Here is a 72,089-nt window from a genome sequence, read left to right as displayed (position 1 = left end):
TATTTCGTTTTGTGGCTTGAATTACGCCTTAATTTATAAAATTTCAAATCACATTCTATAGTCCTATAAAGGATCTTTTTAATATTCATCAGTGACTCTATCCAATTCACCCCAATTTACCCTATCTTTTTTTGTAATTCTTTTTCCAAGAATTTTTAACAAAAGAAAGTTAATTCATACCAATTCATTTAATGCTTTTAACATTGCTTCAAATGATAACAATCTTGCAGAGAGCCTTTTCTTTTAGCACACTTTAACTCATATTCAAGATAGAAAAAGCACCTGTGTAGTATATTTTGTTGTTGAGCAACAACTTTTCTGCTTTGAAAAGGAGAGAGAACAATAATATCCTATAGCTTCCGATATTTATGGTATAGTTTTTGTTTATAGCTACGCACATAAGAAGAAGGACAAAGGCCAGACACACTGGACACCGCATTTATATACCAACAATGCACACTCGTATTATAGTAGGCATACTGGCACAAAATAATTGTTAAGAAATCATCTGTGGCGAGCCAGAGAGAGAGACCGGAGAGTTGTGGTTGCCGCATTCTTATCGAATCGCACACAATTAGACATAACATAGCCTGGTCAATGCAGAGGGTGTCCTTTCAATCCTGTGATGTTATTCAGTCTGTGTGCTATCCGCACTTTGTTTTCCTCGTCTTTTTCATTCCTTAGTCTTTTTAGTCATGACCAGGTTTGGAGTTATTTAAATTGATATTCAAGGCCCAATACTGTGACAGCGTGTTTTATGTTTTATGTTTTATGTTTTATGTTTTATGTTTTATGTTTTATGTTTTATGTTTTATGTTTTATGTTTTATGTTTTATGTTTTATGTTTTATGTTTTATGTTTTATGTTTTATGTTTTATGTTTTATGTTTTATGTTTTATGTTTTATGTTTTATGTTTTATGTTTTATGTTTTATGTTTTATGTTTTATGTTTTATGTTTTATGTTTTATGTTTTATGTTTTATGTTTTATGTTTTATGTTTTATGTTTTATGTTTTATGTTTTATGTTTTATGTTTTATGTTTTATGTTTTATGTTTTATGTTTTATGTTTTATGTTTTATGTTTTATGTTTTATGTTTTATGTTTTATGTTTTATGTTTTATGTTTTATGTTTTATGTTTTATGTTTTATGTTTTATGTTTTATGTTTTATGTTTTATGTTTTATGTTTTATGTTTTATGTTTTATGTTTTATGTTTTATGTTTTATGTTTTATGTTTTATGTTTTATGTTTTATGTTTTATGTTTTATGTTTTATGTTTTATGTTTTATGTTTTATGTTTTATGTTTTATGTTTTATGTTTTATGTTTTATGTTTTATGTTTTATGTTTTATGTTTTATGTTTTATGTTTTATGTTTTATGTTTTATGTTTTATGTTTTATGTTTTATGTTTTATGTTTTATGTTTTATGTTTTATGTTTTATGTTTTATGTTTTATGTTTTATGTTTTATGTTTTATGTTTTATGTTTTATGTTTTATGTTTTATGTTTTATGTTTTATGTTTTATGTTTTATGTTTTATGTTTTATGTTTTATGTTTTATGTTTTATGTTTTATGTTTTATGTTTTATGTTTTATGTTTTATGTTTTATGTTTTATGTTTTATGTTTTATGTTTTATGTTTTATGTTTTATGTTTTATGTTTTATGTTTTATGTTTTATGTTTTATGTTTTATGTTTTATGTTTTATGTTTTATGTTTTATGTTTTATGTTTTATGTTTTATGTTTTATGTTTTATGTTTTATGTTTTATGTTTTATGTTTTATGTTTTATGTTTTATGTTTTATGTTTTATGTTTTATGTTTTATGTTTTATGTTTTATGTTTTATGTTTTATGTTTTATGTTTTATGTTTTATGTTTTATGTTTTATGTTTTATGTTTTATGTTTTATGTTTTAAATCTCACCTGAAAATTCAGATCAAGCGCCCTGGGAATTCAAGGGCCCTGTGCAATGATTTACTTTGTTCTATCACACCAACCACCCCTAGACCGTCACGTAGAACGGAGGCAATAAAAGAAAAATAATTAAAAGTTTTCCTCTTATCGGGCTGATTTCGAGTCATTTGATAATTCCTCTGCAGAGCTATAGAGCATCACCATTCACCACCGCACACACACAGAGGGCGCTCATAGCAGCGGCGGCGGTGGCAGAGGACCAATCTCAAGAAATTGCCTCAGATACCAATCGGATTATACGGCTATAGCCCTATAAGGATATTTCATTGCAATAGGCTGTGGATTTATTCAAAATTAAGGCATTCTAGCTGCTATAGTTTTGGTCCTTAATTCGATATACGACTATAGCTAGGTTCATCTCTACCTGCGTAAAGGTGCTTTAACTTTGGTTATAGCATTGTGGTATCCTTGTTAGCTATTATCGTCGTTGGAGGGTTTGTGCTTTCATTGTGACAGTTTTCATAAGGATAATGGAAATGATAACTTGGAAAACTTTTCTCAACGACCGACATCGAGGAAGTTGATAGCTTGATACCTATGTTTCTACGTTCCTCCCCTTGCCCCCTTTTTTCGTAATGATGTAACACTAAAAATCTATAGCGTTGAAAACAATTCGTATCCTTTTGAGAAATGAATCGCCAGAGCATCTGTATCTCTAAAGACAAAATAAAAATAAAAAAACTTAATTAAAAGCTGGCTCCAAATTATACACAGTTAAATGAGGAAAATGGCGGTGAGTGACGAAAAATGAGGACGATGACGTGAGGAAGCCACATAGACGGCATTTTCCAATTTTATTTGGGGGGGGAGATTTGAATGAAGACCCCTTTTGAAATCATCAGCCTATACTCTACCTATGGTGGATGCGTTGTGGCCCCTGATGGAATTTGATGTATTGAAAGCAGGAGGAAATTTTGAGTATGTGTGGAATGACGGTGGCGGTAGCAGCGGTAGATGTGAGGTTGCGAGATTTTTGTGGAAAGAAATTCTCTTTCTCGAGGCATCTGGTTCTCCTGCTGATGCTGCTGCTATAGTGTTACGATTCAGGTACGTGTTGTTTCGAAGTTTTTCCATTCAAATACTTTATTTTTGGGGGGAAGACAGTGATGGTGGAGCGATATCAAAAGAGGATTATGGTTTTAACCGAAAATGAAAATGAATTTTTAAAATTGCCAACATCTGGAAATTAATTTGAATGCAGAAAGATTGATGCGGTGTTTCATGTGATTTTTTTTTTGTTTTTTTTTTTTTTTTGTTTAATTTTCTTTTTTTTTAGAAGGATTTATTAAACTCACGGTATTTATCATATATAGCGTAGCACCATCCATATACAAGTTAAATGAGAGTTAAGCGTTGTGGAAGGATTTTCGAGGTAGATTATTAAGTATTTTTTAAATACATCATGAATGTGCCGATGCACGCACTAAATTGATTTTTGTTTTTTTGCCGAGGCACGAGCGTTTTAAATCGAACAGAGTTTATTTATTAAAAGTTTATGAACAAAAGAGAAAGTGAACCTCTGTTCTGTATTTAGGGTTGAATAATTCTCAAAACTGGGAATGTCGATTTTTTGAAGAAAAAAAGTTGGATTGCAGTGAAAACAGCTATTAAAATGTTGAGTTGGAATTTTGGTACGTTTGTGTATTTAAGGACTATGCTTTTTTTGGAATTGGGAATTGACTTCATCATTTCTCCAGAAAACGACTTTTCGCTGTCATTGAACTTTTCAGGAATTGATATGACTTTGAGTTGCATGGAATTAATGAAACTTTGAATACAAATTTATTTTGTGTTTTAAGCTTTTATTAAAGGCTGTGAGTTTTATCCCAATTGTTTTTTTTTTTTTTTATACAAATTTTGGATCACAAGTCTCGGCCAGAGACTCCTTTCCAATGCTTTTTTGGGCTTAAAAAAGTGGTTGTCTATAAAGTCGGTTTACGGACGGTAATTTTCATGATAATTACGGTGACCATATTTCTGAAAGCCAAACCCGGGACGAATAAAAAATTCGTTGGATCGTTTTGAAAGTATTGATTTTTCAAAAAAAATTTACAATATTTTTAAATGAGTTTTCATAGTTTTTCCTTTTTTTGATATTAAGATTTCCTAAACGATTTTATGGGAGCGTTTTTGTTGAAATCATTTAAGTCGTTTAAGAAATCAGAAATCAAGAAAATAATTTTTTAATAATGTCTGTTAATAACTTCTAAAAAAATAATTTTTTAATCAAAATCGGGAGATCTGTTTTTTAACATTTTTATTTAAAAAATGGTTTTGAAATTGTACCTTAAGAAAACTTTTAACATGTCCTTAAAAGTTTTGAAACTTATATGGGTTCTTTACTCTTCCATTATGTTGTTCTTTATTCGAAAACATTTTTCCTGGTGTACTAACCTGACAAACAGAAGCTGGAACTAAATAATTGACGAACATTAAAAAAAAAAAACTAAAGCCTAAAACTAGAGGCAAAACGAAAATTTTCATACAAAACCACAGTACGCAGCTTAGGCAATATATGGAGAGTTTTTAATCGTTTTTTTTTTTTACCTACTTTGGAGACTTAGAAAATTTTTCGTTTTGCTTCAGCAGCGTACTAGAAAAAAATTAATTTCCAACCACTGTTTTCTTGTTTTCCGTACAAAGTTTTTAAAATATTGAATACAAAAATCAGAGAATGTGGAAATACGGGACAATCACGGGACAAATTATAAAATACGGGACACTTATACGTCTCGGGTTTCTTAAATAAAAACCCGGGACAAGCTGTAGAAATACGGGACAGTCCCGGGTAAACCGGGACGGATGGTCACCGTAATGATAATGTCATAAGAAAACAGGTTGAGATCTTTTGTTAAAAAAAAATTATCTAAAAATTACACTGGTTAACAAAATTAAACTTTTGTTTTGTTTCCGAAACAAAAATATACTTTTCTGAAGGTTTTCGGTGTGCTGAAGTCGAATCCGAAGTAAAAAAAAATTAATCAGCTCCCGTTTTTTAAATATTACCGTTAGAACATGCAGTACTTCAGACCCTTTTCTTTTATATAAGGAAAATTGTTTGAGCATATTTAGTAACGGTTTTTAAAAGAACTATTTTCCACCTTTTTAAGTCTGTTTAAATATTTCCGATATCTTTTTTACTGCCCGAGATATCCTCAGTTGTTTGGTATTTTTATAAACTTTATAACGTCATTATCTCCTTTATGATGTATGAAGCCAAACCCACTTACTTCATTTTATGATATCTCGGGCAATAAAAAAGATATTGAAAAGATTTAAACAGGTATCGAAAGATGGAAGACAGTTCTTATAGAAACCGTTACTAAATATGCTTAAACGATTTTCCTTATACAAAAGAATAAGGTCCGAAGAACTGAAAAAAAAAACATTTTTTTTGCATTTTCTAAAGGTAATATCTCAAAAACGGGAGCTGATTAGTTGTTTCTGACTTCGGAATCAAGTTCAGCACACCGAAAACCTTTGGAAAAGTATATTTTTGTTTTGGCAACAAAACCCTTGTAAACCAGTGTTATTTATTTATTTTTCTTGTACAAAAATTATAAGATAGGTAATAGATCTTATAGTAAATTACTTAAGCTAAAGATGATCTGTATGTTTTGTATTATAACTTTTTGAATCCAATCACAATTTACAAGAAATAGCTAAAAAAATAGCTCTTTTTTTTCTTTTCTCATTATATCAATTTTCTTATATGAAAAGCTTAGAAAAAAATTATACCATTAAAAAGTATAACATTTCTTCAAAAGAATAAAGCCATACTTAAATTTTTACAATGCAAAAAAGGTATACAAATTATTTATTGAAAACAATCATTTTTCATGAAAAAAAGTGAAAAAATCAAACTTTTTTTCTTCTAAGACCATTAAATCCATTTTTTTATATCACAATTTATACCATCTGAAATCCTATTGGTTCAGCTCAAAATATTCATATCAACCATGTCTGTACGCAATCTATAAAAAGAGCTTGAGTGATTTGAACCCAATCAATTTTCATCCAAAAAAGCAAAAAAAAAAAAATCACTCTTCTTATCGCACCATTAAATCTATTTTTTTCTATAACAACCTATATAAAATTTTATATCATTTGAAAGCTTACTATTTTACTTTTTATATGACTCTTCAATCATATTTCTACAATGTCTACAAAAAAAGTTAGAATTTTTTAAAGCCAACCATGTCGAAATTTCACACTAAGATTACTGTATTTCCCACACTGGTGGCTCTGGCTGGTAAAGGGAAACAGATCTCTACAGGTATTTTGAGGTATTTCTGAAGTTTTTTAAATTTAAGATTGTGTAACTTGTAGTCAATGTACCGTTATGTTTAATATATCAAATTAAAAGTAATTAAAGATCAAAAGATATAACCTGCTGAAAAGTAGAAATTTATTTTACCGATATCTCAAAACTGTGAATACGAATTTGATTAAATTTTTATCTATTTACAGTATAAATTTCTTTAATTTATCTGTTGAAAAAACAGATAAAAACAAAAACTGTTAAAAACGTTAAAAAAAACTTGGGACACAGAACTTGTCCTTCCAGTTATTCGGTCAAAAATAATTTTTTGCACATGCATGCGCATAGCCATAGCCTAAACATATGTCCTATAAGTTTGAGATTTTTTGAATGGTCCAAAAAACTGCTAAAAATAAAAAACCACCGAAAAATACCTCTAAAAAGTAGATGTTTTTCAAATTTCTTTTGAATGGCATTTTTCATATTGTCAAAAAAAAAAAAAACTGTCTCTACCTATAATCACTACATTGTCAAAGGTCTACCACATGTTTGAGTTTTAAAAAACCATTTACAATATGGATTTGAAATTTTATACAATTTGCTTAGTTTTACAATAAATTTATCTTCTGTTGGAATGCTATCTTCAATATTCTAGATCTCGGTTTCTGTTGGCACCTCTCTTTCGAGGCATTGAGAAATCGAGTAGCACTAACCCTGGGCGCACTTATTCCATCACAACCTGAAGAAGAAAAAATCCTCACAATGATGTTTTTAATTGAACTTCAGCGAAATAATGAGCAGTGCATTGTAACATGACCTTCCAAGTTGTTTTCATAAAAAAAATATAAAATCCATCTTTATTTAAAAAAAAACACATCTTAAATCGATTTATTATTTATTCCAGATAACTTTTTCTTCCTTCATGGATCCATCATCTCAAAACTTCAAGGATGGATATTCAATCTCATTTTCTTTTGAACATGCGAAATGCATATTTCACGTAAAAACTTATATGATGGGACACAATTTTTACCTTCATCATACATAACTTTTGTTTCCTTTTTTCTTTCAAGTTTCATAAAAAAAAATGAGAAATAAAAAATATAAATCCTTCCAAATAATATTCAAAAAAAAAAGAAGTTTCATGCGCTGCGCTCTGTCTAAACGAAATAATCCTTTAATCCAGTTTCAATATTTTTTTCTTTTTTATTATTTTCTTTCATTTCAAATACGCATGCCACCTAAACATTGTAAACTATTTTTTCTATAAAACGTCAGAACTTAACTCTTCGTGCTGCTGCTGCTGCTGCCGTGTTGTCTGTGATGGTGGCTCGTTTTTGAATGTGGGAACGGTATATTCAGGAATTTATGCTTATTCCATATACACACAAGGACACTGGTAGAAATACCCCCTTTTTGCTGCTCTCTGCAATGCCTTCGTCATAATATTCACTCGTCAGAGATATCAAAATACGAATCCAGTATACGGGACAGGGACAGAGGGGACATGGGTCCTTTCCCTGAACGCATCAAAACGGATATTCTACACACGAGCAGTTTTCATGTGACACATAAAACGTTATCCTGTACCCCAAACCATGCCCCCCTTCTCAGCAGCAGTGTGATATAGGATAACAGAAACAAGAGAAGAGTGGCCCACGAAAAAACATCCTTTTTCGGTGGCGTAGGTACCCGCCGTTACCCGTTATTCGTTATTCCTTACCAGTTGTACTGTACAACAAGGAAAACCCGCCACTACATGTTGCTTATAAAATATTCTATCCGCGCGGAACAACGGTGGCAACAACGTTCAACATCATAGTGTGGGTTTAATACGACATCACGTGATGTGTAATAATGTATTACTTGACACACGGAGTGTGGGTAACGGGTACCGGGGAAGAATCTGAAGCTGGGACAGTGCTTTTGCTCTGGGATGGATGGTGCGATGAAATGAGAAATATGGCTTCCTTTTGCAGGCAGAGCAGAGGCAAGCAGGCAGCCAGCAGGACGAGCTATCGGTTCGTCCTTATAGATTTTGCATGAATGCATGAATTTCCGGTTGGATGGGACACATAACCGTACTCTAGCTCTCGTTCTCTCTGGTTCGTGCTTTGTAGTTAAAAGATCTTTCTTTCTTTTTTTTCAGTTTTTTTTTGTGTTCACTACTATACTCAACCATTACCACCATTTTCCCCCCATATAACCAGGATAGCACCCTATCCGGACGACCGACCGACGAACGAGCTAGCGAGAGGGTGTCATCATAAATTATGAAATTTCAAATGTAAATGTGAGTGATGTGGGATGAAAGTGCTATGGAGAAAACATTAGGGTGGTAAATGGTTGGCAATATGGGGTTGGGTGAAGTTTTAAGTTTTCAAAGTCGTCAATGTGACCACGCGTAGTTGACTAACTTCCTCCTTCCTTAGTTTGCTTGCTCTTTGACAGACAATTTTAGTGTGAAAAAAAAAGTGTTTTCCTTTTTTTTTTGTTTATGAGACGATGTGCACAGAGATAACACAGATCATAATTTTGTTTGGGCGCAAAGTTGTTAAATTTGTATTCAAATGTTTTTTTTTTTTTTCAATGGGAAACAATCCATCAGGAAAAAAATTCAAGGGATGATATGGAATTATTAAATGATTTTGCTTTCGGTATCGGCTTGATGTTCAATTTAGCAAAAAATCATTCTTGTCTAATGGAGAAGAAGTTATATTCATTGGAGCAATAAATGTCTTTATGTCAAAAAAATGTTAACAAAAAAAACAAAATACATTAAAATTCATAATCTGATGCAAGATAAAACGATTACAGTGGAAATTTCAATATTGGAGCGTGGGCCACGTATTTTGGGGTTAAAAGTGGTTTAAAATTGTTGGCTTAGAAAAAAAATATCTGAGTTTTTCTGTTTTAAAGGCATCAAACTGAAGATGAATTTTTACTTTTGACGTTGAAATTTTATTTACAAAATGGCGGCCGGTCATAGGCCAATTAGAACAACTCTCGAACACTCGACGCTGACGTTTGCACCGTTGCAATAACGCAAGATCATAGTATTTGCTGTCTTTTATTATTCGCCTAAAAGATAGAGTTTTAGAGAAAGGCTTCACTTTAATCAATCTCATTACTTAAAAGATCCTTCACTTCAGAAAACGTTTTTTGACGAATTTTCAGGTATGCACTCATCGAAAGCCTACTATGTCAGCATGGAAAATGTTAGCTTACTTCTTTGCCGTAATTCTGCCGCACCACCGCTGCACCACGTCCACACCATTATCTGACATTTTTTTACTCCACGAAACCGCTGCACCACGTCCGCACCTTTTTAAAAATTTCTAAACCACCGCACCACTGCTGCACCACGTCCGCACCATTTCATTTTGAAAAAATGAAAAAAATATGAAAAAATTAACTTCACCACCGCCTCACCACGTCTGCACCATGATCAAAAATTCTATTCTCGTAGTTATAAAAAAGTTTAAGTCGTCTTCAAATTTATTTTGACTTAAGCAACAAATTGCCAGTTCGTACAAAAATGACTTGATGGTCGAGTGGTTAAGGCGTTGGACTTCTAATTCTACTTCGAATCTGCTTCTCTTCAGTAGTTTTTTTTTATGGTGCGGACGTCGTGCAGTCGTCGTGCAGCGCGCGGTCAAGATTTTTAATTTTGTTCTTTAAAAATTCAATTTCTATTTTTACGCGGGTTACATTGCTTTTATCAGAAAAACCCATATTCGTGAGCAAGCCTTGTCTTTCAAAAATTAAGCATCGCAATATTTTTCGCTGTATTGATTTTTCATTATATCTAAATTTTAATTTCTAAATTGTGGTTATAGGATGAATTTTTATAAAAACCGAAATATTGTTTAACATTTTTAATAATTTATTAAAATTAAGGATTTTTTTTCTTGAACAAATAGACTTAAGCTTTCATTTGCATACAAAAAAACGGCCTTAAAAACTATTCAATGTTATTTTCATCTCCTGCCACCACAATGTACGAATATCTTTTTACCAATTTTTTTTTTTTTTATTCACTCTCTCATTTTTTTGATGATTGAAATTAATCCCACTTCAACATCCAAGCCAGCCAAGCTAGCGCCACCATTTGCAATGCATCGTTTTGCCCTAATCAATCATCGAGAGTGTGCTCTTGATAGAACTCACACACACACACACATATAATTTCAGCGATGCTTGATCCCACGTTGCAGCTCACATTTTCCATGTTCTTCAAAAATGAAACTTTGATCCATCATCATGAATCATAATATGGTTCTCGAAAACCCATTGTACATAGCTCAAAATTGCCGCCCTCCGCACATACATGTTCATTTTCCAAAAAAAAAAAATAATAATAAAAATACACTCCGCGAAATAATTATAAGGACAAATTTATTTGATTCGTCTTAAGATATGTAAAGGATATTATTTTTTATTTCTTTTATGAATAAGGAGATATGTATATGGGGGATTGTTTCCCACCATTTGTTTTAATTCAATTCATTAGAATACAATAATACAGTTATTTTTTCCGGGTCTGGAGCGAAATAATTATAGGGACACATCTGATTTTTGCACTAAAAGTGAGGTTTAGCGAGATCAAATGTAAACAAAAGTATGCAAAACAGTTAGAAAATGAATTTAAACCCATTATGACCATTTCATAAGTAAAATTTTTCGGTTATTTTAAAATAAGGCGTGAAGAATCCTTGATCCAGGCAGAAATGGGCAAAATCGAGGCCTACCATGAATAGGGCTTGTGTAAATAGGAAAAACTGGAGGATTAGAAACGTCCGATTGTGTAATTGATAATTTAATTTACAAAGGTGACATGTATGTTTAACTAAAACGATCAGGGAGGAAGCCTTTGGTCGAAGAGAGAGCCAAAAGTGACAAAAAATTAAGTATTTTTCGTAAGAATTTGACAGTAAGAGAAATTTTCGAGAAAATGAAATTGGAAGTGAGAATATGTTGAGTGCACTAAATAATGGAGGTGGACTAAGCCCATTCCTGTGAAGGTAAATGGTGAAAAACGGCGCTCTTGCCGAGACATAAACTTGCCTGCCTTCGCCTCGGCAAAAAGCATAGGTTCTGGGATGAAAAATGGAAAAACCGTTAGGTACACCATCTAGGCTATCCAAATTAAACTTTCTCTCATTGATGAACTTAAAAGTTTTTCCATTTTTCATCCCAGAACCTATGCTTTTTGCCGAGGCGAAGGCGGGCAAGTTTATGTCTCGGCAAGAGCGCCGTTTTTCACCATTTACCTTCACAGGAATGGGCTTAGTCCACCTCCATTATTTAGTGCACTCAACATATTCTCACTTCCAATTTCATTTTCTCGAATATTTCTCTTACTGTCAAATTCTTACGAAAAATACTTAATTTTTTGTCACTTTTGGCTCTCTCTTCGACCAAAGGCTTCCTCCCTGATTGTTTTAGTTAAACATACATGTCACCTTTGTAAATTAAATTATCAATTACACAATCGGACGTTTCTAATCCTCCAGTTTTTCCTATTTACACAAGCCCTATTCATGGTAGGCCTCGATTTTGCCCATTTCTGCCTGGATCAAGGATTTTTCACGCCTTATTTTAAAATAACCGAAAAATTTTACTTTTGAAATGGTCATAATGGGTTTAAATTCATTTTCTAACTGTTTTGCATACTTTTGTTTACATTTGATCTCGCTAAACCTCACTTTTAGTGCAAAAATCAGATGTGTCCCTATAATTATTTCGCTCCAAACCCGGAAAAAATAACTGTATTATTGTATTCTAATGAATTGAATTAAAACAAATGGTGGGAAACAATCCCCCATATACATATCTCCTTATTCATAAAAGAAATAAAAAATAATATCCTTTACATATCTTAAGACGAATCAAATAAATTTGTCCTTATAATTATTTAAGGGAGTGTATAAAAAAAATATAATTCTTCTTAGCGCTGCGCTCACAAAGTTGTTCACTTTTTGGCCCACATTTTGCCATCATAAAGGAAGAAATATGTTTTCCCAGGCTTTTCAAATTACGTTACAAATTTTTGGAATGGTTGTTGCTATAGCTTTGTCCCTCTCCTCCCCCTCCCCAACTTTTCAGCTTCAAAGTTAACAGAAACAAAAAAAAAAAAAAAGTGGAAAAACTTTATACTAAGGGAATATCCTTGTGTCTATCATAATTCACTAACACCGGTGATTTGATTGCATGTACTGTGGCTTTGTTTCCGAGACATAAGTTTTGCCGCGTTATCCCTCTGAATGTGAATTGAATTTTTCCTGACGGCTGCTCGACACGGGTGGTGGCGCGCGCGAATTTTCGTCCTCCTCTGTTTGTTGTATATAGCTTTGCCTTCTTTTATGCTAATCCTCGGCACAAATTCCAAGAACTTTGTTTATATTGAATCCAACATATAAACAGAAACAGGCCAACTCAACCATCTGTAATGGCATCAGGACTAAGGCAAGGATCCGCAGCTGCATGAACATATATGGAAGCTCTGCTATAAAAGACAAGGCCAGGTGTGTGAAGAGTGTAGAGAACAGAAGAACACACCAGGAGCACAGGAAATTTGTTTCCAGATAGTAACGGTAACGGTAACGGACATAAGGACGCGAAAGCAATCAATAAGGACAGCGCTTACGTTTACAAATATCAGCTGGAAAGTACACGAGTAATTATTTTCTGCACTCGTGGCACTCGTTGTTGCTTCGTGTCGCGTTGGCTTGTGTTGTTGTTGATCCGTTTTTGCACGGAACATGGATGAACCATATCCAACTCTCCGTTATTTTACCTACTATCGACAGGAAACCCACATTAGAGGTTCATGTGTGTGCCTCATCACCTTCTGTGAAGGACATTTCCACCACTCTATAACCCCACCATCATCACCCGCCGCTGCCATGAGCTCTCGATTCATGGCCTGGAGTTGTTGTATTCGATGGCAAAAATTTTCAATGGAAAACATTTTGAATGGCGGGAAGGCCTACTCATGGCAGTTACCAGCCCTCGGGGCTGGCTATAATTGATAATAATATGAGTACGTCGTTTCGACCCGACAACAACCATGAATGACATTCACATTGGTTGCAGTACCTAAAAGCATGACAAGTGTTATAGGGTTGCCATATTGAGGTTTTGATGATGATGATTGTATTTTTATCAATAAATAATATTTTAACTTCTAAAACTTCATCGGCTAAAATTCCGAGTTCCACAGTCCTTATAAAGGTTTCAGATAAAACTAAGTGTGAATTATAAAAATTGAAGGATAATTTTATCAATAAACTTATTTTAATGATATCAAGTATGTGACTGACTGTCGCTGGTGGTACACTCTGAACCAGCGAATGAGATACACTATAAATTATTTTAAGAACACTCCGGATCGATAGGTTATGTACACATTAGGGTGTTCGTTGTATTAAATCTTATTGAAGTGGTCACCAATTTATTCATATTATTTTATTTTTTAAAGTCTTCATTTTCATAAATTTTATGAGATTTTGATGGTGCTCTGGAAAAAAAATTCACAGGTTCCAAAAACACAGCTGTGTCACCGCACTTGTGCATGATTCCTATAGAATCAAATGACTGCGTCATGCGTCAAAAACGCATGGGGCTCCTGGCCTTAAAGATATTTAATGACAGCAATGAAAGTATTGATCAGGGAGGAAAAAATGCTAAAAAAATGAATTAAAGTATATTATGCTAAATACTGCACGCATAAATAAATGCATTACTCACTGACGATAGTAATGGATCTTGAGTAAAAATGGAATCCCGCCGCACCACCGCTGCACCACCTCTGCACCACATCCGCACCACTTTTTGACCACCACACCACCGCTGCACCACGTCCGCACCATTATCAGAAATTTCTATTGGGTCGCACCCACGTCTGCACATTTTCATTTTGAAAAAATGAAAAAATATAAAACAAATTCGCTGCACCACGTCCGCACCATTTCATTTTGAATGAAAAATTCGGTGCACCACCGCTGCACCATGATGAAAAATTCTATTCTTGTACTTATTCAAATGTATAAGTTGTCTTTAAGGTTATTTTGACTTAAGCAACAAATTGCCAGGTCTAGTGGTTAAAGTGTTGGACTTCTAATTGAAAGTGCTCTGGACACTTAGATTCGAATCTCCTTCTCGTTGGTATTTTTTTTTTGTATTTTTCAATAATCCAAAATTATGTATCATGGTGCAGCGAATTTTACATACAAAATAAAATGGTGCGGACGTGGTGCAGCTGTGGTGCGGCGGCGGCCAGGATTTTTTTCTTTAAAGATTCAATTTATATTTTTACTCGGGATCGCCCACTTCAAAGAGAAAGTATACAAGAAAAATAGTCATTTTTACAGTTTTACATGCAGCGCTACATGCATAATTTCAATCCAATCATCGACAATAAAAAAAAATCAGTTACCATACAAAAATTACAAATGCACTTAATAAATTGATCTGGAAACCCTTTCTTTGAAAATATCCCACAAACACACATCGCTGCACTTTTATGGTTTTGTTCTGCTTTTGGTAGATGATGGTTTAGTTTTGGAAAACTCTGAAGTGGTTGTTTGGGCAACACCACACTACACTGCGATTCAATGACGACGAAGAGGACGAGAAGGACTAACGAATCCAACCACACACACTATATATGCTGCCATTGTCATAGAAATGCAAAAAAGGGTTGCATGTCGGCCCCATGTTACCATAATTGTTGCATGTCGCTTTAAATTCCTAATGCCACGCTAATAAATTTTAATATCGACATGACATTTATGATCTTCGCCATATACAAGCCTGGTGCAGATCCTTGAAGTCCTTCCGGCGGTGGTTCCTGGTAAGAGGAATAGCCAATTGCCAGATCAGCAATAAGCTCCTTTTACCCCCCTCCCCCCCTTCACCACCACTTTTTGCCTTTTAGTTATTTTCTGATATGAATTGGCAATGTTTGGAGGAGGTCTTTTACTTTTGTTGGGAATATATTGGCAATTGGAGAGTAGGTATACAGATTTTTGCATTTCGATTTAATTATTATCCTCGTTGCTCTTGCTCATGACTCTGACTCTGGGCTGCGAGGTGCCGGTGAGCTCTGATTAAGTCATCGATATACAAGAGGTATCTGATGTTTATATAAAAGTCGCGCAGCGTTTCTCTTAATTGGCATTAAAATTCGAAGCAGAGTTAATGAGCCAGAAGGCAGCAACCGACAACTACCTACCAACTGTCCTGACTGCAGCAGCGCATCCCAATTGCAATGCAGCTCCCGTTTCGTAGCTTGCCTTTCTTTTTTTCCATCCATATGCCAGCCGAATAGCCTGAAAGGATATGAAGTGCGCGGCGCCGAGTCTTTCTAGCAATTTTGTTGCATTAATTGCCATGGCGAGTAATGTCCTTGTTTACAGAAAGAATGAAGTGATGAATTAACTGTGGGCCTGTGAAAAAGGGACGAACACGGGCTTTTGTATAAAAGTTGAACAGGAATAAAGTTTGAATTTTTTTTTTCAATTGAATTTAAATTTTTTATTCGTTGGTGGTGGTAGTTGTGATGGTGTATTCAGCAATCGATTGGATTTGGAAGTCAATATTTTTTTTTTATTTTGTAATACTTTCGTTAAGGACAAAATAAACATTTTCAGATGCATTATGATTTGTATAGCCTTTTTTTTTTGTAAGTCACTTGAAAGCTTTTGATTGTTTACCTGCAACAAGGAGTTAATTATTCATTCATTCGAAGAACTTTTCTACAGGACAAAAAAATGAACTGTTCTTTTTCGAGGAAATTAATAAATGGTGTTTTGAAGTATTCAAGGTGGTTGAAACTGATATTGCTGGTTATTTCAATATTTTTTTCAACACTCTTTAATAATGAAAGGGACCTTGATTTTTTTTCGATCCAGAAATGCTACATATCTGATATCTTAACTAGCGTCTTTTCTTATAGCTCTGAATTTCATTGCATTGAACGTTTTAGTTGAACTTGAACACAATTCACGGTTTTGACTTTTAAACTACCATATCTCGAGTTCCAGATTTTTTACATTTTTTTTTTTTGTATGTGTGACTTTTGATATTAACAATACCTTTCGATTCCAGTATCAATATTTTTTCTATAGCTTTTTGACCTTTTTCTAAATTCACCTCAGTTTACCAAACTCAAATGTCAAATTTCTAAAAATCCTGAATATTCAACTTTTTAATTTTTCGATTATCATTTAATAAGGGATTATTCCATAGAAAAATCCTTGATTAAAAGATAATCGAGTGTGAACAAATCGGCGCTAAGACTTACCATACAAGTAGGGTATCGTTTTCGAAAAAAAAACTCAAACAATGAAGTTTAAAGCGTGGCAACCCTATGCCTTGACAGGATGTCGCCAGGCCAACCATATGCAAACTGTTTCTTTAGACAATACCTTTAAGAAAATATAACTCTCAACTGGAGGGTAAGTCCTCCTAGGCGGGATCTTCTACTATACTTTTAACTCTGTCAAATCCTAGTAAGAAAAATAACTCAAAGTCATTCAAAAAGATTTTCCTACAAAAGTATTAAATCCAAACAGCTTAAAATTCCAAGCATTTGCTATAGGTACAGTCAAACCCGCTTCAGAGGAACGGCAAAATGTCACAGCTACTCTTTCACTTAAGCAAGTTTTTCACTTAAACAAGCCCCTTTTAATTGAGAAAAGATTTTTGGGAATGACAAAAGTGTTTTAAATAAGCGGTTTTGTTTTCGCTAATGAATCAGAAGAAGTTCCGATTAATTACACTCCTCAATTTTTCAAGGCCTCGTCATTGGTCAAGACCTGGGACCCTATTCCGCAAGAGTGAGTTTTTCTGTGTGAGTTTTTCTCTGCCTTGTTTCTAGGGCAATTTACACGTTTTTTAGTGTACACAGAAGAATTTACTCTTGTGGAATTTAGCCCCTGTTCCAAGAGGTTTCCTGCAGTGAAATGAAATGATTTGTAAGTAAGTAACATTGAATATTTACTAGAAACGAGAACTTCTGTCACATGAAAATATGTGACAGAAATACATAAGAACAGTGAAAACAGGTCCTAAAAAGTAGTGGAGTAACTAAAGCTCAAAAATTGGCAATATTAGGGAACCCGGCCGAACAGCTTAGATTTTGATGATCTTTTTTTCCAAACGTCGGTAATTAAAAATACTTTAAAGTCTATAGATTAAAAATTGCCGGTGTTGCCGTTTTGATTTTTTAAATTTAATTGAAGATTTTTGTGAACAAAAACAAATTTTTTTCAAAAATTTTTCTTAAATCTCATAAATTAATTGATGCCAAAAGATTGTCTAGGAAATTCAAGGAAAAAAAATATATGGGAGTGAGGGACAATCTTCCATAGTTCAAGCGATAGATGCAATTTTCTTATTAATTGACTTCAAACACAAAAAAAAATATTTGAACACAACGGCAACACCTACAATATTCAAATAAACATTTTTTAAAAGCTAGAAGCTTAGTCATATATGTAAAATTAAAATTAAGTTAATTGAATGAACGGCTTTTGAAAAAATGGTAATTGAACTCAGATTTTTGAAAAAAAAAATTATTGAAAAAATTTTAACATGTCGTTTTTTAAACTTGGTCGTAATATAAAATGCATTTATTTTCAAATTTTTTTGGCCGCATTTATTATGATTTCAAATTATAAAAGGAAATGTCAATATGTATTACGGTTTATGAAAAAAATTAAAAAGTATTTCATTTTCGAAGAACTTTTTTTAATAAAAGTTTTGAAAAAAAATGTAACTTATTTTTTTTTTTAAGTTCAACATCTAAACATAAAATTATTTTTTATTCATTTAATAACCCTTACTGTTAAAAGTTAAATAGCAAAAATTTAAACTTCCTATTTACCACAGTCTTTGAGAAAATTAATTATTTCAATGCAAACATTCAGTTTTAATAAAAAAAAACCATTGAAATTGAAGTAATTTTTCATTTTTTTTTCAAAAGTGTGATATATTTTACATTTTTTGCTTCGAAATTCAACTGATAATATTTATGGCCAAAAATTTTTTTTAAATAAATTCATATTTTATTAGAAAAAGTTTGGAAAAAAGTCATTTTAAATTTTTCTAAAAACATTTTTTTTTTTTAATTCTGAGTTTGAGGACCATTTTTTCAAAAAGTCTTGATTAAATTTAGTGGATTTAAATTTAAGAGATATGAATGAGCTTCTGGCTTTTTAAAAATGTATTTTAAAATATTGTAGGTGTTGCCGTTGTTTTCAAAATATTTTTTTTGTGTTTGAGGTCAGAATGTTAGAAAATTGCATTTATCGCTTAAACGATGGAAGATTGTCCCTTACTGCCTTTTATATATTTTCCTTAAATTACCTAGAGAATCTTTTGCTATCATTTGTTTTATTAAATTTAAGCAAAAAAAATGGTTTAGTTAAAAAAAAATTAATTTTAATTTTAAAAAACAATACGGCAACACCGGCAATTTTTAATCTATAGACTTTAAAGTATTTTTAATTACCTACGTTTGAAAAAAAAAATCGTCAAAATCAGAGGTGTTCGGCCGGGTTCCCTAATAATTTGCTTTAGTTACTCTACTAAAGGCCTTCTTTAACTGAAATTTATTAGGTTTCCTGTAAACACTTGTAGAAAGTCTTAAGGAAACCTTCTTTTGAAGTGAAAAATTCTTTAGTATTGTAATGATTTGAAACAAGATGAAACGAAAAAGTGACAGTAAACATTTATTGATATATTATATTATACTGTAGGTGTAGATAGAAATTAAAGTGTGCAAAATTTCAATTAACTTCATATCCACAATCCTGAGATGATAGTGAAAAGATGTTATTTTTCTAAATACTTTATATCTTTTGATCTAGAGCACATTGATTTAACTTTAATATGCATGCTGATAATATTACCTTTCATTTGATATGTCATATATCTTAAATTGAAAAAGTTGAAAACTACCTCAAAATACCAGTAAAGGAATTACCGTAATCTCAGTTTGAAATTTCGATTTGGTTGGTTTTTAAAGATTTTAACTTTTCTAGATGTTGTACAAATATGATTGAAACATCATATTAAAGCTTAAATAATAAGCTTTCAAATGATATACAATTTCTCATAGGTTGTCATATAAAAAAATGGATTTAAAGGGTGATTAAAGAAAAAAAAATTAGACTTTTTCGATTTTCTTTTTCAAGAAAAGAGGTTGTCTGTAAAGCCGGTTTACGGACGATGATTTTACGTGATAACGTCGTAAGAAAACAAGTTGTGTGCTTTTAAAATGAGCCATTTGAAGCGTTTATTTATTTCAAACAATCATAATTTACAAGAAAAAGCTAAAAAAAAAAACACCTTTTTTCTTTTCTCATTATATTAATTTTTTTTATTTTAAAAGCTCACAAAAAAAAAATATACCATTAAAAAGCCAAATATTTCTTCTAAATAACAAAACCATTTTTAAATTTTTACAATGAGCAAAAAGTATTAAAATAATTTATTGAAACCAATCATTTCTTATGAAAAAAAGTGAAAAAATCACTTCACCCAAAAACTCATTTTTTTGATACAACAACCTATAATAAATTTTATACCACCTGAAAGCTTATTGCTTCAGCTCAAAATATATATAATATAGATCATGTCTATTAGACATCTACAAAGAGAGCTAGAATTTTTTAAACTCGATGAAATTTCATCAAAAAAAGCAAAAAAACATTTATTTTTATGTTCTCATGCTATTAAATGAATTTTTTCCCTAACAACCTATAAAAAATTGTAAACTATGTGAAAGCTTATTGTTTCACCTTTCAAATGACGTATCAATCTCATTTCAAAGATGCCTACAAGAGAAGTTAGAATTTTTTAAAGTCAACCATGTCGAATTTCCAGACTGAAATTACGGTCTCCACTGGTGGTTTGAGGTTTTTCGCAAGTTTCTTGATTTAACATTGTGTGGCTTGTAGTTAGTCTAGCCTTATGTGTGATATTCCAAATGAAAGGTAATTGTATCTGGATGCTCATTAATGTTTAATCAAATTTCTATCTGCTCTTGGTAAAAAGTTATAACATGTTGAATTCAAAAATTTTATTTTACCGTTATCTCAAAATAGTGTTTACGAAAATGATTGAAATTTGGCACACATATAGTCGTGGTCATGGTCTATCATTACTCTATATATAATATTCCTCTACCTATTAAAGAAAAAAAGAAAAAAATAAAAAACTGTGAAAATCGGTTAAAAACGGCCAAAAAACCTGTTTTTTAAAAACTTATTTTTCTCCGTATTCAGTCAAAACTCTTTTAACGATTCCAATTTTGCACATATATGCGCATTGATCAGCCCTACATGTCCTATATAACTTGAAAAATTTTTTGAACGCTCCAAAAAAAGATAAAAATCTAAAACTACCCAAAAATACCCCTAAAAAAGTAAGTATTTTTCAAAAATTCATATTTCGAAACGCAGAGTGTTGGAAAAAAATCCGTATTAGACGCCTAATTTTTTTTTTCATCTTTCACCTGGCACCTTTAGAATTGTCAAAAAAAATTTCCCCTACCCATAATCAACATTTTGTCATACCGACAACACCTGATCAACGTTCAAACAAAACATTATAGCAGAGTTTCAGAATTTTTAAAATTTTTTTCTTAAATGCAGTTATCCTTAAATCAGTTCTACCACGTGTGAATTTCACACATGATACTTTTTTTTCCAAAACCGAAATATGTATACAAACTGTAGCTTGCCGAATCGAAAACAAAAATGGACCTTATGCAAGCCAAATAGTTAGGTACTTGGATACAGTGCCGGATTAACCATGTAATGGGCCCCTAGGCAAAGTAGTTCTTGGGCCCTTTTTCGATGGTTTTTCAATATCATTAGCTCTTTTTAAGTTAGGTTTAGGTAACTTACCAGAGACTAATCGGCATCTTGGAAAAGAGATTGATATCGTTGTTAATTTTAATACAAAATTACAAAGGTGAGATTTATTAACAATAAAAAAAGAGAATGCATGGTTTGATTCGAGCTGTAAAGAGGTTATCAGGGTTAAAGAGGCAAGCTTTCGATGTTATAAAGCCAATCCCACTGAGGAAAACCGAAAAAAGTTCAAACAAGCTAGAAAGGCCAGCAACGCCCATATTCGACGAACCAAATTTTTGCATGATCAAGAATTAAGGCAAAAAATACTACAATGTCCCAAAGGTAGTAAAAATTTTTGGTCATTTGTAAAAAATATCCGCAACACTACCTCGTCGTCGGTTCCAACGCTCGTCTTCAATGACACTCCATTTGTTAGCTCTGTTGACAAAGCTAACCTACTTGCGAGGCAGTTCGCTGCCAACTCAACACTGCCTGATAGTGTCATGACTCCGCCAGTACTTGAGCGCGTAAACGGATTCATGGGACAAATCTTCTTTCGCACTCGTACAGTAGCAAGAGTTCTTAAAGATCTTGACATACACAAATCCGCTGGCCCGGATAGTATCCCCCCCATCGTTCTGAAGAGGTGTTCTTCCACGCTGGCAAAGGCATTTGATAGAGTTTGGCATCAAGCTCTTCTTTCGAAAATGCGTGCTTTTGGCGTCGATGAATCTCTTCTTCGTTGGATTAGAAATTACCTTTCGAACCGTTCAATACAAGTCGTATTGGATGGATTCAAGTCTGAAACCCACAAAATAAATGCTGGTGTGCCACAGGGCTCCGTTCTGTCTCCGACTCTCTTTCTCATTTTTATAAATGATCTCCTGTCTAAAACTTCTAATCCACTCAACTGTTTTGCAGATGATAGTACCCTCAGTTTTTCATATTCGTTTCCTGATTCTCGCCCAAGTTCTTCGGAAGTGGATCTTGAACGGCTAAATATGATAAACTCATTAAATTCTGATCTTAATAGCATTGTCCAATGGGGAATAAGAAATCACGTAGAATTTAATGCTTCCAAAACTCAATGCTGCTTACTATCATTAAAGCGGAACATGTCTCCCATGCCACTATCCATGAGTGGTACTTGCATCGAAGAAACCGAAAAGCTTTCCATCCTCGGTATGTGCATTACAAACCACCTCCTGTGGAATGAACACATATTTGACACCGCTAAATCCGCTGCTAAATGTTTAGGTTTCCTCCGAAGATGCAAGAAATTTTTCTCCCCGTCTGATCTAGCAATTATTTATAAGGCGTACATTCGTCCAAAGCTTGAATATAACTCCCACATCTGGGCAGGTGCTCCAACAACCTCGTTGAGTTTCTTGGATAGAATACAAAATAGAGCTATAAAAATGATAGTTGATAGATCAATAACTGATACAATTACGTCTCTCGAGCACCGTCGTAACGTCTCATGTCTCACGTTGTTCTATCGTTATTTTTATAAGCAGTGCTCCGATGAAATAGCTAGTTGCATTCCTCCCCTGAAACAATTCAACCGTAATACTCGCGCTTCAAGGAATGCTCATCAGTTTACCCTAGAGTCCAACTTCGGACGTACCGTCAAATACAGAGATTCTTTCTTCAGCCGCACTACACGAATGTGGAACGCGTTACCCGCCTCTGTTTTCCCATCCCATTTCAGAACTCAGAACTTCAAAACTAATGTTCATCGGTATCTCCTTTCAAACCCCTCCCTATTTTCCTAATGCTCGTACTGTGTTCGTGTTCACCATATTAAGGGTATATTAATCCCTTTAGTGCGCGCTTATTATAAAAAAAAAAAAAAATTAATCTCACATTTGTCATTTTTTGTTAAAATTAACAACAAAGGAGCTATTCAATAAAAACGATTCCAATTTCTTTTCCAAAATCTTCGTGTAGACGTTAGAAATCATCAAACTTCTGTACATTCTTAAAGCTACCTACATACAAGTTGGGAACGTTGATTGGGCAATTTTATCTAATTTTATTAATTTTCTTTTTTTGTTGTTCTTTTTTCCTATACAAATGTAATGCTGTTTTTTATTGAAGGTACAGCTCCAAGAAATTTTGTTTGTTCGTAGTCAGGCCGTGGGGCCCCTAGCTGAAGTGGGGCCCCTAGGCAGCTGCCTAGTTTGCCTTGAGGCTAATCCGGCACTGCTTGGATAGGGGAGTGTTCAAGCTGTAATTTTATTGTTTTAGTCGAAAACTAATAAGATGATTATGCATGTAAAAATTTGAGCTGATTTAAATCTATTTCTGCTGATATTTGCTGATAATTACCAAATTTACGACCTATGTATTTAAGCTGATAATTTTATCAATTTTTAATCATATTTACCAATTTCAGCATTAAAAACCTAGCCCTTTCAACTGATTTTTCAATATCAACAGGGTCTTATTCATTTAAGCTTCAAGTTTCGTATTATGTTAACGACTTTCAACTCGTACTTTTAACTGAGAAATACGAGCCGATATCGGTTTAGATTTTCGCTTTTCAGTAGCGATTTGTCAGTTTGGTGTTTTGTTCACTAGTTTCATCTGAAAATTCACTCTGCTAATCGAAATTAATTTCTAAAAAATTGTATTACCAATCTTTTTCCACCTCTTTGAAAGAAATTAAAGAATTAGAAACTAAAAGTTTCATTAAAGTTTTTAAACTTCTCGAACTCAATATCTATAAAAGCATTAAATAACAGTCTCATTGAATCCTTTTACAATCATTTTCCATCCTCCACTCTTTCTCTCTCTCCGATTCCATTTCAACTAATTAATATTAATTGCACATCCAACAAACTACCCGTATATTTGCCTTTTTTTTTTTTCTTTAAATTTAAACAAAAAAAAAAAAAAATAAATAAATAAAAAATAAATTCCTGTCAATACTGCCATTGCAGTCCTTTTTTTTTTCTTAATTTTTTTTTTTTTCAATGTGGTATATACATTTTGGCTGTATTATATTCGAGTTCAACCGTCAACCGATGAAGTATAATAACACAAACTCGACAGGTAAAGTAATAAAATACGTGCGAAGGATGCCACACTGCCTCCTCAAATAGAGATAACATTGTATCCTGGATTCCGGAGGAAGAAAAAACTTTTTTACCCCCCCCGCAAAATAAAAACTTTGTTAATATTTCTTGTCTATCCTCTTCTCTACTGGCTGCTTCTGCTGGTGGTCTTCTTTTCTAGTCCTTTTGCACCAGCTTACTGCTGATAAAGAAAAACTTGTTACTTTCTATATTTTTCCAGACGACGGACCAGCAGAAATCCTGTTCAACCAGCAGCAATGGATGGCGGAAGAGAATAACAGTGAAAGAATAAAATACCAACACAATGACACAATGAGTGAGATGCATAGGCCCTGAAAGCTATGGGAGCTTGCAACTGCGAAACACAAGCCAGGAAGAGAAGGAAACAACAAAAAAATAAAAAAAACAAGGAATATAATGTAACGAGACCGGAAATAATAATGCGGCGTTAATCGTAGTATAAATTTTGTGTCCTTATCATGAGCGCAGAAAAGGGGGGTTGACCAGGCTGCATTTTGGGTGGGGGTATGAAGCTAATGGTAATTGGGATGTTTTTTTTTTTTTTGTTGCACGTTAATTTTTTTTTCTCGGAAACGCACAGTGTGTCGTCCCCTTATGATAAATCACTTTTTTTTTTGTTAAAAATTAATATTTTTGCTATTAAAATATAATTTAGAAGTGTCAACTCATATGAAAACATATTTATCTTACAAAATAACCCAGGTTATGTATTCAAAATAAGCTCCGAAACATGAGTACCTCGGAAATCGAAAATATTTTGAGGAATTTATGGGAATCTTTGAGAGTATATATTTCACGTTTGGTAATTGTTTGAAAAATTTTGTTAATGTTATTTTGTTTATTTGAGTGTTGTTGTAAAACGTATAACAGAAAAAAATTAAATTTATAAAATTATATATGAGTTATTAAAATTTCTTTGATAAATGGCCAAAAAAAAAAAAAATTAATTTTTAAACTTAATTTAAAAAAATACTTATTAAATCATATCGATAATTTTTTTATATTATTTTGCCATAGGCCTATACTTAATATTGGCAAAGTTTGGTCTGCTTCTGTTTGCGATTACCAGAGATATTCACATTTATGTGCTACGAGTCAAGTACTCAAAATAATTCATTTTTTGAGAAACATCTTCAAGGGGATCACAAAAATGAAAAAATCGATGTTTTTAATAATTTTTAGCCATACACAAGTAACAAAAAGCTGTTTATGTAATTAAAAATATTTTAAATATTGTTTTCAACAAGAAAAAAATTATATTTTTCTGCATACTAGATTTTTAATATAATTACTTGACCCGGCCACGCTCTACTGTGTATTATAGCGTATTTACCAACCTCGCCGATATAAGAATTTACGAAAATGCAAATAAAACGTTATTTCAAAATTTGAAAGCGATTGACAAAAAACTACTCGAGATTTGCTATGAAACGCAAATAAACATACGATTTTTTTGTATAGAGAAGATAAACAAAACAAGTTGACTTCAACTTAAGATTTCTCAAGGTAGAAAAAAGATATTGAAAAGATTTAAACGGGCTTTAAAAGAAAACATTTAGTTCTTTTAGAAACTGTCACAAATTTATTTAAAATAAATCACCACGTTCAAGAACATAACCTCAAAAACTGTTAAAAAACGACATTTCAGATTTTCTAACGGGAATATTTCAAAAACGTGATATGATAGAATTTTTCTGAGTTAGGATTCGAGTTCAGCATACCAAAAACCTTACGAAAAGTATATTTTTGTTTATATATAAAAAAAAAAAATTAATTTTGCTCACAAGTGGCTTCTTCAATAATGTTAATATCATAAATTATACTAAAAAAAAAGTAATAGGTTGTTTAATTTGTTAATTTGTAATTTTTTTTTCTATTCCTGCCATAAAAACACAAAAAAAGATATTAAAACTCCAAAAACTTAGCTGCAAGTATTTATGATAAACTTTTGTATGGGCTCGACACACTGTGAAACGGATGAAAGCATCTTGTTGCATGTCAGCCATAGGAGGACCCAGGATATTGCTGGCCAATACCACGACCACCACCGCAGGGATATGCGCCAATTTGCGGTGAACATGTTGGGCAACAAGGACTCACTGGACGTTGTGGGTAATACCATGGGTAGTATACCGACGACGTGATCTGCACTGTCGGGTACATCATTGGAGGTGGTGGTGGTGGTGGCGGTGGTGGTGGTGGTGGAGGCGGTGGAGGAGGTGGAGGAGGAGGAGGAGGCAGTGGTTGCGGTGGATAATTGCAGCATGTGGGACAGCATTGGGAGCAGCAGCGGTTGCAGCAATTCCTTGGATACTGTGGATACACAGGCCTGGGCGGCCGATAACCGCACTGATTGCAATCGCTGAAGAGCTCCTGGAAGATTTCGAAAAACCCGCCAAACGTCCGCCCTTGCACGTTCTGCTGCTGCTGTTGCGGAAGTCCTCTCCTCATCCGGATGCCTGTGAATAAATGAAACTTTTGATGTTGGAAAAAATTCATATGCATCACAATGGTGCTATGTGCCATATTGAGCGACTGATATGTATGTGTGCAACAAATAAAAAAAACAAACAAACTCATCAAAGGTGCAAGGAAACACATTTTTTTATTTTTGTGCAAAAAGAAAAAAGAGGAGATACAATTTAACCGAAAGCATTGGCCTGACCTCTACCGAAGGGTGAAAACTGACCTCTGCGATTTCCCTGTCCTTGCTGGAATTGCTGGAAACCAGGGAAACTTTGGAAGCCAGTTTGTCCAAAACCGTTACTATTAGCGCCATTGGCATTTGACAAACCTTGGGCATTTGAAAATGATCCATTTGGTCCAGTGCCAGTTCCGGAAGAAGCTGATACCGATACGGGACCGCCGTTGTTTGAAAAACCTGAAGATGAACTGTCAGCTATGTTGGAGGTAGATCCATCGGCATTGACGATGCTCGAAGTCTTGGTATTGGTATTGGCAGTGTTTAGTTGACCATTTGGACCGGTTAAGGATGACTGACTGTTTGAGTTGCTATCGGAGCCTTGGCGACCATCTTCGTCACTGAAAGTTTTGGTATTAGTGTTGGCTGTGTTAGCTGCTGTGCCAAATAGCCCCTGTTCCATAGCTGAGGCTCCACTGTTGGCTTCAGATTTCTCAGAATCTCCATCTTGAATGAAACTTGTGTCGGCATTGGAAGATGTAGCTTGAGTAAGATCTTTTTGGAAGTTGAGCGACTGACTTTGAGCGGCGTTTCTGTCTCCAGAACCACCGTCGGCGTCTTGATAACTTTGTTGAGCGGTATTGGCTGCGCTGACTTGACCTGAGGAACCATCGTTGGCAAGGTTCGATGTAATACTGGAAGCGGTATTATCCTGAAACTGTCCGTTTTCGTTGACAATGTTCTGGGAATTGGTATTGGCAGCGGCTTGTTGCATGAAGTTTGGATCATTTCCATTGGTAAAACCTTGAGCATTGTTATTGAAACCCTGTTGTTGATTTCCGAAACCTTGAGCACCAGCACCAGTTTGTTGACCGAAACCTCCTTGAGCACCGGCATTAGCACCAGCACCGGAATTCTGTTGCCCTTGACCATGTCTTCCACCATGATGTCTGTTTCTACGCCTTTCTCGGTCATTAAAACCTTGATTGTAGCCTCCTTCATCTTCTGGGAAGTAGAAACCTTGTCTAACAAACCTTCTTCGTGGGAACAACCATCCACCTGATTCCACAGAATTGGGAGAACCCGAAATCAAACCAGCTGCTTTGCCAGTTGTTTTTCCATTCAAAGCTGATCCTTGGGCATTTGACTTGGAGTGTGTCAGAGTACTGGTAAGTCCTCCTAACTGATCCGTGTGACTGTCGGTATTACTCTTTGAATCAGCATTGGCAGCTTCACCTTCAGCTGTAACTTGAGCGCTGGTAGCAGTTTGTCCTTGATTAGCTGGTGGATTATTTCTAGATAAATCAACATTCAAGAAGCCTAGACCCAATTCAAGTCCACCATTTTTCGATTGATGGATGCCAAAACCATTTCTCAAGTTTTCTCTCGATATACTTGAATCAACACCAAAATCACCAATTTGGAAGTTATTTGATAACTCTCCTGATACTTGACCATTGTTTATGGCTTGCGATCCGGTGGCGGTGTTAGAGATTCCCAGGTTACCTAATTGAATGCCATTTTTGGCGGAAGTACTTCTTTCTGCACTCAAGCCACCATTTGAGTCGCGTGTTTGGGTTTGGGATTGGCTAAGTCCTCCATTCAGAGTACCAAAATTGCCAAGTTTCAAGTCGCGATTGTAGGCTTCACTGTCTGCTGTTGAAATAGAAGCTTGTTGTTGTTGTTGTTGTTGTTGTTGTTGTTGTTGTTGTTGTTGTTGTGGCTGAGGTTGGTAGTACTGTTGTTGGTATTGAGGTTGGTAGTATTGCTGTTGATATTGTGGGGCAAAACCTTGTTGATTGCGAGCTCCGGGAAAGCCAAGAATTCGTCCTAGTAATTGAGCGTTACCTGGAAAATACAAACAAAAACATAAATTGAAACCATTTCAAAAATTGTAAAAAGAGATAAAAAGTGAGTAATGGGGAGGGGTTTTTGAAACTATTAATTCATTTTTATCTTTACAACATATTGGTGCAAAATTTTAGACAATTTAATTCAAACTAAAACAAATAATAATAACACTAGTTTACAAAAAAATAAACAATTTTTGGACACCAAGTGGCATTATACTTTTTGTATAGATTTGAGTCCATAAACTCGAAAATTTTCTCAAAAAAAGTTTTATGAATAGGTTTTCGAGATATGATTTTTCAAAGTTTTCTGCGTTTAATTTTCCCAGCATACATAGTATTCGAGCTATATATTGAGTAATAAAAACGATCAATATGAACAAAATAACCAAAAAACTCTAGAACAACTTTTTTGTTTCACTCAAGATTTTTAAGTGCAGTGTATCAAAACATTTTAAGAAAATCGATTTTTAAAGGAAATTTTTGCCAAAAAAAATATTTCTTACTGAAAGAAAAAATCAAATCTTTCGAGTCCTCATTATTTTAAAAGATAACATAATTTTCTTCAAAATCTATTAATAAGCAATAAAGATATGACCATTTTTGTAACGATCAATATTTTGGACTCTTTTTGTTACTTTTTGAGTTTTTTGCCTATAACTTGAAAAGCAAGTCAAATTTGAAAATTTTTATTAAGTAATTTTTTGTAGATAATTAAATTTCTATCGATATGGTGTCCTTTTAAAAAATTTTAAAATTAAAATATTTTAAAGAAAACTTAAGAAAATATGTATATTCATAAAAGAAAAAAAAAAACCATATTTTTGATGTTTTTACTAAATAGTTAATTTTTATCTTTTGAGCATTTATAGATATTGAAAATGTAACGGAGAAAAGAAGATACTTTATTTTTCAACATACAGTACCTTGCCATATTATTAGGCCCAAACGAAAAAAATACAATTTTTTGGTTCATGTTATTGGATTTTTAAAGTGAATTTATGCTTTTTCATAAAAAATAACGTACAAAAAGGGAAAAGCTATCCAAAAGACGTTTTCTATGGATTTCATGCCTAGAAAATTACCAGATAAGTGTAATACTAAAATTTTTGTACCGAGGCATAACGTGACATTTTTAACTTTATGGCAAGGATCCCATCTTGTATAAATATAGAAGCTTCGAGCCTCGAGCCTATTTCGAAATCGTAGAATCAAAACGTTCCCAAGCACCTTTTTGTATTGGTCTGGAGTTAGGGCGTTTTCCACAATATAAAAGGAACCTTATCCTTTTCCTGAGATAGCAGAACAGCCAATAATGATCAGAGAATGTTTTGTTATTGGAATAACGAACTGTGAATAGCTCTTCTCGTCTGATCTTATAAGAAAGAAAAAACTAAAACAAATCTTAGAATATTACGAACTGTGCAGACGATCAGATCTTCTATATTTATGCAAAATGGGGTCCTTGCTATAAATTTAAGAATGTCACGTTATTCCTCGGTACAAAAATTTTAGTATTAGACTTATCTGGTAATTTTCTAGGCATGAACTCCATAGAAAACTACTTTTGGAGCTTTTCCCCTTATGTACTTTATTTTTTATGAAAAAGTATGATTTTTTTAACTTTTTTTTAGTCAATCCGTATCTACATGATAAGTGTAAGTAAATGAGACAAAAAAAATTTGAGATATTGCGACAAAAACTTTAAAAATCCGATAACATGAACCAAAAAATTGTATTTTTTTCGTTTAGGCCTAATAATATGGCAAGGCACTGTAATTATCACAAAAATTTAATACGGCTAAGTTTGGATAAAATATAGACTTTTAAAATCTACTGTTTTTGGTCTTTTTGCGCAATTTGTCTTTATCACCTTTCACAAGTTGTAATTTCGACGAAAATTTTTATACAGAAGCGTTAACTAAAAATTTTCGAAAACCAAATTTTTTGATTTTTTAAAACAAATTTTTGTTTTTTAATAAAATTTTGGAAAACGGGTTTATGAATTATTTAGAAATTACGTTTTAAAGTATAATGATGGTATTATTAAAACGCCATACTCCGACGAAAAACATTAGACGACGACAGAAAATATTTCAATATTTTCCGACGAAGAATATACCACACAGTAATTTTCTGAATATTAGCGAAAGTAAAATTATTTGACTTAACTTGTTTTTTTGTGTAGGCTATAGGTCGTTTTTGATATTTAATTATTTTTCGTCGACGTTTCAAGTGTGAATACACTCTTCTTCAGGACTATAATAATAAAATAATTCTAAAAAAATTATAATATATTTATAATAGATACTTATCTTAAACTTTTCTTTACTTAAATTCTTAAATTATTTGTCCGAAATAGGTTTTAAGAAGATGTTCTTCGTCCGTGGAAACCAAATATTTTTTCCAAATAGCGTTATCGCACAATGATTACCTAATACCTAGAAGTGTCACAAAACCGAAATGTTCAATACATATTTTCTTTATTTTCATTCATAAGTTTCTAAGCGGGAATTTTTTTTCTGACAAAAATTATTATTTTTAGAAAGGCTATTTATTAAGCTTCAAATTGCATTTTCTTTGACTCTTGTACGATTTTTTTACTTGCTCCTATAGGGCAAGTATTGGTTTCGTGTGGAAAAAAATTTGAGATTTTAATCAAAACCAACATTACGATGATGCAGAATTCCAAAAAAGTGGGTATTGCAATTCCGTCCGTGTGTCTGTACGTCTGTGCGGTTGTTCGTCCATCTGTACACATTTCCACAGCCTAAACGGGTGGACGGATTTTCTTCAAATTATGTACAAATGATTTAAGTGGAATTCTGAAAGTTGTTTTTTTTTTATATCTCGCTTAGAAAGTGTACCTACCATACAAATTTTTCAATTCAAACCAAATAACTCGAAAACGGCTCTAACGATTTTGATTAAACTTTGCAGACGTAATATTCGAAGCAATTGCAATAAAACTGCATTTTAAGTTTTTCTAAAAAAATGCAAAAAAGTGTACCTCCCAAACAAATTTTTCAAATTATACCAAATAACTCGAAAACGGCTCTAAAGATTTTGATTAAACTTTGCAGACGTAATATTCGAAGCAATTGCAATAAAACTTCATTTTAATTTTTTTCAAAAAAAGTCAAATAAAAAAAAAGTTTTGCCCTAAATGTCGGCTCTATATCTACAAGTATACCAACATAAGAGTGTTTTAAACTCCAAGAGCAAGTACGTGCGACCCCAGTCGTGCATTTAATTTAGATAGCAATATCAGTCATAAAATTCAAAACCATACTTTTGACTCTAACTATCAATATCTTAACAACAGAACCAAGATTATAAAATTAGAAATTTTTTTCAAAAATCACTAAGAATCATTTGCTGTAACGAAACTTAATTATTTAACTAGAGCATAAAATCTTATTCCCTACTTTTTCCTCTGCGTAAACTGTCACATAAGAATTATGTAGAATTTCAGCAAACAGCTCTAAGAAAATCACAAATTTTTCTTGTTCCTTAAATTTTTTGAACTAGTGTTTTTTTTTTATAGCTAGTGGTTCAAGTCCAATTCCTTACATTTCTCTTAAATTCTTAAGTAAGTCATAAAAATATAATTTTGACAGTTGTCAATCGAGGTAAAAAATTTGAACAAAATGTTATTAAGGGAATAAAAAACTTCCGAATTTTTGGGATTTTTCAGATCACTGTGTTGAAAATGGTTGCTTTTTTAAAGTGAAACAAAAAAAATTCATTGAAACAAAAAAATTTTCCTAAATTTTGTCAAAGGTCTACCTCATTTTTTAGTTGTAAAAAACCATTTATAACTTGATTTTGAAATTTTTTAGAATTTTTTCAATACCATCGTCAGCCTTTGAATAAATTTATCTATCGATTTAAAAAAAATTCAACTTTCTACAAAGTCGCGTTTAGAAAAAAAAAAACACTTTTTTGCAATTTAGTTTTACCCCAATTTTACCCTATTCAAGAATAGAATTTTTAAAAATCCTTCATTAGTACCTCAGGCGCGGATCTAGAAATTTGGTTTGGAGGGGGTCATAGGACTAAAAAAACTTACTTCCAAGATAATCAAAAATAATGGTCAAGTGCTCAAAATACATATATGCTTAATTTTATCTAACATACAAAATTCTATCCAAATTCTAAGATCAAATGTATTTTCGAGAGGATTTTGTTTCGGAGCTTAAATTAAGCTCAATAGTATGTCAAATATGTTTTTAGAAACATATGTACATACAAAATTAAAAAAATACGATTCAAAATATAGTTGGCATACCATTTGTTGTAATTGTTATTTCACACTACATAACGCCGTGTGTGAATTGGGTTAAATATTTAGCCGAGGTTAAATTTTTGACAATACATTTTTGAATAAACAAAAAATTTCAGCTGTCAAATTTTTTTGTTCAGAGGATAAATTATTTGCAGAAGGATTAATGTTTTTTTTAATAAATAATCAAAAACTGAAAATAAAGAAAGAAAATTGGGAAAGTAATGCAACATTATGAGTGTGTATTATTTCAATATATTTCACTTTAGCTGTTTTTTATTTTCCTCGTGATCCAGATCAGATTGTTTTTATTAGCTTTACAACAAAAGCAGGATTTTGTTTTGTTATTGTTTCGCAAATAAATACAAGATGTGCCCCAATTCTCACAGCTAAATAAAGCCCAAGATAAATTTTTATTCAACAGACATAGATACAAATGTCAAAAACTTATCCTCGGCTAAATATTTAACCAAATTAAAACTAAGATTTGAAAAAAATATCCCGTTTTCGTAAATTGATATTTAAAAAATAAATACATATATTTTTCTTAATCCAAAAAATACATTTTTCTATATTAAATTTTTAATTAATACAATCAAAGCTTTTGTTAAAAAAAATCTGTTGAAACTATTGAAGTTGTCATTTTAAACAAAGTTAGAAGGTAATAACCGTTCTACACTGTGTGAAACTTCAAACTAGTTAAAATAAACGGAAACCACTTTGATTTAAATGTTTTTCCGAATGATTTTGCGTTGAAGACCATAATTTAAAATTTTTTTTTTCTCTTTCGTTTGGTCTCCTGCCGTTAGAAATGATTCGGTACAAAGGGTTTAAGTCAGTAATTTTAATTAATTTTTAATTTTTAAATAACAAAATTGATCCTAAGGCGTTAAGTCAAGAGGGAGACAGAAAACGAAAAACCATTTTTCTATAGTATTATATTATTTCAAAAAGAATTCTCACATTTGGTAACTATTCACATTGAAAATTCCAACTTTCTTTTATAAATTAAACTTTGTTATCAATGTAAAAAAAGATTTTTCTTCACTCAACACCTTTGGATTCGATTTATCAATGTTTCCAAGAGCGATGTTTTCAGCATCATTATTTTTTTGCGAAAACATCAAAACATAAATGTTTTTTTCTATAAAAAAAATACCGAGTAAAAATAGTATATTTATATGTTTAATTTGCATTTTAGAAATGTGATCTTTGAAAGCAAAAGCTTTAAAAAGAAAAAAAATACAAATTAAAAAAAAATATGTGTAGGATGAAATAAATTTCCTCCACACAGGTTTGTTAAAAAGAAATTAAGTTTTTGCGATTAGTTATGATAGATCGTTCGTGAATCGAGATACAAGTAATCATGTAAAAGTTATTATATTATGGCAAATTATATGATATGATTTTCGGCTTTTGAACGTTCTCATTAAAAAAATGTGTAAAAAACCAAAAATTTTTTACATGCCCTCATTATATTTACAACTAAAAACGACTTCTTCCTAGTATACCCTACCCATGAATCATTTCCATCAATAACAATAAAGAAACCCTTCATATGGTTTAAAAGCTCGTTTCCACCTTTTGCCTCATAGTTTTCTGTTTTTCACCTCAGGTTTTTGGGGGGGGTCATGACCCCCACGCCCCCCCCCCCCCCCTAGATCCACCACTGCAGTACCTATTCAACTTTAGGTTATTATCTTTCAAATAAGATATAGGTAGAAGATTTTTGTATCTCCAATGGTTTATTTTTAATTGAAATTTTTGCTGCACTGCTAAAAATTCCAGGTGGAACGGGAGAAAATGGCGTCACTTTTTCGTTAATTCAGCCATGTTTCATCGATTTATAAGACGGTATCACATCAAAACAAGATGAATCATTTTTTTTCAAACTCTTTATTCTTGCTTTCTATCCCAAAGCAACGTTTTTATCAAATTTCATTAAGAAAAAAAAAACACCCTTTTAACCATAATATTATTATAGACACTTTAGATTCGTGCTTCCAATCTTAAAAGGAACATATAATTGCTGAATTTCAGTTGGGTACATAATTAATATACATAACTTAGTTTTTCCAATAAACCCCATGGGAAAGACAACATTTTTAATAAATTGCATAGGGGTACTTTTAATATTTTCGTTAATTTTCGTTACATATTTTGATTTCGAATATCGTTTCATATTACCTATTGTTTTCTACAAATTTGTTAACCGGCTTCCTGCTTACGCCCGAGGCATAACAACTTAATTCACTTTTTTGCAATTTTATTAAACCTCTGGCTCCTTGAAATTGAAATTTTAGTGAGCCATTTACACTGAGGGAAAAAAAATTGAAGTTAAAACGTTATTGTTTCAAAGATAAACTACTTTAAAATATGTTGCTTTGAAATAGAAAACCACAAAAAATTAACCTGATTTTCACGTTGATTTTAAAATGTTCACCTTCAACGCAAAATCATTCCGATTTATAGTTAAATCAATGTGGTTTTCATAGATTTTACGTTGTTTTATGGTGGCTTTTCCCACAGTGTATTATTTATTTTTATCTAGTTCAGTCAATGACAATTAATTTTATTTATTGCTGTTTTTTCTTTTCCATCAATTTATGTTATTTTTTTAAACTTTAATTTTCATTTTTGTTTAAACTATTTACTTAATATATTTTAAATTGTTCATCTCATAATGAATTTTCCACTAAGAAGTGACATAATCTTCATTGTAATGAGATACAAAGTAAAACCCGGTCTGTTTCAATGTTGTTTATAAAATATTAAAAAACAATAAAACTCATTAGTTTTTCATCATTAAAATATTGAATAATGTAATTTATTGACGTTGATTAAATATCTATCTTTAGAATAAAAAATCCACTTCTGTCGACCATTAGCCCCGGGTACTTATTAAAATTTTTAATAATAATTAAACAAAAAACTTGAATCGATATATTTGATTTGATATTTGAGTACCTACAGGCACCAACCAAAATCCCAAAATATTCAATAACGAAAAAAAAAACTCACTTATAGAACTGGTTGACATATTATTTTTTAAGCCAAATAACAGGTTGTTTGTTATTAAATATTTATAAATTTATAATTGTGGTCAAGTTAATTGTCAACGAATCTGATGACGAACAAACATAAACCACAATTTTTTATATTCTAAATAAAATTCTAGTACTTTTTTATTCTAACAAAAAAAATTACAAAAGAAGAAACTTTTAAAATAAATATAAAAAAAAAATATATTTCCAGGAAAAAAATTAAATGAAAATGCAAATAGAATAAATTCCATGAAAATTTTCAAATAAATACAAACTTTAAATACTTTTTGTTTCCATTTTAATTAACTTTAAACTTTAACCGAAATAAAAAAAAAATTAAATTGAATTGTTAAAGTTATTTACATTAAACAATTTCAATATTTACCATTTGTAAATAATCCAATCAAGAGTATGAAAAATCCAATTATTGAAGACTTCATATTGAAATAAAAGTACCCTCTATAAAAAGATCTTTACTTATATTTTTGTATATTTTCTCAAATCACAGTAACTCTTTTAGACACTAACTTAGAACTTAAAAAATTGAAATAAAAAAGATCTAACCGATTAGTTTAACGTTAAGATATCTTCTAATCGTGATTTCAGTCAATACTAGTGGTTTTTATTAAAATCAATAATTCCGACAAAAGAATTTAGTCGTAAAATCAATGGAAACGAGTTATTATGTATTTTTTCGGCGATCATCATTATCACCCCGTAGAACAACACTGACGACACGATCCGCGATGATACAAACGAGACACACAACCGTCTTCTCAACGTTAACCAATTGATTTGTTAGCACAAACAATAGTTTAACATTATACGATTCTCGAATATTGATTTAAACAAAATATATACAAAAAAAAAAAAAAGAGTTAATTTTTTGATCAATATTGTGGATATGTTCTCGATCGGACGTAAGTTTTTTTTTATCATTATGGAGACCATGACTTCTGTGGGGTTTTCATTTATGGTGATTAGGCTATTAGTCATTTAGATAGATTAGAGATACACTTAAAAAAAATAGGTTTATATGGTTTTTATTTGTTTGTTTTAAGGCATTAAGTAATTGATTTTTGAGAAAAATTTTAACATTAAAAATATTGATTTAATTTTGTTGATTATTTTTCAAAATGTAAGGTTTTTTTTTATTTTTTTTTTTAATTCTGGAAGGTTTTTCGGTTGCAATTTTCAATATTTAAGATACAAATTTAAAAAAAACAACCATAATAAAGTATTAAAAATAAATTTAAAAAAAAAAGTTACTCATACACCACAGTGAACGTTTATGTTGGAATTGAAATTAGGGAGACTTCGAGTTAAAAAATCAAATATGGTAGCCGAAAAAACTAACATCGCATGAAGAACACTTAGTAGTCTGGAAAATTAAGGTGATTTCAACGAAAAATATTTTTTTTTGATTTCTTGAGGTGATAACGTCTTATAAATGGATGAACCATGGCAGCATCTACGAAAAATTGATGCCATTTTCTCCCGTTCGACCTGAAACTAGGGTAAATAGGGGTAAAACAAAATTAAAAAAAAGTGGCTATTAAACGCGACGTTGTAGAATGTTGAATTTTTTTTTAATCTTTTTATAACACTAAAACATGAGGTAGATCCTGAAGAGGCAATCTTATTTTGACAGTTTGAAAAATACCACTCAAAAGATAATAAAAAAAAGGTTAAGGGTCTATAACGGATTTTTTTTTTTAAGTCTTTGCGTTTTCAAATATGAATTTTTGAAAAACACCAACATTTTTAGGGGTATTTTTACACCTATGGTTTTTATTTTCAGCAATTTTTCATAGCTTTCAAAAAATCTCAAAATTATAGAACGTATAGGCTATGGGGATGGTATTGGTATTCTAAAATAGTTCCAAGATAGTCTAAAAATAAAAGTTTTTTTGTCACAATTTTTTGACCGTTTTTAACCGTTTTTATTTTTATAGATAAATTAATAAAATTTCAAATAATTTCGTATTCAAAATTTTGAAATAACGGTAAAATAAAGTTCTATTTTTCAGCACGTTCTATCTTTTGATCTAGAGCACATATAAATTTGATTTAAATTTATTGAGCATGCTGATAATATTACCTTTCATTTACTATATCACACATAACGGTACATTTACTACAAGCTACACAATATTCAATTAAAAAACATCAGAAAGAGCTCAAAAAACCTGTGGAGATCTGTTGCCCATATACTATACAGCCACCTGTGTGGGAAGTACCCATTTTAAGTTTGAAATTTCAACATGGTTGGCTTTAAAAAAATCTTACTTTTTTTTCTAGTCATCGTTGAAGTATGACTAAAGCCGAAGCGTCATATAAATGGTAAAATAATAAACTTTCACATGATATAAGATTTATTTCAGGTTTTAAGGTAATTGAAGAAAAAGCAGTCTTTGATTGAAGATTGATTTTCTTGATTTTTATGAAAAATTGATTGGGTTCAAAATATTCTAGCCCTTTTTTTGTAGATGTCATGCAGACATGCTTGATATGAATATTTTGAGCTGAAACAATAAGCTTTCAGATGGTATAAAATTTATATAAAAAAATGGATTTAATGGTGTTAGAAAAAAAGAAGTTTGATTTTTTCTCTTTTTTTCATGAAAAATTATTGTTTTCAATATATTATTTGTATACCTTTTACGCATTGTATACATTTAAGTATGGCTTTATTCTTTAGAAAAATTGTTGTAAAAGTTATGACGTTACTACCGTTAAATTATCGTCCGTAAACCAGCTTTACAGACAACCACTTTTTTTAAAATGGCTTCAACGAATATTTTTTTTTTTTTTTTAATTCTATTTTACACAATAATTCAAATTATTTACTTCGTTTTGTAAGTGTGTTTTATATTTATAAAACAAAAAAAAAACAGATTTTATATTTCTTCACACTAAGTATGTAGGTACATATGAAATTCATAAAAATATCAAATTATATTTGTTCCAAAATTTTTAAGTCATAAAAATAAGAACAACTAAAATGACTTTTTTCTGTTTTTATCTAATTGCAGTTTATTTTTTTTATGTATCCTAAGAAATTTTAATATACAAAATTTCGAAATTGATTAAATAGCTGTTTGAAAAATTAATAATAAATATGTAAGTTTTCAAATAACAAAACAATTAAACGGAATACACAAAAACACAAACAAATTTCCAAAAACTTTACTTTTCAAAAATAATAATTAATTAATATAAGCTGCATTAAATGTTTTGCAGCCTTTGCAAAAAAAAAACATTGCAAAATCTTAGCAAACAAAATCAATCGGAAAATAAATTAAATTTCCTTCAGTGTAGGGAGCACCCCCTAAGCATTGAATTGGTCAAAGCAGCTTGTGCGATCAATGATCGTTTTATTTGATTTCCCTTTTAGCGACTGCTTTGACTGGTTTTTCCGCAAATGTTTCTGTTTGTTGCCTTCAAAGTGAATCCCCTCTCTGAATTTAAAAAATAAATTCTTGAATTATTTAATAACTCTGTGCTCGCTAATAACCGGAACAATCGATTTTATAACCATCTCAATTTGAAATTAGGTCATTTGCTGCCGGGCTTAACATTTATCATACATAAATTCTGCAAAGACCATTTACCCCGAAGCCTTGGAACATATAACATTTCCCCAGGATGGCTGCGATGGCGATCCGATGTAGAGATGAGAGATATTTTAAACATCATAATCATCCCTTTGCTTATTGCAACCACAAAGGATAGTCGAAAATCTAGCCTTGGGGAATAATATGGAGTTGCCATCAGAGAGCTTCTGTTTTTACGCAAGAAGTCAGTTGTATAGTAGAGTATTATGTATGCCCATTGCACACAACATTATTGAACTCGCGTGAGAATTTACCCAATAAAGTGCGTATAGCTTTGTGGCAGCCAATTAATATTTTCCACTCGGTCGACCTCAATCGAAAGCGAAGGTAATTGCTATTAGAATACGAATACACTCTACAACCAACTGACAAGAATGATTAAATACAATATTGTTTTTTTGATGTATGCATCTTCTATGAGCGATACACACATGTACACTCTGTGTCACTTGATTGTTATCTTTTTGTAATGGATGAATGTTTGGCCTTGAACCGGAAGGTACTAATTATAATTATGTAAACAAACAAACTCATCAATTTTAATTTTTGATATAGATCTTCTGGTAGGCATATCTTAGTGTTTTTGTAATAGCAATTAAATCATAATCATACGGTTACACTTTAAACAATGAAATTCAAGAATTTCTCCAAAAATAAGTTTGTACGAATTTTAGATGGTTTATTGAAAAAGAAAAAAAGGAAGAAAGTAAATCTTTTCTTCAAGCTTTCTATGAAAAAAAAAGTATTAAAAATTTGACTTTATTAAAGCATTTTTAATAATGAAAAAAATGCATAATCATTTTTATCAAAAAACCAAACCGACTTCCATGGACCAAAACTGGGTGTTATGGTTTTTCTAATAGTTTCTATAGCCAGAGCTGAACAAAAATTGAAATGGGACCACACTGCAGGCACCAGCTTTCCAGTACAAAAAGAGGTTGTCTGTAAAGCCGGTTTATGGACAATGATTTTACGTGATAACGTTGTCAGAAAACAGGTTGTGTGCTTATGTTTAAAATGAGTCAATTGAAGCGTTTACTTTTTTCAAACAATCATAATTTACAAGAAAAAGCTAAAAAAAATACCTTTTTTTATTTCTCATTATATTAATTTTTTTATTTTAAAAGCTTACAAAAAAAAATTATGCAATTTAAAAGCCAACCATTTTTTACAATGCGCAAAAAGTATAAAAATAATTTATTGAAAACAATCATTTTCATCAAAAAAAGCAAAAAAAAAACATGAATTTTTATCTTCTCATGTCATTAATTCCATTATTTTCCCTAACAACCTATACAAATTTTATACCATCTGAAAGCTTATTGTCTTAGCACAAAATATATATATCAATCAGGTCTATGAGACATCTACAAAAAGAGCTAGAATTTTTTGAACTCGATCAAATTTCATTAAAAAAAAGCAAAAAAAACATTTATTTTTATGTTCTCAGGCTACACTGAAAAAAGTATTATTCTTAAAAACTATGAATCTCGTTCATAAACCCAAATTCATACATTTTTAAGAAAAATTCATTAAATTTAAGCACAAATTCTTTAAAAAAAAGTTTAGTTTTAAGAAAGATTCATAAAATTTAAGAATCAGTTTTCATAAAAGTTTTCCAATGGAAAATATTTTTAAGAATTTTTTTTCAGAACAAATACGAAGGTTTATGAATAAATTCATAAACTTATAGCTCCAATTTGAAAAAAATATTTAGCTGAATCTTAGAATCTGGACATTGTATTTTTATGAATGAAATTCACTATTATTTTCCATTCAGTTGTATTTTGAGTTAAAATAATTTTTAAAATTGACTTTTTTCCTTTGTAAAATTGAAAAAAAAATCTATTTTCAAAGTTACATTTGTAAGTTCATAAATTTTGTGTTTTTAAGTATTTTTTCTTAAAATGAACGTATTTTTTCATTAATCGAAAAATAACGAATATTTTACCGTTATCCTGTATTCGGTATTAAGAACTTATTCTTAAAATTTAAGAATCTGTTCATACTTTTTAAGTTCGAAATTCATATTTTTCCAAAATTTAAGAATTAATTCATTAAATATTATGAAAGTATACATATAATTTATGAAAAAATTCTTACGTTTTGAGTGTTTAAGTATATTTTCTTAAAGTCTGTACTTTTTCATCAATCTAGAAAATAATAACTGTTTTTCTTTTAAATTAAATCCTCAAAGATTTCTTTGAGGATTTAATTTAAAATCTGATATTCAAAATGGAGGGTCGTTATCGAAACAAGTAATAAAAGTTTGTGAACAAAAGACAATATTTATTATAAACAGTGTTAAGCACTTTAACCACGTAAACAATTATGAAGAGTATAAGTACCTACATTTCAACAGTTGTTGGTTCCCGTTGCCTCTTTCCATTATACTCAGATAAGTATAAAAACATAGAATGTTAAAAATTGCTTTCTTTTATATATTAAATATATTTTATTTTTTTTTTTTTGTTATAGGTGCATATTTTAAAATTGAAAATCGTAATTTGATAATTTTGTGAAATAAGGAGGCACGTACGTAGTCTTCAACTTTGGACCGGCAAATGGGGAAAAATCAACACAAAATAAAAACCATATTAAAGGCGATTCTCAACAAATCCTGCAAACTAAAGCAAAACATAGTATTTAGTAAGTATTGCATTTTATTTTATTTCTCTAAATATTAAAATTTTGTTTTAACTTAATATTATCAACATTTCTCAAATTATTCCTAAGTTCTTTATATTTTTATCTTTCCCCAACTTATTCAATTTTGTATTGTGTTTTTTTCAGCTCCAGAGTCTAATGCTGCCGATTACAATAAGGTAAGAGATAATTTAAATTTCTATTTCGATTTTTAAACCAAATAATACATAGTTATTTTATTAATACAAACTTTTTTCTATCTTTCCAGATGATGCATCCATTAAAAAAGTAAAATTAAATTAAAAATTAAATTTATAGTGAAATATATATGTAGTGATAGTGATCAATAAAACATTTTTATAACGATTAAACTTAATAATTTCTTTTATTTTTAAAAACAATTTTAATTTTTTTTGTTTTAGATTTTGGGTTGTTTTCTTTTGCTGTTTCTTTGATTGGAATACAATTTTTTTCAGGAACAAATTAAATGGAATGGTAGTGTATATTATATGCATCTATATAAAAAAAAGCATCAATTTTAATGAAAAGTGTATTACATTTTATGAAAACAATCATAGATCTCTAAGAAAAATTCATAGTTTTTATGATTTTTTTTCATAAAATTTAAGCAACATTTCATTTTAATTTTTACGAAATTTATGAAAAAAATCATAAAATTTAAGAAATAATCTTAAAATGTAAGAAACTTTTCTTAAACTTTGTTCTTAAATTATAAGAAATAATTCTTAAATTGTATGAATTTTTCTTAAAATCTAAGAAACTTTTCTTAGACATGTACAAAAATTTTCGAATTCGTGTATGAACAGAATTCATAAAATTTAAGAACTAATTCTTAATTTTTAAGAAAGATTTATTCCCTTATGAATTTGTTTTAAAAAAGATTCTTAAATTTAATGAATTTTTACATTGGCTCATTTGCCATGAATTTTAACATTAATTTAATGTACAAATTCATTAATTTTATGTACCTTTTTGGTTCAGTGTATGGAATCAATTTTTTTTATTATTTCACCTTTCACATGACGTATCAATCTCATTTCAAAGATGCCTACAAGAGAAGTTAGAATTTTTTAAAGTCAACCATGTCGAATTTAAAGAATGAGATTACGGTACTTCCCACACAGGTGACTGTTCGGGGGGCAACATATCTCCACTGGTGTTTTCAGGTTTTTCGCAAGTTTCTTGATTTAACATTGTGTAGCTTGTAGTTAGTCTACCGTTATGTGTGATATACCATATGAAAGGTAATTGTATCAGGATGCTCATAAAAGTTTAATAAAATTTCTATCTGCTCTTGCTCAAAAGTTATTACCTGTTGAATTCTAAAAACGTGTTTTTAAAAAACTTGTTTCTTCCGTTATTTAGTCAAAACTCACTAAAAGATGTCCTATAAGTTTGAGATTTTTTCAAAGCTTAAAAAATAAGCTAAAAATCAAAAATTACCCCAAAATACCCCTAAAAAACAAGGTGTTTTTCAAAAATTCATATTTCGAAACGCAGAGTGTTGCAAAAAAATCCGTATTAAACGCCTAATTTTTTTCCCTCATCTTTCACCTGGCATCTTTAGAATTGTCAAACAAAATTTCCTTTACCCAAAATCATCATTTTGTCATAGCCCCAACACGTGTACAACGTTCAAACAAAACGTTATACACTTAGGAGCAAAAAAATGGAATCAAAAAATGAGTTCTGTAAAAACGATAATTGGTGAGGATGCAATTGACACACATGAATGTTAATTGCACCATTAAAAAGCTTAAAACAAAAGCTTTAAATCAATGCTAGGAATTAAAAAAACCGTTCACTTTATAAAGATCCAATCAACATAAATGAAGCATGTAAGGAAAAATAAACTGAAATTGAAACAGAGAGTATCTGAAAAATTTACCATTTTAAGAAAATGAACGTCAATAGTAACGTAATGAAAAAAAAACTGAAATTGAAGTAGAGAGTATCAAGAAAATTCAACATTTAGACAAAAATTAAGTGCAATTGATTGACAGATAGCGATGATACTATCGTACTCATTTTTATGTTTTACCAACCATTCAAAAGTAAAAAATTCAAGCTTTTAATTGAAACCATGAAACTTGAATTGAAATTTCAAACTTTGAATTGAAATTTTTTGCCGCACTGCGAAAGTGCGAGAGTGTAACGTTAGAAAATGGCGTCACTTTTTTGTGGTGGCTGCCATGGTTTATCGATATATAAGACGTTATCACGTCAAAAAAAATTAAAATCGTTTTCGAAAAAATAATAACTTATACATATACAAAAAAAAAAATGTTGTAGGTATGCGATTTTGAATAAATAACACTTTTTAATAATAAAAAGTTATTAACTTTTTAATTGAAATAAATAACACTGGTCAACAAGGTTTTTCCTACAAGAACCAAAATATACTTTTCTGAAGGTTTTTGGGGTGCTGAACTTGAATCCGAAATCAGAAAAATTCTTTTATCCTCCGTAAAAATAAAATATTTTTGATTTTGAATTCGAGTTCACAACCTTAAGAAAAATATATTTTAGTTTTTGTGGCAAAAATCTTGTTGACCAGTGACTTAAACGTTAGGTAAAGTTATGTTTGTTTTTGGCTTCTTAACTTAAACTTAAGATATCTAAGACAATAATAAAGATTTAAACAGTTTTTGGAAAAAGAAAATTAGTTCTCATAAGAACTGTAGCAAATTTGTTTGTAATAAATTAGCTAACATAAGAAATTAAGTTTTTTTTTTCATTTTATAACGGTTATATCCTAAAAACGGAGGCCAATCAATTTTTTCTGACTTTAAATTCAAGTTCAAGTTTTTGGAAAAAACCGTCAGAAAAGTATATTTTGGTTCTTGTGGCAAAAAAAAGTTCAATTTTGTTGATCAGTGGAATGACCCGTTTTCAAAAATTGATTTTGAAATATTTTTTTAAAAAAACCGAAAATGTGTTTTTTGAAATTTTTGAAATTTTTTATATAACGTTTACCTTAACGCTTTTGTATAAAATTTTTTTTTTACGAATCATAGACTTGCCCTAACATAGTACCAAAAACGCAAGTATAAACTAACAAAAATTACAATCATTTGAAAATTATAGAACAAAAATTAAAACAATCTAACCTTATGAATAGCTGCTGTTGTCGTAGTGTTTATTTGTTTTTTTTTTTTTTTTGTTAAGATTAGAAGAATTTTTATAAACAAAAACAAATTATTTAAATATAATAAATTTAATGATAAAAAAAGATTTTCAAAGGCCCAATTTATTCACTCTCCATTAAATTTAAAGTCGCCATTTAAAATGGGAAATTTTAAAATTCGGATGCGATTTCACATATGTTCAATTTTTAATGGCAACTTTAAATATAATGGATAGTGAAAAAAAATGGAGCTTAGTTATTCAAGGACAAAAATCGAATTTGAGTAGGTAACCAAAAATTTCAATAGTTTTAAAAATTGACTCCAAGCATAAAACAAATATTTGAACAGAACGGCAACACCTTCAAAAACTAAGATATACATTTTTTCAAAAGACAGAAGTTTATTCTTGTCATTTAGTTGAAAATCAAATTGTTAAAGATTTCTTGGAAAACAGGTCCCCAAATTTTTCAGATTTTTTTTGTAATTAATAAAATACGGGGTGTGTCCAGTGAAAAGGTTTCAATGTAACGTCCTACGTCCAAAGTTGATACTTTTAGTGATGATTTTAGAAAACCCTAACTTTTGTAGGTCTGCCTTTACTCATGTTAATACAAAATTTTCAGTAAATACTACAGGTAGCAAATTCATTAAAGTTTTGATTATATTAAAGGCTGTTCATTTTTTCTTACCCACGATAACTTTTGACTTTGAATCCAATTTTCTTCGAAAAATATGTGTTAAACATACAGAAATTCCAAATATAATTATATACAAATTACTAAATAATTTAAACATTGTGTTTTAAAAATTAAATTTAATATTTCAATTTAACAGAAGAACAGTAATAAACAAAAAAGTCATTTACAAATTTACCACAAAATTCATGCATATTATGATACTTGGAAAAATCTGCATCCGATAAAATCTAAAAAAAAGTGTGCTTCAGTCTTAAGGCGGGAAATCCCTCTGGACGACAGCTTTTTCAATAATTTTTTTTTGGAAAACCGAAAGCATTTATCGAATTTGGAAAAGTATGTAAAATAAAAATTAGAGACCAAAAAAACGAAAAAACACAATGTTTTCTCATTAACAAATTCTTAAAAAAAATATTTATTATAAGAATATTCTTTGACTTTTAGGTTCATGCAATGGTCAGTTATATAAAGAGTGATTTGCATTTTATTTCAAGTCGATAGCTTCATAAGTTTTTGAGTTACGTTGCACGGCGCCAAAAAAACGCGTTTCCAGAAAAATGCGTTTAAAGTTCTCGTTTTTGTACTGTGGTAGGTTCAGAGCCCATGTGTTTCGGGACTATCTAGGGACTTTTGAGGCTTCATTTATGGCTGAGACCACTGAATATAGTTTCTTCGGTTGATAAAAAAATTTACTAGGCAACAAAAAATCTAAAATCAAGACAATCTGACGTCTCTGGAAAAACTAACTAACTATTAAGGGTTTTTCGGTAGTAAGTTAGCAACTGTTATAATAATATGGGTTGAAAGATGAAAAACAGGTATAACTTTTTTCAGAGACGTTAGATTGCCTTGATTTTAGATTTTTTGGAATCAGCATTAAAAAATATGTATCATATGTGTATATAATACCATAGCCTATTTTTGCTAATTTTGAAAATCTCCATTTCGCGATTTGACCTTGAAATCGCGACAAGCGGACATGAGATTTTTCTAGACTTTTGAGATATGTTATAGAATGGCAAAAGGAAGATATTGAGCAAAAAAAAATTTCTACTTACATTCATTCCGAGATTTACCCCTTTTTTCTCTTTATTTGACTGTATTATTTATTTTCTTTGATCTCCACTATTTAATTTAGTTTATGACTTTAAGTGAAGAAACTGCAAAGCTTTGCAAACCTCTGAACTTTTCAAGGAAATGTTAAATTAATTTGACACCAATTTCATCCTTGACTCAAAGAGTTCAAAATTATGGAAAGACTCAATTAAGTGACTCGCAGTGTTAAATAATATACACACGATATATGAATAATCATAGTGTTGTTTTAAAGTTGTAATTGTTGTTGCTTCTGTGGTTGTTGGATTTCATTAGATCACGTATGTGCCGGTACACGTAACGTAACTACAAATATATCAAAAGCATCTAGTTTCTAGTACATCCGCATGACAAACATGAATTGGATGGATATTCCCATAGTGCTTGAGGGTTAACTTCCTTTTTCCGATGTTTTATTTGTATCGCATTGAGAAATGAACATTGAATAATTGAAGAGACAAGTACGTTCTACTCTACTTTACTCTTTGGTACATAGACCTAAAATATATTTTATTTGCTACTCTCAACATATCTATAGCTGCTGGCATTGGCATCCCAAAAGTCCTGCGAGTTTCTATCTATTTCGGCTTTACTATCCAACAATTCTCCCTATTTTCGAGTTTGTATTTATTTTTGGGGTTTGTTTTTGTGTTTGTTTGTAATTTGCAATTTGAATCCACTAACCCTTCAGAAATAAATTGTAGAGTTGCAAGCTATAGTTAGTTCGAGGCGAGAGTAGGTAAGTTCATTTCTGTCCTAACTGGATGCGAGTTGAGTATATTTGGGTTTTTGGAAGAATCATCTAGTTACTCTGTGGTTTATTATTTTTGTTATTGAATTATTTTAGGGTGCTTCAACAATTTGATTAGAAAGTGTTTTTGTATACATATCGGGCTTCTTAATTTAAAATCGAATTTAATTAACAAGAGATAACACAGAGAACAGAGTAAGGTCTATATTGACAATAAGAATGAGCACTTATTGGATTACGTAGTACCTTGAATTCAAAATTTGAAGTTATAATTTCAATTTGATTTACTTTCAAAGGGAACTGAATAGTTAATAATTTTATGAAGAAAAAAATAGGGTGATAAAGTTGCAAAGTTATCAAAATTGGCTTTGAAATTATATATTTTTGGAAAAAGTACATCAAACATATAATTTTTTTTTTTTTTGTATTTTTAAACATTTTTTCGGTTCGGTCTTTGATCTTTAAACTATCAGAATAACTGTAATTAAAAAGAAATATGGAGGCATTCGAAGCTCTTTTGAATTGTATGCTGAACGATGTGGCCAAGAGAGACACCCACTTTCTCTACTGAAAATAGTTTTTGGCAGTTTTATTTCATGCCATTTGAAGTTTGAAGTGTTTCAGAAACTTTGCAGTGTTTTACATTACACACGCTCCGCTTTTTTTACATTCGTTTTCGATTTGTACATGTGAATTTGTTCTTTACTTCCTAGAAGTTTCCAACTGACAAAACAGCTTCTTGTAAATTGAAATATTGCAAGTAAATGCTTCTATAGAGCTTGCATAGAGCTTGCTGCAGAAGAAAATTGCAACTTGTTTAACAACTTCTAATTAGTTGTTGAAATACAGTTAAAGAAATTAACCGAAGAAAACTAATTTTTCGGATACGCTTCAGATAATGAACTTCCCAACAAACAATTTTGCTTCTGTAAAGCTTTACAGGTGCTTCTATAGCTTCTGTAAAGCTTTATACAAGCAAAATTGTTATTTGGGTTATAGAAGTTTAATAGCGTTTTCGTTTGGTTGTCTGGGACTGTCCGGAATTCTTCCCAACGATTCTAAAACTGGCACTCAATGACCCTTCTAATTCTGAAAAGAAGAGAAAAACGATTCCGAGTTTTGAGGCAGAATCAAAACGAGAATCACACACACATGTTTACATTTAAGACGTGAAAGTAATGAAATGTTGTTGTTTATTGTTCATTTCTAAATATTGAGATTTTTTGATATGCCAAACTTTAATTTATATTAAAATGAAGAAAACAAAAATAAAAGACAACTTTTTATGAAATAATCACAAATTCAAAGAAACTCAAACTTCAGAATCAAAACGAAGTATCCCGGAGCGTTCTAAGAATTACAAAACGCTATAAAGGAAGTTTGATCCTTGAAAAGATTTGGTTAACAAGCTTCTATAACTACTGTTTAGAGTTTTTCGGTAAGATCTTAAAATCTCTATAAGAATCTTAAACGAAGCTTTACCGAAGCTCTACCGAAGCTTTGAGATGTGACAGATAGCTTCAAAAGAGCTTGTATAGCTCTTTCATACATGTCTTATCGAAATTTAAAAAAACAATTACAAAAATAAAAAAGAATAAAAAGAACTAAGATAAAATTCATGATATGTGTGGATCAGAATCAAAACCCATTTTATCCACTTTTTTTGATTTCGAGTAAATCGAGAAAAACTTGTATCTCGTAAACGAAACATTTTTTAGTAATTTTTTAAATGCAGGATTGATTCAATTAGGATTCCCTACAGTTTAAGTCCAGAAATCGTGATCTGAGGGTTTTAGTTTTAGAGTTATACCCAAAACATATATGGATAGAATGGATTTTGAAAATCACCTCTGAATTTCAGTCCAAAATAAGAAAATATGGCATTAAAAAAAAACTCAATTAAAAACGAGAAAACTTTATTTCCTTTTTTTTAACTACGCCTACTTTCTTGAACAAATAAATTCAAACCTAAATGCCGAAATTTTTTTTCAAAAATCCGTATACATTTTCCGATATTCCCATCTAATCTCATCCCATGGATAAAATGGTTTTTGAATTTCAAATTTATTTTAGAAATAATTTTTTGAATGGATATAATGGATTTTGATGCGAATAAAATTGTTTGGATATAATGGGTTTTGAAACAAAAACTCAAGTGGATAAAATGGGTTTTGAAATTAACCTTTAACTTTGTGGTCTGATTTCTACGCCAAAAAATGAAATTAAAGACTCAAACTTGGGCGCAACGTATGTATTTGAATAATAGAAACAAAACCTCATACCTAAGTCATTTTTTTTTTTTTTGAAAAGTGGATATAATGGGTTTTGATTCTGATCCACACATATATGTATGTATGTAAAATCAAATCACAACCAATTATATTAGAAACTGCTTTTTTTCCAGGAATTTTGTTTGTTTTTGTTATTGTTTCTATAATTTTACTAAGACTTTTATTAAAGATCTAAACAAGCTCTTCCGAAGCTATTTATATCAAATTTCAAAGCTTCGCTAAAGTTTCAGTAAAGCTTCGTTAAACCTTCTTATAGACCTTAAAAGGACATTGTTATAAAGGGTAAAACTTGTATAACGTTGTTCTTGTTCCTTGCCCAACAATTGCTGGACCTGCTATGATGCATGGTCGTGGTGAATTTAGCTTTCTTCTTCTTGCTTGACGGTGAGATGGTTACTCGCGAGTTGCTATCTATCATTCTTTGCTCTTTTCGTTTTGTTGTACTATTAACAGTGTTCCTAGGATTTGAGCAATGTTTTTCCTTGTCCTTTTTATCAATTGTTTACAGTGAACTAATCTGCAGAATTATTTATCTTTTTCATTAAGGTTTCAAGATTTTTGTATGATGCAAGTAAGAGAGCATGATTTCTGTCTTACGTTGTTTGGCTACGCTCATCACTACTATCATGCCACTGTTAACGGTTAAATCTTCAATAGAGTTCTTTGGAAGCCACATGGAATTTTTTCCTGACAGCTATTGTTTTGAGAATCACTATTCTCTTCCACTTCAGAGACCTTCTTATGCAATGACTCTTTTTTGCCTAGTAAGATGCTTTAGTGTTTGAGGAGATGTTTACCTATTTTTCTATGTACATTTTTTAGATTGCAGCTAGATCACAGAGTTTTTGGTGACTTCAACTTTGTTTTTTTTGATGTAAAAAGTATGTATGTTCTTTCGTAACATCTAAATTGCTTAACATAATTTCACAAATGAGGTATCCTTAGAAGCGTCTTTATCACCCGTTGGTTAAATATCTTATAAAATTCATATATATAAGGATATAAAGGGTCAAAAGTTACGCACTAAAAAGCAGATATTTTACGATGTTTAGTGGCTTTGCCACCACGTTTAAGTTATGTTAAGGCCCTAAAATATTTTAAATAAAAATGATCAGCTTCAGCAGAAACTTCAATATTATGTCCAGGATATCAAATAAGCACATTTTGGTTACTTATAGAAAAATATTCTTTTCGAAACGTGTATTATATATGTACTAACTTGATAAATACAATCATTTTACCAAAATTCATCTCAAAAACAGATGTCACTCCATAAAACTCATTGGTTTTAAAACAACTTGTTTGTAGAAAAGGCCTAATGAAGCATTATTACATACAAAATTTGTGGAATTTCTTAAACTTCTGATATTTCCAACATAAATTCGAATATTAGTTAGGCGTTGCACTAGTTTACACATACTTTATTAGTCTAGTTTGTGTTACCAATATTTCTCAGAGCTTATTGAAAAGCTCTACTAAGAACTTTACTAATGAATTTCATCTGAAATTTATGATTCCAAAATGTTTCATTTTTGGTGGTTACCAAATCGACCATAGAATTCCGATCTGAGTTCTGTTAGTAATATGTCATATCAAAATGAAACACATACAAAAAAAAATATTCTGAAATATACCCCAAAAACCAGTGCCCTACTAAAACGTACTCCTCTCTCAATCCAGAAATACCATAACATAAAACAAAGAGAACATCGATATATGCAAAACAGAGTTCCATATAAAATATACGAAGCAATTGAGTTTTAAATTTCAATGAAATTACAGCAAGGACGAACCAACCGACCGACGACGATTCAATATTCATTCGTTCCAAAGTATTTATAAGGATGTGTGTGTTTGTGTGTGCCACATTCAAATATAATAATATTGCACATGGACCCAAATAATAGCCGCTAGCTGCTTCCAGAGAATAACCAATCACCGAGCGCAAAATGCTAATGAGAAATATAGACACATCGATAACACCATTTATCCCACATAAATGGTTGATTATGTAAATTTTAAGTCCAGCGGGGTTGCTGACCGAATTAATGTGTGCGGGAGACTGTGTTCGGAACTTCATTTGGAAATATTATGATGTTTGTGTGGTGCGTCTATTAGAGGATGTTGGTATTCGACTCGTAGCACTCAAATAGAATTAATATTTTAAGGAATTTTATATTTTTATTTTCCAGGTTTAATTGCGATAAAAATTTAAAAATTGAAAATCTTTTAACTTTAAATGGAATTTTATCAAAAAAATTGTTTGATTGAAAAATCTGTTTTTCCATATAAATGATTTCTACTAACGTTAAATTCATATAAAAAATATTTTAATAAAATGATTTAATCTTCAAAAAGTTTCAAAATGTTATATTATGCCTCTGCTACTCTTCGGTACTCTTGTTGCATTTTAAGGATTCAAGTGATGTCATGGGAAACTGGAAATATCTACCAATAAAGTCCACGATAGGTGTTTTTATGGAAGTGCTTTGTTGCCAATAACAGATCAAGAAGTTTCCACCTGCTCAGGGAACAATTTACAGCATAAGCCAACTAACATTTCAGTTGAATTAATGTAGCTATTACCGAAACAGCCTTTCTGCTTCTATTAATTTTTAGTAAAGCTCCCAAGTAACAAGTTTGGCTTCCATAATGTCCAATGTTTGATTCGACAATCTTTAGTTTGTATACGTTTAGTTTAAGGCTTACTTATGCAAGTCAACCATTTTGGAAGAAAGGTGGTATCCTTAAGGCTATCTAAAAGTTTTTGAAAGAAACCTTGTAAAAATATTAGGTAGTCAAAGAACCCAAGTAACAATTTAGCTTTCAAAAGGGTCAATGCAAGCTATTTTTTGGCTTGCATTAGAAGAAGGACAGGGCTTCTACAAGTCAGTTTGGCGCATTTTACCGAAATTGCATAGGACTTTCCTTCACAGGTAATCCACAAGCTAATAGCTTGTGACAAATAGCTTTAAATGACCTTTAGGAGGTCTTCCTGCAGAGAGTTTATCTAATGCACAAACCGGATTACTTGCGTATTATGTTATAATAAGGCCTTATAGAAGTTATTATAAGATGTTATTTATGGAATTTTATTTCATTATTTTTGTTTTTTTTTTTTATTTTTTTCTATTTTGAATTTTCTACTTTTTATTATATTTTATTTTATTTTATTTTATTTTATTTTATTTTATTTTATTTTATTTTATTTTATTTTATTTTATTTTATTTTATTTTATTTTATTTTATTTTATTTTATTTTATTTTATTTTATTTTATTTTATTTTATTTTATTTTATTTTATTTTATTTTATTTTATTTTATTTTATTTTATTTTATTTTATTTTATTTTATTTTATTTTATTTTATTTTATTTTATTTTATTTTATTTTATTTTATTTTATTTTATTTATTTTTATTTTATTTTATTTTATTTTATTTTATTTTATTTTATTTTATTTTATTTTATTTTATTTTATTTTATTTTATTTTATTTTATTTTATTTTATTTCATTTATTTTCATTTTTTTCTATTTTTGTTTTTTCTCCTATTTAAGATATTCCACTGCTTTTTCTGTTGTTCTGAAATGATGAGAATATTATTTTAATTGAAAAAGAATACATTTTTTATTTTCACATGGCCCGGCCAGGAATCGATCCCACGTACCTCTCCATACCACACATTTGAATGCAATATTTTTTTTAATGCGTTCCAAACATTGCATATCTGCAAGATAAAAAATTTTGCATACTTACAAGTGAAAAACATTGCAGGCTGCCTTTAAACACTTCTATGTAGTCTTAAGGAGACCTCATTTCTTTCCAAAATGGTTGACTTGCGTAATCAAGCACTAAGCGAAACCTATACAAACTATAGCTTGTCGAATCGAAAAAAAATGGACCTTATGCAACCGTTCTAAGGAAGCCTTTTATTTTTAAGTGACAGAAGGCTTCTATAAGACCTGTTCCAAGAGGTTTTTGTAAGTACGCAATGTTTTCATCTATGTTTTTCACTTATTGATATGCAAAGTTTTTATCATCATTTTTATCATTTTTATAATACGGACGAAGTTGGTAAAAACAAAGAAGAATTCACGATTCTTGATACTGATAGTATTAACGAGGCTTAAGTGGATTCTTGGCTGTTTTTATTGCAGCTGGAAGGGTCTATTTTCTTTCAATGATAGAACTTACATTTTTCTGTTGCTGGTGTTGTTAGTAATTTGAACCTGGATTCACTCCCATTTTCGGTAACACTCATCAAATTTAAGTCTGGCGCTGGCATGTTTATTTTTTTCTGTCAAAAGTGACTGTGAATCGAGATAACAAAGAGTAAAAAAAATTAATTTTTGACAAGATAACGTCTTATAAATCGATGAACGATGGCAGCATCAACGAAAAAGTGACGCCATTTTCTTCCGTTCGGCTTGAAATTTTTAGCAGTGTGGCAAAAATTTCAATTAAAAATAAACTATTGTAGGCAAATCATTTTTCAATAGCTTATTTAAAAGATAATAACCTTAAGTTGAATACTAATGAAGGATTTTTAAAAGTTTCATTCTTTAATAGTAGGTATAGGTCAAACTGCTGTTCAAAAGATAATAAAAAAAGATTAGGAATCTATCACGGAATTTTTTTAAAGTCATCTACTTTCAAGGGGTATTTTTGGATGGGATGGGCAATTTCTCTTTGCGTTCAAAAAATCTCAAACTTATATAGAACATAAAAGTTAATGGTTCTTATTCTTAATTTTGTACTGAATAACGGGAAAACAATTTTCTTGTCCCAAGTTTTTTGACCGTTTTTAACCGTTTTCTATTTTTATCTTTTTTTCTTCAACAGATAAATAACTAAAGTTTATACTGTAGATAGATAATACCTAGGTAGGAATATATTTGTGCTACATTTCAATCAATTCTCAAATTTGAGATACCGGTAAAATAAAGTTTTATTTTTCAACACATTTTTTTTTTTTTAACAGATAAAAATTTAATTTAACTTGAAGCTACATAATTTTAAATTAAAAAAACTTCGGAAATACCTCAAAACTCCTGCGGAGATCTATTGCCCATGACCACGACTAGCCACCAATGTGAAAAGTACTGTATTCTCAGTTTGAAATTTCGATATGGTTGGCTTTAAAAAATTCTAACTTTTTTTTTAGGCATCGTAGAAATATTATTGAAACGTCATATAAAAGGTGAAATAATAACCTTTTAGATAATATTAAATTTATTTGAGGTTTTCATTTAAAAAAATGGACTTTTTGATGAAAATTGATTGGGTTCAAAATATTCTAACCCTTTTTGTAGTGTTTGTTGTGCTGACATGGTTAATATGAATAATTTGAGCTGACTTTCTTGATCTATCAGCTATTTGACGCAGGGCTGCAGTCGTTCACATAATACGAAAGAGCAGATCACACAGGCGATGTTAAGGAGACTGATTCCTCTGTAATTTGGCTCTACTCCGAGTGTCTCCTTTCTTAAGAATCGGGCATTCTGAGGCCATTTTTTCATCCGACCATATCTGGCTCTGGGCATATTGGACTCAAGACATTCTTGCTGATTTTTTGATGTAAAACTGAGTTTAACACCGAGTCTAGAAGAAGAAAGCTAATATTCACCTTTTGGATATGCAATAAAATATTCATACAAAATTCATTGCACTGAAATCAGTTGTTTTGTTGCATATTTCAGAGGTTGCATAATGATGAGTGATTAACCTAATAATAAAAGAATTCTTATTGTACACTACATGTCGATGAATAATAACAATTTCTTAATTGTATAAGGTATTCTAAAGCTGATATGGTATATTTTCATCCATAGAATTATTGCTTCAAAACCCTCTTAAATGAAGGACAAAAGAAGTTTTAGTTACGTAAGATATCCTTAAAATGTTTACCTTCGCTTAATTGCATTGTCACTTATATACCTTCAAAATTGAAAGGATTCTTTATTTAAAATTATATACAAAACAAGGAAAAGATAACATTGTATTGAAGCTGCAACCTCTGTGCTCCATAACCTACTTTAAAATTGAATTTTTGCTTTCAAAAACAATAGCTTCGGCTTCTTGCAACAAAAGGTTGAGCCAACCAACAACTAACGCTGAAGTTTGTAGAGAAAATTGCAATCCTATACTCGAATAACAATTTTTTGTGAAAGAAACCTCAACAAAGAAAAGAGATGCACCAACACCAGCCATAATCAACATCACCTATTTCTATAGAACGTTTTTGCTTGCTACTCGCCCAAAGCCAAAATCTAATAAATAGATGCAATTACCATAAAACTCGATCTATCGCAATAAACAACAAAAGTGAAGTGCTAACAATGCCGTTATAAGAAACTATTAAATCAAAAGCATCACTTTCATCTCTCTCTCTCGCTCCCTTGCCCATCACTATAACCATCACCCATCACTACCATGGTCATCAAACGCCATATACTCCAATCTCCCATCACCCAATCTCTCATGATACAACATCTCCTGAACTAAAAACTAAAAAGATACAAAGATACAACGTTGTTCTGCAGACAATATTCTCTCCTCTATACTCACTCTAATATATATGAGTTTAGTGTACCTATACCAGATTGCTTTTGTGTGTCGAATCGTTTCAAAAAGACTGAATCGAATATGTTTTGAGTTCGTCCTACCTTCCTACCTTATCTCTATTCTATATGTTCAGAGAAAAAAAGGATGGTGTGAGCCTGAAGCCTCTGAGATGAGATCCCCGTTGGAAATCACGTAATGAGGTCAAGTTGCATTTTTATTCGGTCGTTTTGTATCTTATTTTGTATCTCTGTTTTTTCTTTGTGTGTTTGTTTTTTTTTATTAATATTTTGTAGGTGCGTGTGTGTGTTTTTTGTGAAATTGTCACACGCAGACAAAATCAAATGAAGTATGTTGTCGTTATTAAGCTCGCAAAGAGGTATTTCAAATCAAGAGGACTTTCTCTATCATTCAGACGCAATTTAACGCTGCTGTAGACAATCAAAAGAACTTGAAACGAATCACAAAAAATATTAGAAGCAGACATAGAAATATATAATTTTGTTTTAATTTAATTGACAATCATGCAGAAAATATTGATAAATTCATATGGCTTACTGTTTCGTAAAAAATAACCTTATAAAGAAATCTGTGATACTTAGCAGGGTTACTTCTGAAAATTACCAGGTGGTAGTTACCAAGTTAACCCGTGATTTTTTCTGAGGCAACCTGTGATACTTACTAGTCTGTGATAATAACCAATGTAACCCGTGATACTTGGCAAGAAACTTGTGATAATTAACAGGTAACCTGTGATACTTTCCAGAGCAACCTGTTATATTTTGCAGATAAATCTGTGATACTTAGCAGAGTATCCTTTGATATTTACAAGGATAATCCGTGATATACTTAAAAAGAGCAGGCTGTGATACTTAGCAGGGAAACCCCTGGAACCAAGATAATCCGTGATAGTTGCCAATGCGACCTGTGATACTAAACAGTGAAATCTGTGATACCTAACATGCAACTTCAGATACTTACCGATACAGCCCGTTATATTTACTAGTGCAACCTGAGATACTTTCCAGAGCAGCCATTGATACTAAGCCGGGAAATCTGTGATACTTCTCTAAGCAACCTCTGATACTTTCTAGGACAATCCGTAGTACTTACCAAAGTAACCTGTAATACTTGCCAAGGCAACTCGTGATGTTTACCAAGGCAACCCGTGATACATACTAAAATTTTTTGTGATACTTCCCAGAGTTACCTGTGATACTATATCGGGTAATGTGTGATACTCATCTGAAACTTACCAGAACAGCCTATGATACTTAACAGAGTAATCTGTGATACTTACTTACTAGAGCAGCCTGTTTTACTTTGCTGGGAAATCCGTGGTAATTAGCAGGTTAACTTCGGAAATTTACCAGGACAATCCGTGGTACTTACCAAAGTAACCTGTGATACTTCCCAAGGCAACTCGTGATGTTTACCAAGGCAACCCGTGATACATACATACTTCCCAGAGTTACCTGTGATACTATATCGGGGAATGTGTGATACTCATTTGAAACTTACCAGAACAGCCTATGATACTTAACAGAGTAATCTGTGATACTTACTTACTAGAGCAGCCTGTTTTACTTTGCTGGGAAATCTGTGATATTTAGCAGGTTAGCATCGGAAATTTACGAGTAAAATCCGTGGTACTTACCATGGTAACCTGTGATACTTCGCAGAGGAGGCTGTGATACAAAGCAGTTCAACTCCTAGAACTTACCAAGGTAATCCGTGATAGTTACCGGGAAAACCTGTGATACAACTTCATATACTTGCCCTTACCGCCTGTGATACTTACTAGGTCAACCTGTGATATTTTTCTGAGCAGCCTGAAATCTGTGATACTCATCTGAGCAACATCTGATACTTACTAGAAAAATCCGTGATACTTACCGCAGAAGCCAGTGATACTAAGCAGGGTAACCTGTGATCTTCCCAGAGCATAGTCGTCTAAAGTTGAACCTATTCAAATAGTTTGAAGCAATACCAGTTGTTAAAAAGGTAGAAAACTATAAAAGGATATCTTTGATGCCAACGCGTATAAGGATTCGTCTGATTAAAATGAGGCAGTTGATTAAGGTTCAAACACTTCTTTAACCTACCTTTACTTAAACTTTATTTTTCATTTAAAGAACTTGAACAGAAAAAGCTTCATTTTATCAACTATTAATAACTTTAACTTTTTCAAATTCCTCGAAATAAAAATGTTAAACATGCTTCATTTTGTACTTAACCTCATTCTAATTCCGTAACATTTAACCTTTTAGCTCAACTTATTCATGAAAAAAAAAAAAAAAACAAGATATTGAACTAACGATGCTGATGCATATAAAGTTTTATCAGCAAACAGAGGCTTCCACATGTCGATATTGCTGTTACTTGTGGGTTTTGCAATTCATAGATATACCTTCCCTTAGATTATAGGCAAGATGATGTGTGTGCTTCTTCCTGGCCTCCGAACTCCGATCCGAAGCAAGCCAGCAAGCACGGAACTTAATGATGGGAGAGAATTCAATTAGCAGTATCTAATCCACCGCAATCCACATCGAAACATGCTCCCTTATCCGAGACTACATAGGTGTATCTATATTCTCTGTATAAAAGTAGATAAACCTACCTCTACGTTAAACCTACCTACAACATTGTGCTGCAGCAACCAGTAATTTTAGTCGAATTTGCTATAGAAATGTATCGCAAATTCCTGTAATTTCCGTTCCAGCATGCAGCAAGCAGCAAGTACTCGCATATTACAGAAGCGTGTAGTACCGAACCGATTCACCGATTCAAGCTGAAAATGAAGTCGATCGACCGATATGAGGACGATGCCACCGTAGACCGACCGATGAATGGAAGGAGCAAGAATGGAGGATGAATTTGTCTCTTCACTTCACTAAATAATTATTCAGTCGAGTGTGAGCTGCATGGGCGTTCCTAATTCCAACCAGCCAGCCAGCCAGTTCCCCGAATGCGAGATTCTATAGCAATCCTATAAAGCTTCTCTGGGCTCTTTTATAAATGATTATAGGTAGAATGGACAGATTTCTTTCCTATTAACTCAAATTGACCAGAAAGCACACACGTCTTTAAGAGTTTTAGTTTAATCAGATAGACAGATGGAAAAACATACAAACAGACAAAAGATGCTGTATACAAGCTACGTGCAATTTTAATAAAACTCGAGGGGGTTTTTTTATTTAATGGAAAATCGCCAAAATATAGCTTCGAGCTGATGATACACTGTTAAATTGCCATTAACTGATGTTTGTCTTTGTAATTTTTTTTTTTTTTTTTTTGCTGAGCAATTTAACATTGTTTTGATGCACAGACGACAGACAGAAGAGAATCGAGACATAAACGATTACGACAAATTCATACAGCAATTTTACTGATGATTGAACAGAAATTGTGGAAAAAAGAATAGAATGCATTTTTATTGGAAAAAATTGATGTCGATTGGAGTTTTGTGTGGAGTAAAGAGTAATAGTACATTATTAAGTTGTATTGTTAATTTGGGGGAGTCTTGAGCAATGTTTATAGAATATCAATCGAGTAGACTAATGTTAGGTTTAGACAAGCAAGTATTTGGTACTTTTCAACCCCAACGGCTAATCTGGTCATAAATGTTTTTTGTAACGTTTGCATTGCTTTTAAGTACAATAGCGTCCATCACTTCCACCAAGGCTGTATCAATTATTTTGAAGATATTGACACTTTTCCAATTCTACAGAATCTTCAAAAACCTGGAATTCCACCGCACCACCGCTGCACCACGTCCGCACCATGATCAAAAATTCTATTCTCGTACTAAAACAAATGTTTAAGTCGTCTTCAAAGTTATTTTGACTTAGGCAACAAATTGCTTAAGTTCGTACCAACATGACTTGGTGGTCGAGTGGTTAAGGCCTTGGACTTCTAATTGAAATTGCTCTGGATACTCGGGTTCGAATCTCCTTCTCGTCGGTAGTTTTTTTTTTTTTTATTTTTTTAATTATCCAAAATTATGTATCATGGTGCAGTGAATTTTTCATACAAAATTAAATGGTGCGGACGTGGTGCAGTCGTTGTGCGGTGGTGCATCGAAATTTTCCACCAAACAGGCGGTGCGTGGTCAAATTTTTTTTTTATTTTTTTCTTTAAAAATTCAATTTCTATTTTAACTCGTTTCAGAAGATATGTTGAACATGCTTTGAGGCTAATCCGTTGTCGAAAATCTTTTTGAAGTCAATGAATGGTATGCAAGCGCATATAAACAGTAATGAACACTCTAAAAGTAAGGGCGATACAGATTCATAACACTAAAATACTATTTTACTAATTTGTTTGCTTGCTCACAGCGCATGTTTATTTTCCTATTCCATTAGAGCTGCTTTCGGCAAAAACTTAATAATATTTTTTAGAGCAATAACAATCTGAAAAATCATTTGGAGACAGATAGTCCTTTGGGGTTTTTTCTTCTTGTTTGAAGATGGCAAGGATGAAAGAAAAGTAGTTCCATGGGGTACCTTACGTTCAGTATTAAAATTTCTACTCTAGTTCACTAAATATTTTTTTTTAAATGTTTAAAAAAATACTCCGAAAAGTTCAACAAAACGCGCTTAGTGATGTTTAAAATCGTTGATATAACTCGATCAGAAAAACATTTGTACGAATGAAACAACCAATTACAAATCAGTCCATATTCGAAGCATTTGGTTCAGTTTGTAACGCAAATGACTTTTATTAACTTTTTTACGAAGTTTTACTTTTTTAAATATTTTTATCGTTAGTCTGTATAAGCTTTAAAAAACATAGTTAGGTAAGGTAAATAAAAATGAATCAATGGAACTCCATAATTCAGTTCTGGAAAAAAAAAAAAATGCGGGTAATATGGGCCACAGTGTTTGATTTGGTCTACCACGCAATTATGTTTTTCGAGGAACTAGAAAAGGTGGAACGAAGTCCGCCGGGTCAACTAGTTTAACATAAATTTGATGTTAAAACACTTGAAAATACTAAAATTGCAGCAAATGTAAAGAAAGTAAAATTTGACGTACGTCTTCCACATCCGTCGCTTGGTACAGTCTTTCACTATAAAAAAGGTTTAAAGGGTTTGAATGTGTGAATGGTTTGATTTTTGCCATTCAATACCTACACTACACACGGTCCATATTTGTCACACTTGATTTACCAGCACCAAAATATCGCTTTATACAGGGTGTCCCAAAAGTTAACGTCGAAATGAAAACGGTAGATAGGTTAGGTGGTTTTAACTCAGCTGAATCAGTTTTAAAGCAAATTTTTTGCCCAACTTAATACTAAAAAAATTTACATGACTCTAATTCAATGAACCGTAGTGTAAAAAAAATGCACTACGATGTTTCAGCAAGTTACCTTAAAAGTTGGTGAGTTAGATTCTCTTTTCAAAATGGTATAACATTGTTGAGAATATTCCATAAATAATGGAGATACAAATTTTTTTCTTAAGAAATCCGACTTTTTTTTATTAGGTTAATTTTTCCATATTTTTCAATTTTTGTACCCTTTCAGAACTGAATTTGTATTTTTAAAAAGTAGTAAAGTTGCTGATTTTTTAAAAGATAAAAGAAGTTAAATTAATTTTCTTAAAGTAATAGATGGTAGATTACGATTTAGCAGAGATTTATGAATGAAAATAGTGGAAAAATTTAATATATTCCACAAAAAAATTTACTAGTACAAAAAATGTCTAAAATTTACACAAAAATTCTAAGAAATAAATAATACCAAAAATCGATCTCTATTATCTAGTTCTTCCACAATTTACCTAGAATTGATACAAACATTCTATAAAAAATGTAATTGCTTGTCAGTAAAATATCAACAATTGATGCAAATCACGTTTAAAGTTTCAATTTTTTTTCCATTGAAAAGAAAAATCATCCTGTCGTTTTTACTCCGAATCTGAACGAATAACTAAAAATACTTGCATTGAAATGACACCACTCTACAATGTTTATTTTCAAACTTTTATTATTATTTGCTCGGAAAACATCTGAACATTAAACTGAAATTTATATGAAAATCTACTACATTCGTTTTGCTGTTGTTCCAAAAATAAAAGTAAAACATTTCCACGTGTGTGCAGCAGGAATAAATGAAAAATTTGCTTTTGAAACATGGCAAAAGACAAATTCTTGGAAAATTCATTTGTATATCCTTTCGGTGTTCTATTAAAAAAATAAAAGCTGTATTACCTACTAGGAAATAGTCAAAAATAGACTTGAATTTTCTATGAAAATCAATGGATTTAAATACAAGAGCTTGTGATCAACTGAAAGTATTGATGCTAGTATTTTTTTAATACCTTGTGGCCTGATGGCATGATGCAATTTCATTGTAAATGGAACCCTTTATGATTGAAAACTGGGCAAGCTTACATTCGAAGAAGAAATCAAATATTATTTTGACAGATAATTAGTTCCTTGGAATCACGGATGAAACCAGCGATTCAGTGAAGAATCCATCAGGAAATCATTTATATACCAGAATATTTCTCAATAAATTTCATGCGGTTTTTAAAATATTCAAGAGGTTAAAGTTTCAAAACTCGAATTGCTTAGTCGTGTTGGAACCTCAAAACACGAGTTCTGTGGATTGTTTAACAAAAAATAAAACTGCAAGTTTTCGTTCACTAAGTTTTTCAACTTTGCCAACATTTTTCAGAAATCATGCCTTAAAATTTGCACTATAGTAAATCTTTAAACATGAACATGTTACTTAACTCAAAAGAAAACCCATTAAAGGTACATTATATAAAATTTCTACGAAAAACTGCATATTTTAAAAATGTTTTCATTTGAATGTCAAAGTGAAGTTTTGTAGGCGTATTTTCCATGTTTTCTTTTAGAGCTCTAAATTGATATCGTTATAAGAGAAAGACTAAAATCTTAAAACAAGCTAGTTATGTGCCCGTTGCAAAGTTGTTTCAATTTTATAGTAAAAGTTGTATATTCCTTGAAAAATACACAAAAAAAAACTATAAGCATGCAATAACAATCTTGCAATGTCAAATAAACGTTGCCATCGGGTATAAAGGTAATGATTTTCATTGTTCGCACAACCCTTAAAAAATACTATTAACCAAAAAGAGTGCATATTGCCTTCAACAATACATACAACCAACATTGTGAAGAAATTGGAAATATTAGCGTGTTGCACGAAATGACTTATATGCAGCATATGCTTGGTGGATATGAATGGGAAACGGTACCAAAATGTCTTCAAGTACCCTGTCGCACACAGCAGGAGTACAAAAAAAAAGTGATAGAAAACTTATGCCACATGCCGCATGTTTTGGTTTTTAAATGAGCATGAAATTACATTCTTTTAAATAAATCAGAGTTGGATTTGGAATGAAAAATTGTAAAAATAGTTTTCGATATAAATAGATGATTGAATTTACAATTTAATCTATTTAAAATCTTTTTAACTATGAGTAAGCGTTACAATCTGCAAACTTCGTTTACATGATTTCGGAAGGAAGCTTTATATGAACATGAATGTAAGAAAAAACCTCCTGAATGTAAGATAAGGACCTCCTACTGGCAGCAGATAAGGTAGTTGCTTCAGGGCCCCACACTTCAACTTCAAGAGGTATGACAATAGCTTAAAACCAGGGTCGTAACTTAAGAATGAAATTTTAATTTTGTGGTTCCTACTGTCCAAATTCCGTGCAACTTCGGAAGAAATTATGCGTTCGGTAGGACCAACATTGAGTACATAGAATGGCACTAAAGGTTGATTATTACTAGAGCCCTTGCAACATAACTATTCAAGAATTAATAAGGTCTCTGGTGTGAATACGGGTGGTAAAACAAATTGTACGAAGTGTTAAAGCAACCAAAAAAGTAGATTTTACTGCGGAATTAGACAACGCTAACTTAACATTTCGATAAATTTTGCGAAATAACCTTGCATACTTAATGTCAATAACACGGTGTTACAAAAATGAGGTTTTTAAAAATATACGGTAAAAAAAACCGTTTTTGCCCCTAACTCCAGATTTTGGGGGTGTTAGGGACTTTTTAAATACCGTTTCGTAATCAGTGCGACTAGCTCTACAAAACGTGATAGTTCTCCTTCCGCGTATATTTTGAGTGTTACATCGTGTAATTTGCAGCGACACAAAATGGATAACAAATAAGATTAGTGATTATCGACTAGAATCTATTCAATAATAAAGAATTATCACTTTCGTTAAAACAAAAGCTAAAACAACATTCTTCAAAGAATAAACTTTCAAAAAAGATTTTTTTATTTATTATTTTTTACAAAATTTACAGGGAGATTTAGTACACAATTTTTTGGTTAGGTATAGTAAGATTTTGAAAAGCATACTCTCAGTCTGTTTTTTTTTTTTAATTCAGGGCACTCTGGAGTAATAAATAATTTCTAGTCTGGTCTTCAAACCTAAAAACGTCTCTAAATTTGCCAACAATGGGTATGAATGGGAAAAAAACTACTTCTGAATTATAAAACTGAACAAGTTCTTCTTACTTCATAAACCTCATTTTCTTAAACTTGAAGCATATTCAAAACACTGTAAACTGATTTGTATTTTCTCATTTTCTAGCTGAAAGTCATGATAAAATTATAAATCTTATACCTTAAAAAAAAGTGGGTTACTCCACTATTGTTCTCAAAGCCTCATATCAAGTACCTAATGCATTCGTACAAAAATAAAGTTGAGATAACTATATCAGATATGACATAACGATGATAGAGAATGCCAAAAAAGTGGATCCCGGAAGTCCGTCTGTCTGTCTGTCTGTCTATCAGTCTGTCTGTCTGTATACAAAGCTAATGTCAAACTTCGTATTTAGCGTGAATTGGCGACTCTCCAGAGGGATTTTTGGAATCAATTTTTTTGGCCCAAAAATAATGGTAAGTTGTCATATACCGATTAGTCAAGTTGAAATTTCTCAAAAACGGCCAAAACGATTTTGTTAAAAAATTCAAATGTAAGTTTTAATACAAGGACAAGGTTTTTTTGAAAATCATTTATTAACGGTACCTGCTATAGAACCGTTTTTTTTTAATCCGATTTTCTTCGAAACTTTTAATTCGATTTCAACGAAACTTTTTGAAAAAGCATTCATATATTTTTAATATAAGCCAAAATTAATATTTTGAAAAAAATAATTTTTGGATTTTAAAAAAAATTGAAATTATTTTTTTGACAAGTCAAATTTTTGAAAACAGGACACATAATTTTTTTGAAATTTTGGTTGTAGGTGGTGGTTAGTGATTTCTACAAAATGGCATAGGTACCAATTTTATTTTTGTTCCAAAAAAATAGTTATAAAAAATTAGTTTTTTAAAAAACAGCTGTAACGATTTTGAAATTTTGATTTTAAATTAAAAAAAAAAAATGTTAGGATCTGCCCGGACTTTTCTTCGACTGCAGAGTGAAAACTTTTTACCAGGGCCTTATTCCAAAACTCAGTTTTAAACAAAATACATCCCTGTATTATCAATTGCATGTTATTGTTGTTCCATTAGTGCGGGAACATTGTGCATTTGAAGTTGAACCAAGCCCCGGCGCGGAGCATAGTAAACATTTCATTTAACCTTTTAAGGAAGGAAACAAAAAACAGTTTCACGGTCAACGCCGGCAATCATGATTTTGTGAGAATAAACTGTCGCCATCCACTCACAGAGTCACAATCACAATCAAACAATCGCCAAGTCCAAATACATAATAATAACATATATCCTCCTCCAAAAGTGCCAAGTAGGTATAAAAGCACAAGGACATTGCGCTCGCAATATAAACAGGCCTATTTCCCAGCTCTCATAATGGGACTATTGAAAGGCATGTGACCTAATGTGCCAGTGTCATGAAACTGCTCTCTCTCTTTCTGACTGTTGCCAGATAGTTGATGGTTTGTGTCACTAAATTGAATTATGTCATGACAAAGCCTTTCGAGTGTAGTTTAGTGAGCGTGAAAGAGGTGGGATGACAGCTAGCTTGACAGAAACATTCACGATGACGACGTACGGGACTGTGCGATAAAGGAAAACTCGAAACTAGTTACATGGGGATTCTTGTTGGATAGGTCACCCGCCACAGACCGGTCACTGAGTGCTAAGCTCGGTTGTGGCGGGCGCACAAATTCCAATGAAAACAATGAAGCCCCAGTTCCAAAAATTGAATTCCCAACACACATACCGAACCGTCAAATGAACCGCACCGTTTTTGCCTTTGGTCACATCATTTCTGGGAAGGGGGTAACCTAAACCTCTAACCAAATCCAACCGACCACCGTCCAACCGGAACTGTCGTTCACTTCTCAAAGGTATTTTTCTCTTAAAGCGTTCGGAATTGGCTCGAATGACAGTCGATTTATGTCCTTTTTCCTGGGGAGAAACATTGCGAGCCATGGTGGCGCCACCATCGCCATAACCATCGCTCCGCTGCGCTCTGTCCTATGGCCGAATCGACTAAACAGATTTTGATGAGGAGTCCCATCTGGTAGGGACTGGGTTTCTTGTCGTTGCTGTATGATAAATTGCCCCACAGTACTGTTGATAAATCACAAAGTTCGACGTATTGCAACAGGAGCAGCATCCTAGCAATTTTTATACGGAAATTGTTTTTTTTTTTTTTTCTTGTTTTTGTTTTTCCTTTTGTTTTTTTGTTATATTTCGTTCTTCTGCCTTTTCTAAAACGAAATTTAATAGGACAATAGAATGTATAGATTTTACACCTGATTGGGATTCGGCGCCAAGAGAAGATATCCGGAAGAGAGGATTGAGGTGGAGCGGGCGGGTTACTATTACGATATGGCAACAGCTGGTAGTAGGGTTCTGCTTCAAGTAACTCAAAGAGAAGTGAAATTGGAAGATTTTTTTTTGTGTGTTTTTTTGTGTCTTCTGGTAATGATGTGAAAGAATTGAAGAAGTTCAATATTGATAGCTGAAGATTTTTCAACAAAACAAAATTATTGTAAGTTGGAGAGGTAACTGGTTCAAGAGAAGTGTGTTACACTTATTCATCATGGATATAAACAATTTTTTAATAAATTTTGGCTAATTTGTTTTGCGGGCGACAGTATTCGTTGATGTGTTTTTGGCGATGGATTTTATTGTGGAAACGCTAGGGAAGACATTTCTTTGAAATTTCCGGTAATGTTAATTCGCTGGAAAGCTCTAGAAGGTCAGTAAGAATTGATGTGGGATTTTGGGCATGGAAACGTGATAACACTGTCTATAAGTACATATGTCATCAAGTCGTTTTCGTCAATTTAACAGGGATCAATGCATCAGTTGAGCAGACAGTTCCAGTTAAGTAATTAAGTGACCATCATAAGAGGTAAGGTCAATAAGAAGCAGTGTAACTTGGCTCTACAACTTGGGGACCTGGGCCGGCCAGTTTGAGAACCACTGCCGAAGCACCTTTGCATGTATTTGTGAGTGCCGATGAGTTATGACCGATGAAAGCATGGCTAAAGTGAAAGAAGATTTTGATATCCGGCAAGTACCGCAGATTGTTTTAGAGTTTATCACAGGTGGATCGGGCAGGTATAACAGGTTGCCTTTGAAGTATCACAGGTTTCCCTGCAAAGATTTCTGGATTGTTGTTCACGTATCATGAACTGTATCGGTAAGTATCACTGACTGCCCTGATAAGTACCACAGGTTGCCTTGTTAAATATGATAGGCTGCTCTGGCTAGTATCAAAGGTTACCCTTCTTAGTATCACTGGCTTCTCCGGAAAATATCACGGATTTTCCTAGTAAGTATCAGAGGTTGCTCAGATGAGTATCACAGATTTCTTGGCTAAGTATCACAGGCTGTGCAGAAAAATATCACAGGCTGACCTAGTAGATAAGTATCACGGGATGTATCGGCAAGTACCTGAATTTGCATCCTAAGTTTCGAAGGTTTCCCTGGTAGCTATAACGGATTACCTTAGTAAATTCTAGGAGTTGCCCTGCTAAATATCACAGCCTTCTCTGCGAAGTATCACAGGTTACCCTGGTAAGTACCACGGATTGTCCTGGTAAATTTCCGAAGTTAACCTGCAAAATACCACAGATTTTTCAGCTAAGTAAGACAGACTGCTCTAATAAGTAAGTATCACAGATTGCTCTGTTAAGTATCACAGACTGTTCTGGTAAGTTTCACGGATTATTTTAATAGGTATAGTATCACAAATTAACCGATCTAGTATCACAGGGTTCTCTGGGAAGTATCACAGGTTGCTCTACTAAATATCACGGGCTGTATCGGTAAGTATCTCAAGTTGCATGCTAAGTATCACAGATTTCACTGTTTAGTATCACAGGTTGCATTTGCAACTATCACGTATTATCTTGGTAGATTCTATGGGTTGCTCTGCGAAGTATGACAGATTACCCTGATAAATATCATATTCAGGCTACTCTGGAAAGTATCACAGGTTGGCTTTGTAAGTATCACAGGGTTCATTGTAAGCGCCTCGGTTTGTCATGGTAAGTTTTAGAAGTTACCCTGTTAAATATCACAAATCTCATTTTTGTATAAAATATTTTATACTCTTTCTAAATAATATAAGCTGCATTTTAGGAAACTTACCTACATACTCCTAGGCGAAAGTATATTTTGACTTAAAAGCAATGAAAAGCTAAATTTTGTATTAATAGACTCCTAGAACGTAACCAAAGTGATTTACACTCAAAAATTGACAATTTCTAAAACTAATTTTAAGATACTTATATTATTCTGCTTTTTCCAGAATTTGGGACAATAAGTACAAAAGCTGGAAAACGTTTCCAAGAAAGTTCCTTGTTAGTTAAAGTTCTCTATGGTTTAGTCATTAATTTTCTAGGATATTCTCCTCAAAGCCACACAAATAATTCAAAGAAATATTAGTTTCAGAAAGCCTATTTTATCTTAATTCTTAAAGGAATGAGAATGATAGAGAGAAAAGGTGTATAGGTATGCATTGCGTTTCATGCAGATAATATTTTCGTGTCAACACCCACCAACAAACACCATCACAACCAGAAATAATATCATTATACAAAATCTCAGCAATAATTGTTTGTCATTAAGAAAACACATATAATATCTATATGTCCTGAGTCCTGATTCTCTCTGCCACATGTATCTCATCATAATGCGTAGGTGCGTACTCTTTATAACAATATAACAAAATACCTAATTTGCCATATATATCTGGTTCGAATTGGTATGACACTCATAAGTTTATTACCACGCAAACCAAAAGGACTCATCATCCACAAATACTCTTCTCATATCGTCCTGAGAGTTCATACCGACCGACAACTAAATTACACACAACAAACACAGGATGTTGTGTTTTTACGTAGAAATTGTATATGAAGTGGGAAAGACATTAGTTGCCATGGCCATTGCCTCATTGCCATTTGCCATACGAATGCTTCCATCAGTTGATGGAATGACATTATTGATGGAATGTAATTGCCTATTCGTTGCCATGTGGAGGAGTGTGGACGTCTTTTACAAACAGACCGAGAGAATTGTGTGAAAGCACCTACTCTACGGCAGATCACAAAAGTTCCTTTTGGCAATGAATTGCTAATTCCCCAATCATGATATACGGAATGCTACGACCTACAACGGAGACGACGACAAACAACAAACTCTCTTATTCGTCGTACAACTTAAAATAGAATAGAATTCTGCCTCGTCTTCTTTTCATGGAATAAGGGCAATTATGTGCTCTTCACTTTCCTTTTAAATCCTTCCGGTTTCACTCGTCTGCCGCAAAACGAATCTTGATGGGCTTTTAATTTTTTTTTTTCGTTTTCTTTTTCTTTCATCTTCTTTTTCTTACTGAGAACTGATACTTTTGGACAGACAGGCCATACGCCTTGATGAAAAGGTCAGAATTGAATACCAAAAAAGGTCTTTAAAAAGACTTCTTGTGCTTGGAGACTCTGCCGGAAAACCCGTAATCAGTAACGACCGAGAGAAGTATATGTCGTTGGACGTTCAATTCAGTTTACTTGCTGCTGCTGCATCATGTCACAAGAATTGTATATACAAAACTAATTAGATTGATGCTTTGATGCTACGTGACCAGAGAGACGGATTTGGCAGAGACTAAAAGAGGTCTAATTACATGGAAAAGTGTTGTTTAAACGTACCTTTAAAAAAAGAAGCAAATCAGTAGGACTTAAGGCTTGAAAACTGGAAATTGCTGCAACAGAAACAAACAAAGTAGCAGTATTAGTAACAGTATAGCAGTAGCAGTAGACAGTAGACAGTAGACAGTAGACAGTAGACAGTAGACAGTAGACAGTAGACAGTAGACAGTAGACAGTAGACAGTAGACAGTAGACAGTAGACAATAGACAGTAGACAATAGACAATAGACAGTAGACAGTAGACAGTAGACAGTAGACAGTAGACAGTAGACAGTAGACAGTAGACAGTAGACAGTAGACAGTAGACAGTAGACAGTAGACAGTAGACAGTAGACAATAGACAGTAGACAATAGACAATAGACAGTAGACAGTAGACAGTAGACAGTAGACAGTAGACAGTAGACAGTAGACAGTAGACAGTAGACAGTAGACAGTAGACAGTAGACAGTAGACAGTAGACAGTAGACAGTAGACAGTAGACAGTAGACAGTAGACAGTAGACAGTAGACAGTAGACAATAGACAGTAGACAATAGACAATAGACAGTAGACAGTAGACAGTAGACAGTAGACAATAGACAGTAGACAATAGACAATAGACAGTAGACAGTAGACAGTAGACAGTAGACAGTAGACAGTAGACAGTAGACAGTAGACAGTAGACAGTAGACAGTAGACAGTAGACAATAGACAGTAGACAATAGACAGTAGACAGTAGACAGTAGACAGTAGACAGTAGACAGTAGACAGTAGACAGTAGACAGTAGACAGTAGACAGTAGACAGTGGACAGTAGAAAGTAGACAGTAGACAGTGGACAGTAGACAGTAGACAGTAGACAGTAGAAAGTAGACAGTAGACAGTAGACAGTAGACAGTAGACAGTAGACAGTAGACAGTAGACAGTAGACAGTAGACAGTAGACAGTAGACAGTAGACAGTAGACAGTAGACAGTAGACAGTAGACAGTAGACAGTAGACAGTAGACAGTAGACAGAAGACAGTAGACAGTAGACAGTAGACAGTGGACAGTAGACAGTAGACAATAGACAGTAGACAATAGACAATAGACAGTAGACAGTAGACAGTAGACAGTAGACAGTAGACAGTAGACAGT

At 31.8% G+C, this 72,089-nt stretch overlaps 1 protein-coding gene across 1 annotated transcript; it reads right to left on the bottom strand.

Annotated features, from left to right (window-relative positions):
- Window positions 1-26,790: 26,790 nt before the first annotated feature.
- LOC129908325 (uncharacterized protein DDB_G0283357) lies at window positions 26,791-36,827 on the bottom strand. Its single transcript, XM_055984739.1, has 2 exons — window positions 36,417-36,827; window positions 26,791-28,700 (listed from the first exon to the last, which is right to left on the bottom strand). The coding sequence occupies exons 1-2, from the start codon at window positions 36,469-36,471 to the stop codon at window positions 26,854-26,856; spliced, it is 1,902 nt and encodes a 633-aa protein (XP_055840714.1). The 5' UTR covers window positions 36,472-36,827; the 3' UTR covers window positions 26,791-26,853.
- Between the last annotated feature and the right edge of the window lie 35,262 nt (window positions 36,828-72,089).

Source organism: Episyrphus balteatus, chromosome 2 (genome assembly GCF_945859705.1).
Source record: "Episyrphus balteatus chromosome 2, idEpiBalt1.1, whole genome shotgun sequence".
Classification (NCBI taxonomy): domain Eukaryota; kingdom Metazoa; phylum Arthropoda; class Insecta; order Diptera; family Syrphidae; genus Episyrphus; species Episyrphus balteatus.
This window is presented reverse-complemented; position numbering and strand designations above follow the sequence as displayed.

Bases quoted from the DNA above. Each gene is read 5' to 3' on its own strand.
- LOC129908325 (XM_055984739.1), bottom strand. From the start codon at position 36,471: ATGAAGTCTTCAATAATTGGATTTTTCATACTCTTGATTGGATTATTT. The intron at 28,701-36,416 runs GTAAATATTGAA...TGTATTTTCCAG, and splicing joins GATTGGATTATTTACAAATG to GTAACGCTCAATTACTAGGA.